A 72089-nucleotide genomic window follows, 5' to 3' on the forward strand; every position below is an offset into this window, starting at 1 on the left:
CTGTTGTGTCAGGAGTTTAGATTACGAGGGTGTGTTGGAAATATAATCTAAACTTTATTTATATGTTTTATTATTTGTCTTAATAAATGTTAATGTCGGTGTATACACGTTAACACAGGAAAATTAGTAGCTGGTTGCTTGATTCTAGGAAGTAGTCCTCAATAAGTGGCTTAATAATAGGAGCCTTATGCGTAGTAGTCCTGGCTGTTGCTTTCTATATATTGTAATTTGCATATTCAGTTGGTAAGTTGAGTAATACAATAATTTGCATTACTGTGAATCTTCTCTCTGGTATACTACTGCTTACCATAACAAGTTCAGTATATACGCAAAACCTAGTGTCAAAACCCTTTAAACACACATGCAGATTCCTGTGGCTGCTCTGAGAGATCATGCATTTCTATAACTTGTATTTTTCGGCATCTCATGGCCTTGACAAGAAGTACATAGCATTTTCTAACATTTTTCCTCTTAGAATAATAAATTAACACTACATTTGGATAAATATATATGGCCTTAATACAATTTTGACACCCGTGGAGATGTGATCAATCACATTAAGGTGTATTCCTACTTTTCTAGGGTCATCACTGGAGGAAACTATCTACTGGACTGTACTAACGTATTATCGTTTATAATTCATCTAGCATCGAGTTCTCATATACTCCTAATTCCCCGTTATTCAGATCTAGCTACATTTAGGAATCTCAAAGGTTCAAAATCCAAGAAATAAAATTTTAGGAATTGTCAAACCGTTTATAGCTTGATGCTTAGCACTCCTGGAATTTCTTCTTTGTTGCTTCTCATTTTTGCTGAGCTGCTTCTCTGAGCGGAAAATATAAAGCTTCAAGTGATCAAGTAAAACACCTATAAGGTAAACATACATATTGTGGAGGTACGAGCTGCCTTTGGCTTGATAATTCTTTTTTTTTGGCAACTTCATATCTACACGAGTCTTGTGTTCTAAACCAAGATCATATGCATGATCTTAACCAATTCATAATATGTGATGGATCCATATGATTCATGCATATCAAAAAAATTCATATCATTTAGCTTCCACCGGCTACCAACAATTAAAATAGAGTTACCAAATAAACCAACAAATTTCGTTACATTATCATCATCAAGTCGAAAACAGTTAATAGTCAAAACCAGCCAAAACAGCATCCACTTAGTCCTTGTGCACCAGTTGGGTTCAGGTGGTCGTGGTCTGGGCATTGGCTCGCTTGACTGGGCAACCATCTCCGCCTTCCTTAGTAGCCCTTTAGCTAGCCCATGGTTTGCCACTGTCGAATATAATATTTCTTCAATAATAACCAACAAAAAAGAAAAAAGGGGGTAACAAAAAACTTTCTTCTTGATAAAACTTCATATTCGAAATTTGGACCTCTATATCTGAGCACTTTCTTTGCTATGACCTATGGTCTTGGATTTGCCGCACTTCCTGCAACTCTAGTTCATAACGGAAGGTATGCCCAGCCATCAATCTTATCATCTCCTGACAGACCTGGTCCTGTGGTAGTCATACTGATCAAATTAAAGGATTGTAACAGAGTTTCAGGTCCGGAGATTTTTGGTAATCGAGGTGTATATTAGGATAAGAAAATATGAAGCAAATAATTTTGTTAATTCCATTATATTTTGCAATAATCACTTGTTTGATTAATTAAAGAATCTCATAACATGTTCTTTTTTTTAATATTCAAATTTATAACCTATGAAGTCCGCTTATTCTTTCCAGCTATGGTAATCAGTGAACTTATCTTTGTTAATCTTGCATCCTTTGTTTCCATTGGTTTGCAGGTATGATAATTTTGTTAAATTAATCATGTATGTTGTTTTGTACTGGAAAATTTCGGAAGCAGGCTACTGCAATAGGTGATTGAGATAGGAGGATTTTGCAAAATCGTGATGCTCTTCTTAGACTTGAGGTTATGCATCTTTTTCCTTGCTAAAACTCACTGTTTATTTATTGAAGGTATAGGATACTTGTATGATTAGCTGCATATTTTGGAAGCGGGCAATCAGTTTAATTTTCATGGAATATTCCAGTATTTAGATTTTAGATTGTAAGTCTAATTGTTGTTGTGCTTGAACTGATTCTCTTCTAATTGTTAATATGTTTTAGTTTGAAGATTTGTAGGTTTTTTATTTTTAATAAGCTTTTGGTACTGTGGGGATTCCTCAACTTATGTTTCTTTTCTCCCTAATAAAGATTTGTTACATATACTTTTTTTATGGTTTAGACTTCTGCATTTTCAGTTTAGTTATTTTATATTTTTTTGTGCTGACTACCTAAATTTCAAGTTCCTTCTCTTTTCAAATACCAGGGTTACTGGGTTCTTATTGTGGAGCAGACAGAAACACCTTCACAGCTTGACCTTCAGCGCAAAGAGCAAGGTTCCAAAAATAATGACAAAAAATGATTAATCAAACATAAGTTTTATTTTCACTAGTATTTTTTTTTTCTTTTTAAGTTAGGTTTTATGTACTTTAGAAGTTAGAATTGGGTTTATGTACCCGATTTAGTTTGGTTTAGTAAATTTTAAAACTTTTTGTTGGGTCGACTGTTGGAAGCCTTATTTGGCAGAAGTCATGTAACAATAGAACAATTATGTCTGATATTTTATTTATGAAGTATTGCATTTGACTACATATGGTGTTACATATTATGAAAAATGATGTTGTAAATAACAATAATGGTGTTACAATTGACTACAACTGGTGTTGTATATTAAAAAAATAAGTGTTGCATTACATATTGTGAGGCCCACTACTGACGTGACAAATGTGGGGCCCACAGTCGATGTGGCAAAAATCGGGCCCACTGCTGATGTGGCAAGTGGGACCCCTGCTGATGTAGCAATGTAGGGACCATTGCTGATCTGGCAAAGTGACGTGTCACTTGCCACGTAGGACTCTGGGGGGTGATGTGGCTTCTTTTTTATGCAACACCAAGTGTTGTTGCCATTATATGCCTTTGGTGTTGCAAAAGCGACATAATGCAACACTTTTCACTGTTGCAGAAAGTATTGCATTAGGCATCTATAGCCACGCCTATATTGGCAACCCTCACCTGATGTTGCCTTGTTACCTTATGCAACACCAATTAAGCCTTATGCAACTGTATCATAGGGGTTGCCTATGTGCATCTATGGGGTTGCATTACTGTTGGCTTGAGCGGAAAATATAAAGTTTCAAGTGACCAAGTAAAATATCCATTAGGTAAACATACAAGTACGTGCGTGCTTTCGCTTGATAATTATGCTTTTTTAGCAACTTCATTTCTGCACGAGCCTTGTGTTTAAAACCTGGTTCTCCCGCATCCAAACCTAGATCCCAAGATGGATGGTTGGATTGTTATTCGGATTGTTGTTCTTTGTAGATAGTAAGTTCTTCATCTTCTAATTATAAGCCATCTAATAACTTCATAACTTGAATATATGATTAACAATAGAATGACCAGATTAAACCAGATGTAAGTAAAATTTACAAATTCACTCCTGCAATCTTTTTCTCTTGACCAGGATCACATTCAATTCAATACACTAAGGTAAACCGAATGAATAATAAAATTTCCTCTATAATCTATCTCTTGGACTCAAATGAGGGAGGAATCTACAACACCAAACTTAATCCCATTCTCAATTTTATATCAAATATATTTATTTACATGTGAGTTCATCCACTTATATTAAGATTATTTTTATGACTTCTAATTAAAATTTTGAAATTAGTAATTCTACACATATTTTTTGTAATTTCTGAATTTTAATATTTTTTTCATGTTTTTTTATACTTTCACAAATATTTTAGATTTTATTTGATATCTAGATATATTCTTATATTTTAATTATATAACTCATAATTGATAAAATAATAATAGTATTAAAATATTTTTTAGTTAGTTTTATTCAACATTTTTTTAGTTTATATATATGTAGTTTTATTATTTCCATTTTCTTAAAGTTATACGTCTCATTCTCTTAAAGCTAAATGTTTAAGTTAAAAATAACTCCAACTCAACACTAATCAGAGAAAGGGCCGCTGCGATTAAAATGACAAATACATCCAATACCAATATCAATATCCACAAATAATACTTAAATTCGATTTTTCATTTTTTGGTTTTAGTTTTGGATCGGTTTTATGTACTGTTTTTCCCGATTTAGGTTTGGTTTCAGTTTCAATTCGGTTTTCTGCTCAGCCCTTGAGAGCAACTCTAATTCAGCACTAATTCAGCACTATTATACTTTGATATTGTCAATTTTAGTGTAATATCAACTAAAATTATTGGATGTAAATATTACACCAAATAAAATGTGACAGCAAATTTTATATAAAAATACATTTGATTTTGGTAACGTTGTTGGCCACATATCTTACCAACTTCATAAAATGATTAATAAGAGAGAAAAACAAACAAGCTTACAAATCACAAGTAATTTAGGGCATGTTTGGCCACCACTGAATAAGTGGTTTATTGGCTTATAAGCCCGTAAGTACTTATCGATGAGTGTTTGTCGATCCAACTTATAAGTTGAATTTACAACTTATAAGCTGATAAGTTGAATGTTAGTAACGACATATTTTTTCTCAACTTATTTTGATTTTTAATTTTTTTATTAATTTTAGTTTTTAAATTTATATTTTTAAATGTTAAGTTAATTTAAAAGTCATGAATTAAGATAATAATATTAAAAAAATATTTATTTTAGTTCATTTAAGTTAAAAAAAATTCTGACTTATAAGTAAAATTAACCAAACACTTAACTAACTCATAAGTATTATATACTTATCAGTTTTAAGCCACTTATTAAAGTTATAAATTATTTATTTTAAAATTTTCCAAACAAGCACTTATTGTAAGCTATTATACCTTATTCAAACAAAGATGCATAATTTCACTTTCACTAAAAAACTTTCCTAAACACATTTCCATACAATGGTCATATAATCTCTTATCTAATTTCTCATTTTGAGATATGCGTTTGTATAGTTGCATTCTTATATCACCCATTATGCAAATTTTTACTTTATAATAGTCGTTATCTTAAATACAAATCTAAAAAATGAAAGATGAGAAGAGGTTGAAAGATAAGCAGAGGTTGAAGTGAAAATAATTTACCGAATTAATTAAATAAATTTTGTATAATTATAATAGCATGAAGTCAAATTCGAATTTGAAGTGAAAATAATTAATTTGATTTTTTTTACTACGAGCTCGAATGAAAGCACCTGTTTCGTTTCTAAGAATACTAACAACTCCTACACTTCCAATCCCTTCAAATGTTGCAGCATCTACATTTACTTTCAATACTCGCCCATGTGGAGGTAGAGAACAATGTCGCATACAAGCAACTTGAAATCTTTCCATCCAGGTGGAAGCTTTTCAATAACAGCAACAACTTGGAAAGACTCACTTATGACCATTCCCTCAGCATGAATGTCATGAATGATCACCTGCAGTTCCTGCACCTGACTGACCACAGTCTTAGAGTCTGCCATCTTATAATCAAGAAAGCGGCCAACAATCCACTTCTTTGCCCCAGCGTCCTCGGTTTTATACTTATGGTCAAGTGACTCCCATAAGACCTTAGCTGTTGGCTTCGCGCTGTATATGTTATACAACGAGTCAGACAAACAATTTAACACATAGTTCCGACAGATGTAGTCGGAGTGCTTCCAAGCATCAGCAGCATACACAGTCTGCATGTTACTCTCAGCAGTGAGCAACGGTGGTTCTTCCTTAAGGAAGCGATCCATATGCAACGTGGTCAGATTAAAGTGCATCTTTTGTTGCCAACGTTTGAAGTTCATTTCGTTGAACTTCTCAGGTTTTTCAGCATGTGTAGCAGGCACAATTGGCATAACAGGTGTAGCAGGCACCACAGGTGGAACAGATGGTACGTTCGTCTGTACTACAGGTGTATACACACCAATAGGCACCGCAGGTATGATCGGAGGAGTGAATCCTGCCGATATCTGTCCAAGAGGAACACTAAACTGTCCAATGACAGTTGTCCCACAGGCACATGTCCCGAAGGCACATGTCCAACAGGTGTTTGACCCCCATCAGATCGTACGATCCGTGTGTTAGGGTTAATTGGCTGCTGGTGAACCCCATCAGATCCAGTGATCTGTGCGTTGGGATCAGCCGTCATGTTCATCGGATCGTTGACAGTTTGGTTCTCCATCGATCTGTTACTCGACAAAACAAGCAGATACAGATGTATCTGTCACAGATGTATATAAAAAAAATTAGCTTTAAGATTGTGAATACAATGTGCGATTAATATATATAAATCAAATAAGTGTGTACGTGAGTAAACGAAATCAAACAGAGAAAGGAAGAATATAACCAAATGGAAATCCTCGAGTCCAGTTGAAACTGTCTCCTTAAAGCTATTTCGCCTCTCACCGTATGTGCGAGTCGATAGCCTCCCAGGATAAAACGAGATACCAGTATAATCGATAGATCGAATATACTCTCAGCGAACTTGAACTAAGCCCGAGAACTATCACCGGAATATTGGAAAATTTAAGACTAAAGAGACCGAGAATGAAAGAGAGGACTCTTATTCCCTTGACTTAATAAAACTGATGCCCTAAGACTCTATTTATAAAGAGAGGCTTGAAAGGACTTGTTTTTCTTTTCGATATGGTACATGGTATTTATAAGAAAAACTAAGGAATAGGTTTGTGCTACTCTCGATGTGGTACAAAACCACTTTTCATATTAAAAGGTAAAACTTTGGAACATCAGTTCTCATTCACCTTTTACTCATTTTGAGCGTGTAAATATGCGTTGGAATCCCCTCGAAGAGGAGAATACGTTCTAATAAATACACACCACTAACACATAATGTGTCTCACTCATATGGAGTCTCAAAATGATTCACAACTTAGTCTAAAATACTAAGTTTGTCCAACAATCCCCCACAAATGAGATTAATGGTCCAGTAGCATGCACCACATAGACAGACAGACGCGGAGCTTGACTTGGTGATAGTTCCGGCGGTCAGATATAGCATACGATAGGTAGAGAATGCTCCTTGAACCTTCGCTCGAATAAGTATATCGACTTTACTGGTAGACAGTATGACGCGATGTCCTTAAACTGTTTGACCGTTTGTGTAAACGATGATATACTCATCACTATATCTTTCCTGACTCATTCAGTTCTCATGATTATGTCCATTTTGGCCATGGAACATCGTCCTGGTTCTGAAGGAGTTTTTAAAGAATTGTGCCTCACAATTCTCCTTTGAAGCGGCCCCACTTCTCTCCCACATAGGTGATCTTTATGTTATAGAGTAACCCGCATTTACTCAACTGAATTCCATGCGTTCACTCCTGAACTCCATGTATTCATCAAAGATCATTAAAAGCTCAAAGCTTAACCTCGTACCTTACGGGTCTCACTGTTTCCTCATTATAGGAACAGGCCAGGGGTTACCCCCACAGTGATTTGGTCATCATGATTTAGTTGTCCCATTGAACCAAGTTCTTGGGATCTCCAGTCAGCAATGGTTGGGTGTCCACCATGATGCCGTTAAGCAATAGGCTTAAGGCCCATCCCTCTCGATGATTTCTCAACCACTTCTTTTGATAACCCTTTGGTTAGTGGATCCGCGATATTATCTTTTGACGGTATATAGTCAATAGTGATAATTCCGGTTGAGATCAATTGTCTAATGGAACTGTGTCGTCATCATATATGACGAGACTTTCCATTATACATCGTGCTCTGCGCTCTGCCAATAGCGGATTGACTATCACAATGAATCCCTATTGCAGTTACAGGCTTTGGCCATCTTGGAATATCCTCCAGAAACTGACGTAGATATTCAGCCTCTTCGGCGCATTTATCTAGTGCCACAAACTCAGCTTCCATCGCGGAATGAGTTATCACCGTTTGTTTTGAGGATTTCCATGATATTGCCGCTCCAGCTAATATAAACACATAGCCACTCGTAGATTTAAGTGCTTTCTTGCTAGATATCCAATTTGCGTCAGTATATCCTTCTAATACTGCTGGGTATCTGCCATAGTACAGTCCATAGTCTCGAGTTCTCCTCAAGTACCTTAGTACCCTTATGATCGCTTTCCAGTGATCAGCTCCCGGATTACTCGTAAACCTACTCAACTTGCTAATTGAGTATGCGATGTCTGGTCTTGTACAGCTCATGAGGTACATCAGACTACCAATTATCCTCGAGTATTCCAATTGGGAAACAGCTACACCTTTGTTCTTGGATAGGTGCAAAGTCATATCCACAGGTGTCCTAGATTTCTCAAAGTCATCCTTAAGAAACTTCTTAAGGATCTTGTCAATATAATGTGGTTGACTTAATGCGAGACCCTATGATGTTCAAGAAATTTGAATTCCCAGAATTACATTTGCTAGTCCCATGTCTTTCCTGTCGAATCTTGATTTCAACATGTCCTTGGTAGATTTGATCATTTTATCATTGCTTCCGGCAATAAGTAGATCATCTACATATAGCGTCATCATGACATAACCACTCTCGTTATCCTTGTAATAGGCACAACTATCACATTCATTGATTTTGAAGCCATTAGCCAGCACGACCTCGTCAAAATTTTCATGCCATTTCATAGGTGCTTGCTTCAAACCATACAATGATTTCACCAATCTACAAACTTTCCTTTCTTGTCCTGGGACAACAAACCCTTCGGGTTGTTCCATATAGATTTCCTCATCTATGTCCCCATTTAGGAAGGCTGTTTTCACATCCATTTGATGTACAGTTAGATTACGCATTGTAGCAATAGCAAACATCATCCTTATGGACGTTATTCTCGTTACAGGAGAATATGTATCAAAATAATCAAGGCCTTTTTGTTGCTTGTATCTTTTAATCACAAGTCTGGCCTTATACTTATCAATAGTGCCATCAGTTTTCAACTTCTTCTTGAAAACCCACTTGCTACCTAATGGTTTGCAACCAGTTGGCAAGTCCACTAGTTCCCAAGTATGATTCTGCATAATTGAATCAACTTTATTCTTGATGGCCTCTTTCCACATAGGTCCATCAGGTGAGGTAACCTCCTCCTTATAAGTTTTTGGGTCACCTTCTTCGAGCAAATAGGTCATAAAATCAGACCCATAGGATTTCTCCGTTCGTTGTCTTTTGCTCCTTCTCACTACCCTCACATTTTTGTCTTCACTTTCGTCACTCTCATTATCATCATCTACAGACTCATGAGATCATTTAGACGTCGTAGGTTGTTGGTTTCCTGGATTACAGGGAAACATCGTCTCAAAGAATGAGGCATTTCTTGATTCTATAATGGTATTCTTTTGAATATCAGGAATCTTGGATTCATGAACAAGAAACCGATATGCAGTACTATGTGGAGGATATCCGATGAAAATACAATCCACAGTCTTAGGACCTATCTTTACCTTCTTCGGTGTAGGGATCAGTACCTTTGCAAGGCACCCCCACACTTTCAGGTGTTGGTAACTTGGTTTCTTTTTCTTCCACATTTCATAAGGACTTACATCCTTATTCTTGCGCATCGTAATATTTAAAATATTATTTGCGCTTAAGATGGCTTCTCCCCACATCGATTTTGGAAGCCCAGAGCTTAACAACATCGTATTCATCATTTCTTTCAGAGTGCGATTCTTCCTTTCAGCCACACCATTTGACTGAGGGGAGTATGGTGCAGTGACCTCATGGATTATACCATGTTGTGAACAGAATTCTCCAAATGGTTCAACATATTCACCTCCACGATCACTTCATATCGTTTTGATTTTCTCAGTCTGTTGTGTCTCAACTTCTTCTTTATAGATTTTAAATTTATCTATAGCTTCGTCTTTGCTTTTCAACAAATATACATAGCAGTATTTTGTACAATCATCAATGAATGTAATAAAATACTTGTTTCCTCCTCTTGTTGGAGCGAATTTTAAATCACATATGTCACTATGTATTAGGTCTAGCACTTTGGTGTTCCTTTCCACACGTTTAAATGATGATCTCATTAATTTTGCCTCAACACAAGTCACACACTTATGTTTTGAATCGATAGTAAGTTTAGGTATGTATTCTTTTGCACTTAAATGTCGTAAAGTGTCATAATTTACATGTCCTAATCTAGCATGCCATAAATTAGGAGACTCAAGCAAGTAAGCAGAAGAATTATTCATTTCATTATCATCCTTAACGGACATTACATTGAGCTTAAAAAGCCCATCGGTTAAATAACCCTTGCCTACAAACATACCACTCTTAGACAAAATTACTTTATATGACTCTATTATAATGTGAAAGCCATGCTTACTCAACAGAGAACCAGACACAAGGTTCTTGCGAATATCAGGCACATAAAGTACATTCTTCAAAGTCAGATTCTTCCCAGAGGTCATCTTCAGGATCACCGTGCCTTCACCCTCAATGGTAGAAGTTGCTGAATTCCCCATGTAGAGCTTCTCACCAGCATCGGAAGCTTTGAGGCTAGAGAAAATTGCCTTGTCTGAGCAAACATGCCTAGTAGCACCAGTATCAATCCACCATTCACGTGGATTAGAACCGACCAGGTTCACTTCAGAGACCGTAGCACAGAGGTCTATATCACCCATATCCTTGGAGATATTCTCTACCATGTTTGCTTCTTTCTTCTTGTTGGGCTTCTTGGGCTTCTTGCAGTCAGAAGACCTATGACCAACTTTATCACAGTTGTAGCACTTCCCCTGAAATTTCGACTTCGAAATCCCTCCTTTGGGTGTCAGCTTTGCCCCTTTACTAGAATTAGTCTTCTTGGGCTTGGAGCTTTGAGCGTGCTCCACCATGTTTGCCTTCTCAGTGGCAACATTAACTTTCTTCTTGGACCCTCTGTGTTCTTCTTCAATACGAAGTCTAACAATAAGATCCTCCATAGACATCTCCTTTCGCTTGTGCTTAAGGTAGTTCTTGAAATCTTTCCATCCAGGTGGAAGCTTTTCAATAACAGCAGCAACTTGGAAAGACTCACTTATGACCATTCCCTCAGCATGAATGTCATGAATGATCACCTGCAGTTCCTGCACCTGACTGACCACAGTCTTAGAGTCTGCCATCTTATAATCAAGAAAGCGGCCAACAATCCACTTCTTTGCCCCAGCGTCCTCAGTTTTATACTTATGGTCAAGTGACTCCCATAAGACCTTAGCTGTTGGCTTCGCACTGTATACGTTATACAACGAGTCAGACAAACAATTTAACACATAATTCTGACAGATATAGTCGGAGTGCTTCCAAGCATCAGCAGCATACACAGTCTGCATGTTACTCTCAGCAGTGAGCAACTGTGGTTCTTCCTTAAGGAAGTGATCCATATGCAACGTGGTCAGATAAAAGTGCATCTTTTGTTGCCAACGTTTGAATTTCGTTCCATTGAACTTCTCAGGTTTTTCAGCATGTACAGCAGGCACAGTTGGCATAACAGGTGCAGCAGGCACCACAGGTGGAACAGATGGTACGTGCGTCTGTACTACAGGTGTATGCACACCAGTAGGCATCGCAGGTATGATCGAAGGAGTGAATCCTGCCGATATCTGTCCAAGAGGAACACTAAACTGTCCAATGACAGTGTGTCCCACAGGCACATGTCCCGAAGGCACATGTCCAACAGGCGTTTGACCCCCATCAGATTGTACGATCCGTGCGTTAGGGTTAATCGGCTGCTGGTGAACCCCATCAGATCCAGTGATCTGTGCGTTGGGATCAGCCGTCATGTTCATCGGATCGTTCACAGTTTGGTTCTCCATCGATCTGTTACTCGACAAAACAAGTAGATACAGATGTATCAGTCACAGATGTATATAAAAAAATTAGCTTTAAGATTGTGAATATAATTTGCGATTAATACATATAAATCAAATAAGTGTGTGCGTGAGTAAACGAAATCAAACAGAGAAAGGAAGAATATAACCAAATGGAAATCCTCGAGTCCAGTTGAAACTGTCTCCTTAAAGCTATTTCGCCTCTCACCGTATGTGCGAGTTGATAGCCTCCCAGGATAAAACGAGATACCAGTATAATCGATAGATCGAATATACTCTCAACAAACTTGAACTAAGCCCGAGAACTATCACCGGAATATTGGAAAATTTAAGACTAAAGAGACCGAGAATGAAAGAGAGGACTTTTATTCCCTTGACTTAATAAAACTGATGCCCTAAGACTCTATTTATAAAGAGAGGCTTGAAAGGACTTGTTTTTCTTTTCGATGCGGTACATGGTATTTATAAGAAAAACTAAAGAATAGGTTTGTGCTACTCTCGATGTGGTACAAAACCACTTTTCATATTAAAAAGTAAAACTTTGGAACATCAGTTCTCATTCACCTTTTACTCATTTTGAGCGTGTAAATATGCGTTGGAATCCCCTCGAAGAGGAGAATACGTTCCAATACATACACACCACTAATACATAATGTGTATCACTCATATGGATTCTCAAAATGATTCACAACTTAGTCTAAAATACTAAGTTTGTCCAACAAGTATAACAGACTGATACCTTTTGTTTTGAGATGAGAGAGGAACTTTTCCCTGGCAGAGAAGCGAGACCCTGCATCCTCAATCCTTTCCATCCTCGTTGGAATGATCCTCGATCGAAGTTCATCGACAGAGATTGGTACTTGAATCGGATTAGGCACGCCAAGAGATGTCGTTGGCTGGGCTCCAAGAGTTTGACCAGGATGAAATAAAATCTCCTGAGACTGAGACATGCTTGCAGTTGCAGATGACAAACTGATTGGCGACTTTTTGAGCTCGGGGCAATATTTAGATGGAGCAACACAGCGGAGAATTCAAGAAAACGAATTCAAAAATTGAATAAAAACAAATTACTGGCTAGCTAGCGAGTAACTAGAGATATATTTCCTATTGTTAGTGAGTGAGGATGGAGAAATTGGTGTGTACTACTGTTATATACATGAGACAAAATAAAGAAAATTGTAGGTTTAGGCCATGAAACTTTTTTTTTGAGATTTTTAGTAATTACGAATTATGATGCATATATCATTATTTAAATTTTCTTTCCGGCTTTGGCTAGACTTAATTTGGTTACAGAATATCTATAGTAAATTAGGCAAAACAAAATTTAAGAAGGGATATTTTCATATTTTGTTTTTAATTTTATTATTGCATGCTTATCATTAAAGGTAATATAGGGAATTAAATTAAATTAGAAAGTTGGTACTCATGCGGCCATATAAAAAAAGAAAATCAATCCAACCAAATGATTCTAATATTATATTATGTTAGATGTTTACTAAATTAAACATCTAACATATATAATACTTGACAGATACATCAAGGATTTGACTTTATTTTCAAATAAACTAATTTTACTATGACATGATGTCATTATTCAGTCGGTCTTTGTATACAACCTCTCGTTCATCTCAGGTGAAGTTTGTGGTTGATAAGGATAAATAAATTCTGATTGTGTAATTAAATATTATATTAATCATACATGATTTGGGCTGCTAGGCCCAATAAGAAGATGTATGACATTTAGACCAAAAAGGTTAACACATTGATCAGGCCTGATGGACCAGATCAGGCCTGATGGAACAAAGAAGACCCAAAAACCCTGAATATTAATTAATTTCGTAATTATTTAATAAGAAAAAAATTGGCTATTGAGAAGAGTCCCAATGAGGACATAAATCCTTGCAGATTAGCCTCTAAGGGACCTAAAAGGATAAAGAATCAGTTTCCTACTATTTAGGACTCCAAATTCCATTCTAATTCTGAGACTTGACTACCAAGTCTTCTATAACAAGTCCAATTAAAGGACCACCAACATCTATATAAGGGGCCTCACCCCCACAAATCAGAACTACGTTTTTTGGCTTGACTCTCTAATTCTTAGAGATACGTAGGCATCTCGTAAAAGCAGAGTTAAGCTACGAAACACGAGAGCAGCCATTAAAGGCCTTGAGCTCCCGAACCTTAGTAATAAATATAGCAAATAATAACCTTAGTTTTTTATCCATAACATTTGGCGCCGTCTGTGGGAAAGCACAACAACAACCATGGCGAAAACACGGAGAACAGTTAGAGCCCTTGAAAGAGGAACACCAACGGGGACAACCCAAGTGATTTCTTCATCTGTGGAGGTACCTCCTCATTCAACTTATGCAACCACGCAAGGAGAAGCCCAGATAGGGGCAACTGAACCTCAGCCACAAGGGACGATTCCCTCGGCTACTCAAGGTATGAATCCCCAAGTTCAACAACTACATGCACCTGTGAATTCTCGACCCATCAAGTATGAATATTCAACTGTTGTTACTACTAACCCCCCTTATGGGATGCGCCTTTACCCCGAGGTTGGAGGAAGTGGACATCTGGACGGAGTGAAGCATGAGGGCGATCGCCCCCATACATACGAGGTTTAGCTCCTATCCCTGAGGATCAAGAATTTTTTGGTCCTTACACTGAGAGAGAATCTGAATTTTCGGATGATGAAGTAGCCCCAAGAAGGAGACGTGCTGGCAAAGAGCCGATGGCTGATGGTAGCCAACGTCCTCAAAGCACCCAAGGGACTAATCCCTAAAAAGTGCAGGAAAGGATCAGGGCTCACGAGGCTGAGATTCAAAGGCTGAGGCACAACTTGGAGGCGCACCATACCACCAGACCTCCAGTACCTCCTAGGGGGAGAAATCCTCCTCCTATCATAGACCTGGATGGTCCAGTGCGGAGAAGGGCTGTTGTCCCAAGGGCTGATCCAGGCAATCTTCTTCCCCTTGGAGATCCTGATGATCCTACTCCTCCCTTCACTGAAGATATAATGAATGCCCATATCTAAAGGAAGTTCAAGATGCCAACTATAAAAGCTTATGACGGCACGGGAGATCCCGCTAATCATGTTAGGACATTCTCTAATGCACTGCTATTGCAGCCCGTGAATGATGCTATTAAATGCCGGGCCTTTCCTCAGACTCTGTCGGGTATGGCTCAAAGGTGGTATAGTCGTTTGCCCCCAAACTCTATTGGTTCGGTCAGAGAATTAAGTCAGGCTTTCATTAAACAGTTCATCAGTGGGAGAGTGCATGAGAAAAGTTCAGCATCTTTCATGCGCATTGTGCAGGGAGCAAATGAATCCTTGAGAGACTACCTGAATCATTTCACAAAGGAAGCTCTAAAAGTCCCAGACCTTGATGACAAGGTCGCAATGATAGCACTGCAACAAGGAACTAGGGATGAGTTTTTCAAGATGTCCTTGGCCAAACCCCCCCTGAAAGCATGTTGCAGCTCCAGGATAGGGCAGGGAAGTACATAAAGGTGGAAGAGAGCATGAGGAAGACCGTAGTGAGTAATGAGCCCACTAGAGGCAAGAAGCGGAAAACTGACCTGGAATATATCGCTAAGGACAAGTATCCTAGAACTGAACAAAACCCTGATTCGACCCCCAAGAAGGGAGGACCTAGGCAAAAGTTCACTGAATACGCTAAGCTGAATGCTCCTAGAAGCCAGATCTTGATGGAAATCGAGAAAGATAGAGATATTCGTTGGCCTAAGCCCTTGAAGGATGATCCTGCAAAGCTAGATAAAAGCAAGTATTGCAGATTTCACAAAGATGTTGGTCATGACACCGATGATTGTAGACAGTTAAAAGATGAAATTGAGTTCCTCATTCGAAAAGGAAGATTGAACAAATACACTGGAGAAGGAGGGGATAGAAGCAACAACGTGAGGAGAAACTTTGATGACCGAAGGAGAGATCAAGAGGATCAGGGGCGAAATCCCCAACCTAGGGGACCGGTGATAAATACAATCTTCAAAGGACCGCGCCCCCGAGGGTCTGTGATCAACACAATTTTTGGAGGACCAACTGCTGCTGGGTTATCCAAGAACTCTAGGAAAGCGTATGCCAGAGAAGTTATGCATATAGTGACGTATTCGCATGGTTAGCAGCTGATATGCCAAGCATAGACCCGGAACTGATTACTCACAAGCTGAATGTGGACCCGAATCAGAAGATAGTGAAACCAAAGAAAAGAAGTTTTTCTCCAGAAAGGTAAGAAACTATAAAATAGGAAGTGGAGAAGCTCTTAGAGGCTGGTTTCATTGAGGAGATTCAATTTCTAGAATGGTTAGCAAACCCTGTAATGGTGAAGAAGGCTAATAGAAAATGGAGGATGTGTGTGGACTTCACTGATCTAAATGATGCCTGTCCTAAGAACTGTTTCCCGTTACCAAGGATCGATACTTTGATAGACGCCACTGCTGGGCACGCAATGCTGAGCTTCATGGATGGATTTAGTGGATATAATCATATTAAGATGCATAATGATGATATTACAAAGGCATCATTCATCACTGACTTTGGTGTTTATTGTTATCTTGTTATGGCATTTAGTCTTAAGAATGCAGGAGCCACCTATCAAAGGTTGGTAAATAAAATTTTTATGGATCTTATTGGCAAGACTATGGAAGTCTATGTTGATGACATGTTAGTCAAGAGTCTAATAAAGACTGATCATATAACCCATTTGAGGGAAGCTTTTGAGGTCCTGAGGTACCACAAGATGATGTTAAATCCTACAAAGTGTGCTTTCAGAGTAGGATCTGGAAAATTTTTGGGATTGATGGTCTCCAAGAGAGGGATCGAGGCCAACCCTGATAAAATAAAGGAAATCCTGGACGTGGAACCACCAAAAACTGTCAAGGATGTTCAGAAGCTCACATGAAGGGTTGCTGCACTGGGACGATTCATCTCCAAATCAGGAGACAAGCGCTTATCATTCTTCAAATCACTAAAAAATATTAAGGACATTATATGGAGTGAGGAAAACCAGAAGGCTTTCGAGGAGTTAAAGAAATAAATGACCCAGGCCCCGTTGTTGGCCAAACCAGCTTTGAATGAAGTTTTATACTTGTACTTGGCCATTTCAGAGAGTGCCTTGAGCGCTGTGTTGGTTAAGGAGGAACTGAAAATCCAGAAACCCGTATACTATGTCAGCAAAATTCTGCATGGTGTTGAGTTGAATTATTTAACTATTGAGAAATTTGCTCTAGCCTTGGTAATGGATTCAAGGAAGTCACGTCCTTACTTTCAGGCTCATCAAATTGAGGTACTAACAAATCAGCCCCTGAGAAATATCATTCATAGTCCCAAGGCTAGTGGAAGGTTGATCAAATGGGCCATAGAGCAGGGAGAGTTCGACATCAAGTATAAGCCACGGACGACAATAAAAGCCCAGATATTAGCTGACTTCGTGGTGGAATGTACCATACCCAACCAAGAAGTTGGGGGGTAGGAAGATACCATACCTCAAGACAAGGAAGTTGATAAGGGGGACAAAGAGAAGGATGATAAGGAGAAAGAATATTGGGTTCTCTATTTTGATGGAGCATCAAAAACAAATTCAAGTGGAGTAGGATTGGTTTTACAAAGCCCTGATGGGTTCTTGATTAAGTATGCCATGAAGCTAGACTTCCCGACCACAAACAATGAGGCAGAATATGAAGCCCTGATAGTTGGCCTCGGCCTAGAAAGGACACTTAGAGTCAAGAACTTAAAAGTCCGTGGAGACTCGAAGTTGGTCATATCCCAGGTAAAGGGAGAGTTTGAGGCAAGGGATGATACGATGGTTAAGTTTATCCGCCTAGTAAGGGCTGTGATGACCCAATTCGATGAATGCCATGTTGAGCACATTCCAAGGGAGGAAAATGCTAAGGCAGATGCATTGTCAAAGTTTGCTTCATCTTAGATAGAAGAAAGTTCTGGAAGTGTATACTTTCGCGTTTTGAAAACACGGAGCATTGATTTTAAGCTTGTGGCTCCTATAGGCCTGGGGACATCATGGATAGATCCCATTAAGGCTCACATTCAAACCGGTTGGTTGCCAAATGATGCTACTGAAGCACGAAAATTGGCTGTTCAAGCACTAAGGTACTCTTTGATAGATGGAATTATGTATAAAAGATCTTTCATGGTTCCCTACTTAAGATGTCTCAGGCCCGATGAGGCACGCTTGGCTCTTGAAGAAGTACATGAAGGCATATGTGGGCAACACTTGGGGGTAGGGCCTTAGCTTATAAGATAACCCATTTAGGCTTTTATTTGCCAGAAATGATGGCTGATGCTAAAAAATATGTGAAAAAGTGTGACCGCTGTCAGAAGCACTCATCGATTGTTAGACAACCCCCGAGATGCTGACCTCCATCAACTCGCCCATCCCCTTTGCTATGTGGGGACTGGATATTCTGGGGCTTTTCCCCATGGCCACGACACAAAGGAAGTTTTTGATTGTAGTCATTGATTATTTTACCAAGTGGATTGAAGCCAAGCCCTTGGCCAAAATCATAACTAAGCAGGTTGCACAATTCCTGTGGGAAAATATCATGTGTCGGTATGGAATTCCCCGCATCCTAGTCACTGACAATGGAACACAATTCAACAACGAGGAATTCAAGAAGTACTGTGAAGAAAATGAAATTGAGTTACAGTTCACCTCTGTGGCTCACCCGCAAGCCAATGGGCAAGCGGAAGTGGCGAATCGAATAATCCTGGATGGACTAAAGAAGAGGATTGAGAAGTCAAGGAATAACTGGGTGGATGAAATACTCCCAATACTATAGGCCTATAGGACTACCTGTAGAGTCACGACTGAAGCAACTCCCTTCATATTAGCATATGGTGCAGAAGCAGTTGTTCCTGTAGAGATATCACATTCCTCCCCCAGGATTCAAGCTTTCAATGCTGAGGAAAATGAAGAAGGGCAAAGGTTAGCCCTGGATTTAATTGATGAAGTACGAGATGAGGCACATGCAAATATAGTGAAATATCATAAAAAGCTTCGTTCTACTACAACCTAAGGGTTAAAGAAAGATTCTTCAAACAAGGTGACTTAGTCTTGAGGAAAGTGGAAGCTTCTGGCGTAGGGTAGAAAGGGAAACTTGCCCCAAATTGGGAAGGGCCATACAAAGTCAAAAGCGTTCAGGGTAGAGGAACCTACAAGCTGGAGACTATGGATGGTTTTAAAGTTCCGAGAACTTGGCATGCCCAAAACCTGAAGGTTTACTATATGTAGAACAGTTAAAGTACGATTCTCACTTGTCAGAGTGACAAGTAGGTTTAAAAGCACCTTGAAGCTTTTCTTTCTTAGGATTGTTTATATAGAAGATATGTTTTAGATTTTATCAGGGTGGAACCCATTTCATGTAAGGTATCAAGAATACCAAGTTATAATAAAAAGCGTTCGACTTAATCTTAGCCTATTAGATTGATGCATTGTGAAGGATAAAACCAAGTTATAAACTTGAGTTTGAAAAATTAAAAAAATACGATGATGCTTGGGCAAATACAACTGAAAATAATAAAAATCAATTACAAAGTTCAATATTGTCTAAGAAAGAAGAAATACATAAAAAACTTAGGCCTTGGAAGGCTGGGATTCTTCGGAATCACTATCCGAAGTCTCATCGGATGTCTTTTCAGTCGGTCCCTCGGAAGTCCCCTCGGAAGTCTCCGCAGAGGTTCCCTCGAAACTATCTTCGGGCGCTTTGGATGCTGCAGGAGACGCTGGTTTAGGAGATGCTGGTTTTGGAGGCTCTTCTACCCTGGCCTTCTTTATAATGGGCTCAGGCTCCTCCTCGGAAGAAGATTCCTCCTCTTCAGAGATGGATTCAAGCGCCTTCCTTTTTTGGCCTTGACTCCCCGACGGGCCATCCTTAATCAAATCAGCAAGTTTATCTGAAGCGCCCCCAAGTGCTGGAACTCGCACATGACAAGGGAAGGAAGACTGTTCAAGGACTTCTGGAAACTCGTCCAGGATAGCCTCCACAGCGGCGTCCCAGCCTTCTTTGTAGCTGACTGGATGAAGGAGGGCATCATGCTCCGCCATTAGATCCTTGAATTCCTGAGTATCCATCCAGCCGTCAAAGGCTTTGTCCTTTTGATCCTTAAGGACATTCTCAGCCCGGGCTGTTTCCAGGTCAGAAGTTGATGAGGCGAGTTGGGCTTCAAGGGCCTCTATTCTTTGGTTGGCCTCTTCCAGCTTCTTGTTCGCATCTTCTAGGCCAACTTTCCAAGCCTTGGCTTGGTGAATCGCCCCTTGAAAATGGGCGTTTGCCTACAAGATACAAAGCAAAAGTAAGAAATGGGAAAAAATTCCAAGAAAAAGGAGAAAAACTATGAATGCCAAAGGAAAAAGACGTACCGTCGCCAAAGCCTGAGCTCCGAAAAGCTCGTTGGCCTCCAAGTCCTGTTGAAGGACAAAATCTTGATAATCAACAGGGGAAATGGAATGCATAGACCATTCCTTGGCAAGTGCTGTGTTGCCTACAATTGAATCCTTGCCTCAGATTCCCCAAGCGGGTTGGAATAAAGCCCCTGGTTTTTGTTTGTTACGTAAAAGTTGGTTGGGGCCTTCTTCTCCTAGTTCCTTCGCCTGGAGTAGAAACTCTAGGAAACGATCCCCGAGGCGCGGGTCTTTGAAGACCTTCCCAGCACGTTTCATCCTGGTTGTCTCCAGGTCTTTAGGCTTTGTAGCCTCCTCAATCTTCTCGGCCACTGTAACAAATAATAAAAGCGAGTTGAGAAATTAGTAAGGTAAAAAATGGAAGAAACGAAGAAAACTAGAGAAGGAAGGAAACACGTTCTACAAGAACGGTCTCCCTGATAAGATCCCAAGAATGGGAAGTCACATTATCTTGAGTAAGGAGGTTGAAAGTTCTGGTTTCCTCCTCAGACAAAACTATATCATTAGGGCTCCCATCTACGGCTAGCCCAAACGACGAGCGAAATAGGGTGCCCCAATCGCCACCCTCCCAAACGACATACATAAAATCTTTCTTCCACCCCAAATTGTTGTCAGGGATGGACTTCCCGTTCACTATGTGGGAAACTGTTGGGCGCTGGTTTAAAGAAACCCACCCCGGATTCTTGTCAAGACTGTTCTTGAACTGAAAAATCTTTCTGAAAACAGCAACAGAGGTAGGGACATTGTGCTTGGCACATTGCGATAGATAGCACATAATCAACCTCCAAGAGTTAGGAGGGAGTTGGAAAGGGCTGATGCCCACATCATCTAGCAAAACAGGGATAAATGGATGAAAGGGGAGTCTGATACATGCCCTTAAAGTGTCCCTGTAGACGCATAGTGCGTCCTTCCTCCATTGACAGGCCCTATCGGCCGGACCCGCAAGAACTAGCTTGAAAGGTTTCTTGATTTTGAAATAACCACTCAACTTATCCAGCTCCTTTGGATCCCGCAAGGCACCGATATGGTCGTGCGCGTCTAAATACGCATCAGACGGGTACTCAACCCCTCGGGTGTTGATCATATCAATCAGGGAAGTGTACCTGGATCGAATGGGAAATTCATTGGACTTTCTGGCCACATTCATCTTGGCCAAACGAGTCATCTTCTTATTAGCCATCTAAAAGGGGGGGGGCACATAATAAGACAATTTTAAACGCAACCTATGCAAAAACAAGCACAAGAAGAAAAAGGGTTTACCTGAAGTAATGCTTTGGAGCGTGCTAAATGAAAGGTTTGGGGCTTTAAATACTCCGACCTACAGTTATTTCTTTGAGATCCTTAACAGAAGAAAAAAGAAGGAGAATTTAGAAATGAGAAAGTGAGGAGCAATAGATTCTACTCACTCCTTTATATAGGAGAAAAAGTGTAGTTGAAGGGACAAAAAGCCCAGTAAGGATAAAGACCCAAAGAAGAAAGCCCAGAAATGGAACGTTCCAGAATACTCCAAGGAATTCCAAAGAAAATAAATAAAAATTCCCGAGAATTCTAGAGAATTCTAAAGAAGGTGTTTTAATATATTAAAGCCCAGATTAATATGGAAGAGGCCCAATGGGAGGCCCAAATCCAATTAGGATTTGGAAAAATAGAAGGCCCAAATCCAATTAAGATTTGGAAAAATAGAAGGCCCAAATCCAATTAGGATTTAGAAAAATACAGGCCCAAATCAAAGCCCTAAAAAAGATAAGGCCCAAACAAGGCCCAATCCAAATTGAATGAGAAGAAGGCCCAATAAGACCAGGATTGAGGTCGAATTCCAGGTCGTGAATTCTGTTCGAATTCTTTCGAACAGACACCCAAAAATTATGGATATAATAGAATAGGATTGAGGTCGAAAGCCAGGTAAATAAGACCAGGATTGAGGTCGAATTCCAGGTCGTGAATTCTGTTCGAATTCTTTCGAACAGACACCCGAAAATTACGGGTATAATAGAACATGATTGAGGTCGAAAGCCAGACCAGGATTGAGGTCGAATTCCTGAATCAAGCACAATATTTTTCGAGAATAAGTGCAGAAACCTAGACTAAAATCCAGGTCGAAGGATCGACTAGGATCCTGGTCAAAATCCAGGTTGTGAATCCTAGTCGAAACCTAACGACCAGGAAGCAAATAAGCACAAAAATCTCGACTAAGATCTAGGTCGAAGGTTCGACTAGGATTCTGGTCGAAATCCAGGTCGTGAATCCTAGTCGAAACCTGATGACCAGGAAGCAAAGAAAGACATAATATTCGACCAAAATCCAGGTCGAAGATTCGACTAGGATCCTGGTCGAAATCCAGGTCGTGGATCCTAGTCGAAGTCCTTCGACCAGGATTGAAAGGCTGGCCCAAAATTCGACTAGGATCCAGGTCAAAATTTCGACTAGGATCCTGGTCGAAAAAGGGCTGAAAAAATGAAAATATTTGTGAAAAATTGCAGAAAATTTGAAAAAAATCTCGAAAAAAAGGGAAAATTCCTAAAAAAATACCAGAAAATTCCTAAAAATAGGGAGAAGGTAAGAAAATAAAAAAGGAAGTTTTTAAACGACCCTTAAGCCACGTACAAGGCAAATCGTTGTAAACGTGTAGGTCGCTCCATACTTTACGCAAAACGATACCCTAAAAGGGAATGAACGAACTTAACTTTTGCGAAATCTTATACGGTTTCCCAAAAGTTGGGGGGGGGGGCAAATGATAGGGATAAATTAATCCTGATTGTGTAATTAAATATTACATTAATCATACATGATTTGGGCTGCTAGGCCCAATAAGAAGATGTATGACATTCAGACCAAAAAGGTTAACACATTGATCAGACCTGATGGACCAGATCAGGCCTGATGGAACAAAGAAGGTCCAAAAACCCTGAATATTAATTAATTTCGTAATTAATTAATAAGGGAAAAATCAGCTATTGAGAAGAGTCCCAATGAGGACATAAATCCTTGCAGATTAGCCTCTAAGGGACCTAAAAGGATAATGAATCAGTTTCCTACTATTTAGGACTCCAAAGTCCATTCTAATTCTAGACTTGGCTACCAAGTCTCTAATAACAAGTCCAATTCAAGGACCACCAACATCTATATAAGGGGCCTCACCCTCACAAATCATAACTACGTTTTTTGGCTTGACTCTCTAATTCACAGAGATACGTAGGCATCTCGTAAAGGCAGAGTTAAGCTACGAAACACGAGAGCAGCCGTTAAAGTCCTTGAGCTCCCGAACCTTAGTAATAAATACAGCAAATAATAACCTTAGTTTTTTTATCCATAACAGTGGTGTTTTTTTAAAAAGGTTTTTCTTCATGATTTGTTTAGATTTTTTTTAATATTTTGGATTGTCTTAAAAAAATTAATTAAACAATCAGGAGTATATTTTATTTATTAATAACACTGCGAAATATAATATTTTATACAAGAAAAATAAGAATCAAAATAACTAAGTCGGGAGAATAAGATTACACAATCAGGATAGGTGTCGAACCCGATGTGTGAAAGGGAGATTATTAGGAGTTGTCTCACATCGGTTGTGGGAGAGGTAAATTGCTAGTATATAAACAGCCAGAAAAACTTCATTAGTATGATGCCTTTTGGGATATGTCAAAAAACAAATTCATGGGGGCTCGACCTAAAGTTGACAATTTCATACTAATGTGGAGTTTTGATACATGTACTGTTATAGTTGTGTGAATGAGGTAAGGCTTCCTCCATAACACTATGAATAGTGCCACAGTGCTTTTTCAGCAGTGAGACATATAAGGTATCATGTATCCACCTTCTTAGTGATCAGATAAGAACTATAGAAATTTGGCATACAACTTGGGGAGTTGCCCACTACACCATATATGGCCTATCGCAACCCCTCTCCGAATGAAAGTTACCTCATATGTTATCTTAGCTACGGTACTTGTGGCCTAATTTAACATGGTGGTTTTTGTGTTACAATAGCCTAAAACATGGTGTTGCATTAGCTCGAAAGTGTTGCAGCTTGTAACATATTTGTAAAAGTGTTAGCTTAGATTATCAAAATATTAATAAAATATGTTTTTAAGATTAAATATTAATTTAAATTTAAATTATAATAATTTTAATATGATTTACGAATTGAATAAATAACGTACTTGATGATTTATGAAATTATACATAATAAACTTTAAAAAGTTTCAAATAGAAATTTTCTAAGGTCTTAAAATTTTAAGAAATTAGTATATAAATTTCAAAAGTAATAAAAAGTTAAAATATTATATATTCCCCTCATTTTAATAAGTGCATTAATATATTCGTTTTAAAAATAAAAAAAAATTAAAAAAATTAAATATACAAATGATAGAAGTGATAAAATACACATAAATAATTAATTATTTTATTAAATGATTATTTGAAATTTATTATTAACTGGTCTCTGCCCATATTTGGGCTAAGCGGGTAAAATCTGTGTTAATAGCCGCCCAAATTTTCAGAAGTTGTTTAAATTTTTTAGATTTTCAGAATATACCGGACCACCCATTTCACTCGCTTCATGTTTTTCTCTCATTACCTTCTCTCCGCCTAATCCCTCTTTCTTTTCCATCACTCTCTCTGGCTAACCCTTTCAATTTAAATTTCTAATTAGAACTCGATTGAATCGGGGTCGAGGCTTCAGTTCTTCATTAACTTTAATTAGCGTTCAATTAACCTATAATCCCTTAAACTTCATCTAATATATATATATATATCTCTGATTTCAGGTGTTCATCGTTTGATTTTACACTTGAAGGGCTTTATTTTTTCTTGGACTAGTAGATCGGTTCAGTACTTTGTACATATGCTTTTCGTATGTGTTTTCTGCTGATTCGTCTCAGGTTGTTGCTTAATTTGATCGAATTGAGATTCTAGGGTTTTGATTTTTAAATTGTTTGTTAAGGTTTATTTTCTGTTATATGTTTTCGATTAGTTTGTAATGTAAAATTGAAGTTTCAGGGTTTTAATTTTTGTAAATTTTAGTTGTGGAATACTATCTAATATTTTGTTTTCGAGTAATTTTTGAGGTTTTATACTCGGATGTTTTGTAGGATGATGTGTTTGACAAAATGGTGAACCCGATAGTAGAGGATTTTATGAAAGGGAAGAGTGGGATGTTAGCTGCATTAGGTCCCAGTGGTTCTGGAAAGACGCATATGATATTTGGGACTACTAGGCAGCCTGGAATGATTCTGTTAGCTCTACGAAGGATATTTTTGGGTACTGAAGGCAATGGAGCTCAGCCGTCTGGGTAATTGTACTGATTTGATGTACCGTTCTATTTTTTGTAGTTTGAAATGTTAATGGATGTGCATATGACGTGAGCAGGACATTTTATCTGTCTATGTTTGAGATATGTTCGGAGCGAGAAAGAATTGAGGTGCTTTGAAATCTTTACTGGAATTGGCTATGCATATTGTATGAATGATTTATATTGTGTTTTATTTTCCTACAATATTCTTTATAATGGTTTGGAGCAGAAATTGCGAGTAAGAGTTAATCGTTGGACAATTTTATTGTTAGTCAAGATTTCGGGGCTCCGAATGATGATGGGAGAAGTTACCTTGTCGTTTAGTCTGTATATGTTATGCATGCCTTACGTTAACATAGTTTACTATTTTTGATGTGAATTTGAAATTACTAGATTGTTTAAGAGTTATATCACTTTGTCCTTGTCAGAGCAATTTAGATATGTGATAATATAGTGGAAATCTTCGAAATTCCTAAAAAGCTAAAATCAGTTTTACGTTATGTTTGATTGTTCTGTTTTGTCAAAATCTTGTTTTAATGATGAATGTTAAGTTTTTGACTTCATTGGCGAGTTTTTTATATTGTATTAAATGTACATTTTATAGTTCTTGTAAATGTCTTTATGTTTAATTTGAGCAAATCATTATTCATTTCTTCCAGGAACTAGAATGGCTCTTATGTAAGGTTGAGAAATTGTTAAAGCATAACTTCCCCAGATGCACCTTATGATGATGTTCAAATGAAGGTTTCCTATGTATTTGGAGTTCTCTTAGCAATTCAAATTATAAGTTGACACTTATTGAAGCTTATATGGTTATCTATACTATAATTTTTTGGCAGAGATTATCGTATTTACTTCATAAGATTTGATGGTAGATTGCATTGATTATGTAATTCAGCTCCGCTGGTGACAAGGAGGAAGATGGTACCATAAAGCTTCGGGAATGCATTTACCAAGGAAATAATCAATAAAGAAACAAAGTCTAGAACAGTAGAACTTATCTGGATTGTCCTCAGCAAGACAACAACATTTTCCAAGCTTCAATTTTTTCTTGTAGCTGACACACCAAACACAACAGATAAAGTTTATCTGATAAACACCTATAAACCGGAAGAGTTCTAGAAGATAGTTAGTTATGTATAGAGAGAGACAAAGAGAAATGGGGGAGACAAAGACTGTGGCAAGGTTTGCTCGATGGACATTCGAAGCATTATCGACTAGATGTCCCAAACAGTCTGAGCCTTTCCAGATGAGTCTTTGGACTTGGTAATTTCCAGATTTTTCAAGAATCCCCATTTCATTATCTTGATTTTGTGTTTGTGTTTTAGTTATGTTTAGTAATTTAGAAAGACTGTGATTGATTTTGGGTATGTTTGTGTAGGTATGTAGCAGTGGAGAAGGATCAGACAATGTATGTTAGGCTTTTTCCGGAGCCTAATCAAATAGCTAAATAGCAGCCTCCTATTGCTCGGTTTAGGATCAAGGTAGAAGCTATTAATGTCGGTGTGGAAAATTTGGTTCCCCATGTTTCCCCTGGTATATTTCTTGTTTTCTATAGCTTTTTCAAGTGTTTGTTTGGAAATTTTCATGTTTCCCCGGATCTACTTGACAGGCACACGAAGGCTGAAGCTGCTAATGATCAGCTTACCAAGGAGTTGGTAGTGAGGAAAGAGTTGGTTAATACCTTGTTCATGAAACATCAGTCAGAGAAATAGGTATTATTTGTGGTTTATCAATGATTATTGAATGCTTACTATCCTTTTAAAAAAGACAATGACCAAACAAGGTTCTGTCAAGATCCTTTACTCATTCTGAAGTTATTATCTTTGGAAGTGAGGCCTTGATAGCGATCTCGCAGGAGCATAATAATGAACCAGAAAATGTTGTTCCCACACAAAATACATGTTTCTACACTCATATGCACGCTATACACGTACACTCGTGCACACTGCACATATGCACAGAGTCACATACTTGCATGTATAAGAAATTGTGGGGAGGACAAAATGTTTAAAATCAAGGAGAGATAAGGAGCGGCCCTGTAATATTTACATAAAGACATTTACATAAGAGCCCTGTAATATTTCAGATGGTGGTAGTATTGTTCATGTTCAGATGGTGGTAGCATTGTTCATGTTTGCTGGTTATTAACTAAGTTATTAACTATGTTTGCTGGTTCGATTTTTTTCATGCAAATAACTTAGTTAATATTTCAGGGAACAAAAAAGACTTATAAGAGAAAGCTTCACCTGTATAAAAAGGGAAACGTCCCGGATGGTGGAGTCGAGGAGAAAGTGAAGCAAATTTAAGTATTAGCTTCTAGTAGTACTTTTTAAAATTTATAATCTTGGGTTGTTGTTGAGTAAAAAATGTGAACTAGTTTATAGTTAGTTTTGACGTTTAATTTGGTTGTATATTTGGATGTTTAATGTTTGGGTTGGATGCATTATTTTGCAGTTATGAAATTATATAATTGGGATTCTTCGGTTTACAGAATAAACATTTTAATTTATTTGTGCTAAAGTGTTACAATAGCCTCTGAAACTATTACCATATTATGTTTAAAATATTTTATTAGGCTAGTTATAATGTTACAACATCTTCTCAAAGTGTTACATTTATTCTATGGGCCCACTTGCCATGTCATCAAGACAACTCAGCACTGTGGGCCTCATACTTGCCATGTCAGCTAGTGGGTCCCACCGTGAGGCTCACTTTTTAAAAACATTTTAAAACTCTAAGATAACATAAAAAACAAGTTAAAACTGATCTCTCTTTCTCTTGCTAATAACATATAAACAAGTTCGAACACGATGTTGTCTTAGGCACCAAAGATGTTATCTTAGACCCCTAAGGCAACATGGAAAAACCTATCTTTAATAAAATGTTACCTTAGCTTAGAAGTGGGGCAAGAGCAACATATTTACCCCTAATGTAACGTTTTTTTGGTGTTACAGTAAACATTTTATGGTGTAGTGGCCTCACAGCTACAGATGTTTGTCTAAATGGCTGCAGTTTAAGATACACCCATTCTCCTATTGTAAAAGTCCTCTACGATCTTTTCTTATCTGCCATTTGCTTCATTTTATTTTAGTTTTTACAGAGGTTATGCTTGAGAGGTGCAATAACTTGATCCCTCTGATGTAGACTTCTGTCAAGGGTTTTCAGTTTTCTTGATCCAACTGTATATGGTCTCTGTATTGGTGGTGGCCTTCCATACACACCCTCAAAGGGTGTTTTTTGAGTATTAATGTTATAATTAAAGTTATACCAAAACTTTGTCAAATATAACCATTTTGCCCAGTCTTGTGGAGTTTCATGACACGTGCACATAATGTAGCCATCCAAGTACCTGTTGAGTACCTAAGACTGTCCATCAGTTTGGGATGATAAGTTGTTGACAACTTGTGCTTCTCTTTGATTTCTTCAACTCTGACCAAACTTTACTAATAAGAACCTTATCCCTTTCTGACACAATAGACTTGGGAAAACCATGTAGCTTAAAAGTATGATGCATATACGTCTGTTCCACCTTAACAACTAAGAAGGGATGTGTTAAAACTATGAAATGAGCATACTTGCTCAGTCAATCCATTACAATTTACAAGGTTTGATTTATAGTTGGGGATATTGTAGCTATTGACATTCTGACATGATTTGTTTGTGAAGATTCCTACTGGTATTACTTGGTAGCAGCGATGTATGGTGGATTACGTGTCAAAGGAGAGAAACCTGATCGTGCATTGTGTGTTTGCGATGATGATGCTACTACTGCAGGTTAGCTAATGTAATAATAGTTTTTTCATTTATTTTATGCGGGGTTCTCAACATAATGAACTTTGATATTAATTGATATGGGTGATTGCTTCTGAATTATATGTGCATTTATCTTGCAAATAAATTTTAGTAAGAACTAAAATTATAAAAAAATATATTATTAAGATTATTAATTAAATACTGTTGCCCATCTATCTTTACTAAAAACGTGGTTGCAGCAGCTCTTGTTAGGGCTGCACCGAATTCCGGTATAGACCTGTAACCCGGACCGTACCGGGTCTACCGGTCCAAGACCCGGACCAGACCGAACATACTCGGTCCGATCCCCGGTCCGATCCCCGGTCCTTATAATTGAAAAAATTCGGTCTTCGGTCCGGTCCGGTCCAAGACCTGAAAAAATCTGGTCCAGACCTGAATGGAACTGAATTCATATATATAATTATTTTATTTTTACTTTATTTCTTATAATATCATATATAAATATTAAACATTCACCCATATCATATTTTATTGATCCAAATTAATGGATAATACATTAATATAATAAAATAAATCGATACTACACTTTAAATTATTAAATTTCGTACTTCATGTGATAAAATATTGATATTCATACACTTAAAAATTAATATTTACTTTTAAAATAATAAGATATATACTTGCTTTTAAATTTTTATAGTACCAAGTAACAAACTTTTTAATGTCTATAAATTTGAAAGAAAAATTAAAAATAAAATTATATAAATGATTTTTTTATATAATTATTAATTAAACCGTCCAAACCGGTTCGGTTCTGGTCCAAACCGGGTTTTTTCGGTCAGGTCCGGTCCCAAGACTGGATAGAGCCGGTCCGGTCCTCGACCCTTAATTTTGAAAAATTCCGGTTTTCGGTTCGGTACGGGTCGGTCCGGTCAGGGTTTTGACCTTTGTGCAGCCCTAGCTCTTGTTATATATTTCAAGAGTTTATTAGGGGATTCGACAACTTTATGCATCTTGTCTTAATGTCAATTTAATTTTCTTCAATAAAACTGAATGGACACGATCATACTAACGGACTTACCATCACCATAAAAAATTACCTTCGACTAAAAATTAATAAGTTTGAAGGTAAAATATTAAAAAACGAGGTTAGAGATAAACATACCTGGATCAGGAATATCTCGTCCTGAAATTTCTGAACACTTCCAACTACAATAAGGTCCGCAACATTATCATATATGCAGTTTGATAATAGTTTTTAGTTGTTTTACAAATATTGTGTATCTTTTAAAAAAAGTATACGTAGTTAGTTTGATTTAGTGACCTCTATTTGCTGAATAGTTGTAGAGAACGTTAACATGTTCTATTTTTTTAGATCAAATTAGACGGTACATATGGGTTACAATAAAAAATTAAGACCTTTTTTTTATAATATAGTACTTTGAATTATAAAATTTAGTTATATTATTCATTCTATTCATCTTCAGGCTCCTATGGATCTACACCGTGTTACAAAAATATTATACATGATATCTTCTAGATTCTTTCAGTACAGTATAGGGGATAACTTCTACATGGTATCCATTTTCTCAAGAGTAATCGAGTTCAAAGAGAGAAGCTCTATTATCAAATGAAAAGATGTCTGTACTCAACAAGTGTCCTGACAACATTTCATATATCCGTTTCGAAGAACATTAACTAACTTCCCAATTTGGTAGCCTGGAAGCCCATCATATTCAGTAATCATTAGTAAATAATTTGCACCTAACGCCAAACCAGATGGTAAAACCCCAAAGAGTAAAAAGAGACATTAAATTTAAAACTTCAGAATTTTTAGAGTCAAAGACATCATCCAAATAAGTAAAAGATAGATTTTAATTTATCATTAAATTTAAATCTTTAGAATTTCCAGAGTATAAGACGAAGTAAAAAAATGCCTGTTTAGCTTGTTGGTAGTGCTGCTGGTGTCTCCTCTTTGTTGCTCGAGTTTCTTTGAGCTGCATCCTTATCTAAATGGCTTGATCCTTGGCCAGACTATATAAATAACCATCTAAGCTGAAAATTTAAAGTTTTAAGAGTGACAGAGTAAAAACACCTATTAGTTATACATACATTATGTCTAGGTACGGGAAGCCTATAGGTTGATAATCTTGGGTACTTTCCGCACATTTTTGTCTAGAAGAGCCTAGTTTTTTAAACCTAGATTTGCAGATCTCCATCCCGTGATGGATGGCTGGATTGGTTTCGTCCTTCATCGCGCAAGCCTTCTAATAACTTCACAACATTATTAACAAGAGAGAAACCCAAGTCGTCTTACAACCAAAAAACCGGAAATTATATTGCTTTAATTTGTAAGAAGGATGTAGTTCCAAAGCATATATGTTACAAATCTCTACTGATTTATCACAAGCAATTAAAAATGATAGATCACCTAGTGGATGAGATGTGCACTTTGTCATAAATTTAGGTATTCACATCCACCTTATTCAAGAAAGATGTACCGGATCTTAATCTCAAATTCTCATAAAAACTTTATATAAAACACATACATGGTAATTCTGTAAACTACCTTTAAGAGCTGCTGCCCCACTTAGCCAGTCATTTAACATATGTTTCCATAGCTCGCATAAATAAGTTCAAAATGAAGCGATAAGCCTATCTAAAAAGAACACATTTCAATGAGCAGAACAAGAAAAAAATTTCTACTGTATTTTAAAACTATATAATTGAACTAAATTTAGTATTAATAGCGAAAAAATTTCAAAGATAGAAACCCTATAATCAAATGTAAGGGAATCTGTATTTAAGAAGTTTCTGGGAAATTCTTCATATGTCCATCAAAGAATGCTTTGGAAGCGCAATAATTACTTTTTTAATTTCAATTGTCTATACATACATCAAATTCATATATGAATTGGCAAATAAGTTGCACCTAACCTTAAACCAGATGGCAACAATCCTAAAAGCAGCAATGCTAGATTATTAATATTTTTTTAATTTTTGTAGCCATAGACATCAATTTAAGTCTCTGTAGTGAATCCAACACCAGAGAACCTCCAAATAATAGACTAAGTCGAGTAAAAAACTAATATCAATCTATATCAATAGAATAAAAATTGAGCCAAAACTAATTAAAGAAGTCTCAACAAACAATGAATTTAACCCAACTATAAAAGAAACAAAGTAGACATTCAATAACTTGATAAACACACCATCAATATAAAAAAGGAATGATTATTATAAAAAGAGATCAAGAGAAACTAACCTCAATTTTACTGTTCTCTAAAATATTTTTAATATGCACAACCTCAACAAAAATCTGAGCTTCCTTCTCAATTTTAGCAGTTGAAGCTTCAACATCCTTATATTTAATGCTACTCTCAACCTTTTTTGTATTGGCCTTGGCTTTTCGGTGAACACTACCACTATCCACCGTTTCATCTTTTTTTCCACCGCTCACAGATTCCTTTGTACTTCTTCAACCTTTTTCCTATCAGCTTCCACATACAACCTCCCATGATAACACTCAACATACATGCGGATTTCTATGGCTTCTCCAAGAGATCATGCATTTCTACAACTTGCATTTTTCGTCATCTCTTGGCTTTGACAAGAAGTATATAGAATTTTTTGACATTTTCTATTTTTACCAAATTTGCGGTTTAATAGCTAAATCTAATACTATTTAGTGTTGAAGTAATTAAAGCGAGAAAGTAAGAATAAGAACGATAAAAGTAATTGATACAAGCAAATAGTGACGCGAAAAACCCCCTTGAAAGGGCAAAAATCGTGGGTGGGACGGTACTCAGCCAAGATGACTTCACTATAATGATATGGGGATGATTAAAATCAATGATATGATAAGGAAATGAAGTACAAAGCTCCATCATTGAATGTGCCATCTTTGAGTGTGTTTTGTGGACGAGTGCAGGGAGATTTCATGGTGTAGATGAAGTTCATTGTGCTGATCAGTTAGCCTTCCTCTTTTCCTTCACTTGGGAATTCATTTATAGCTTATTGAAGTCATTTTCCAGTTACTAATCTTCCCATTTATAGACGTTGTATTGGAAGAGTATAGAGAGAGTTTTTTAGGTGGAGAAGATGATGCATGTTATATATTGTGTTGTATCTATTATCCCCTATTATGACTCTTTTCTTTGATATATATTCTCTCATATTTCTTCAACCGTTGCTATTTCTCTGCCACTTGCTAATAATATTGTTGTATAATAGGGATTTTAGTTAACCTAGAATATGGATTTTATTTAACCTCCATCCTAATTATCAGGGCTGTTATTTGACTTAGTTTTATTCCGGTGTTCTACTTGTCTATTTGTCTTGTTGATTTCGCCTGTTAGCTTTGTTCAGTCGAGTAACCTTCTGTCAGTAAAAAATCTTCTTTCCTTACCTTCTCTTCTTCTCGAGCAAAAATCCGACACCTATAATTGCCCCTTATTTTATTGGGAGTGTTCTGATCTGATAGTCAATATTTTCATCTTATGGCTCAAGTTGTTTGTATCTTTTTTATATATTATTGTAATGTCTTGATCTTCCTAGGTCGTGTAGTTGTTGATTTCATAAGCCTGCGCCATCGAATTGACTTGCTATCTTGACAAAGTAATCGAATCTTGTTTAGTACACTTGCAAGTAGATATGCTTGTTTTTATCTAGTTCATCATGACGAATTGTCCAACCTTTGTACATGTCTCGCCATAATGTGAACATTCTCGAAGTTACCTAAAGTTGCATCCAAGTTGTTTGTTAGATATATTTGAGATGTCATGTCTAATATGATTCATGTTTAGTTTTCATATCTTAACAAACAGGACATATCAGGACTTACTGAAATCAGGACTTACTGGAAGTCAGAACTTAATATCAGAACTTAAGGTCATATTAGAACTTAAGTGTGGGAAGACTTTCATATAAGGAAGGAAACTGATTTACAGTAGAAGATCGAGACTAAAATAAAAGAAGATATGCATGGAAAGAGAGAACTATGTACTATATAAACACAGACTTAGGGTTTTTACTATATGTGTTATTATTATCAAGACGATTATACATTGTAACCTAGCAGCTCTTAGTGATATTTGTTCATCACTCAGAGAGAACAACAGTTCTTATTGTAACATAGTTTATTCAATATACTTGATCTTTGTTACATACTTGTGTTAAATCGATTTGATTGTATAAACACTGTATTTAACCCCCTTCTACAGTGTTGTGTGACATAACAATTGGTATCAGAGCTTATCTATTAATACACATACAGTAAAGATCCAAACAATCATGTCTGAAGAAGCACAAACTCCAACCAAGCCCACCAAATCTGAAGAAACTCAAAAGACTCAAACCTATAGTCGATATGAGACTATTAGGGTTCCCATACTGAGACCTTCTAAGTATTCCATATGAAAAGTGAAGATGGCTATGTTTCTGGAAGCTACAGATCCAAAATAGCTTGACAGAATTAATGAAGGACCACATAAGTCTACTAAGCTCTCTGTTGTAGTTGCTGATCAACCAGCAAAGACCATACCAAAGGAGAAAGGTGAGTACACAGCTAAAAACATCTCATCTATTGCCAAGGATGCAAGGGTAAGGCATTTGCTGCATGGCGCCATTGATAATGTCATGTCAAACAGGGTAATTAATTGCACAACTGTAAAGGAGATATGAGATGCTTTGGAGACAAGATGCCAGGGAACTGATGCAATCAAGAAGAACAATAGGACTATACTCACTCAAGAGTATGAGCACTTTGACTCAAAAGATGATGAGTCTTTAACTGACTTATATGACAGGTTTGTCAAACTCTTGAATGATCTGTCACTGGTGGACAAGGAATATGATCTTGAAGATTCAAATCTAAAATTCCTTTTAGCTCTTCCTGAAAATTAGGATTTGAAGTCTACTACCATAAGAGACAACTATGACCTTACTGAAACTACTCTTGATGAAATTTATGGCATGCTCAAGACTTATGAACTTGAGATGGATCAAAGGAGCAAGAGGCATGGAAGAAAGTCAAGGACAGTTGCTCTTAAGGCTGATGAGGAATCTCCTAAAATGGTTGCCTCAAAAAGGGGCAAAGGAAAGGCTCTCATCATAAAGTCTGATTCAGAGTCATCATATTCTGATGATGATGATTCACAAACTGAAAGTTTATCTGAAATAGATGCTGATGAAGAGATGATGAAATTGTGTTCTCTTATGGTAAAGGGTATCACAAAGATAGCCTTCATAAAAGGCAAGAAGTTTTCTAGGAAAAGTGAAAGTTCTGATAAGAAAGGGTTCAAAAAGTCTGAAGGCAAGGGAGGAAAGTCTGACAGAGGAGATAACTCAAATGTCAAATGCTACAATTGTGGTGAAAGAGGCCACATATCTCCTGACTGCAAGAAAGGAAAAAGTGACAAAGGGAAGGCACTTGTCACAAAGAAGAAAAGCTAGACAGACACTTCAGATTCTGAACATGAGGTGAATTATGCCATGTTGGCAAATGCTGACAGCAGCCCTGAAACTGCTTAATTGAAGGTACCTCAAACAACTTATGCCTTTCATACTGATGATATTACTGAGTTGGGATTATATCTTAAAACCATGTTCATTAGTTATAGAGACCAGACTTTAATATGTGAAAGATTAACATCTGAAAATCTTGCTTATAAAAAGAGAAATGATTATTTAGAAAAGGAGTTAGTTTTTTTTCATCAAACTAAGAAAGAAAAAGATGATGCTTTATATGTTAGAGATGAAGTGTTAAAATTGAATAAATCTCTAAAAGCTCACTTAGAAAAGGAAAGAGAGATTATCAGAACTTGGACTAACTCTGGCAGAACAACTCTATTAGATATATTTGATAATGTCATGTCTAATATGATTTGTGTTTAGTTTTCAGATCTTACTTAAACATGACAAATCAGTACTTAACTGGAAATCAGTACTTATACTGAAGTCAGAACTTAAGTGGTCATAACTTAAGTTATCAGGAGATAATATCAGGACTTAAGGAGACTTTTCAATAAGGAAGGCGGCTGATTGAAAGAAAAGAAGATCAAGACAAACGCAAGAAGAGATATGCATGAAGAAGGAATTCTATGAAGAATAGAATACTTGGAAGAAAAGATATCTGATTGATATATTTTAGGAAGCATAATTATATTCCATATCAATTAGTGATTATCTTGTAACCGTGTAGTATATAAACACAGACATAGGGTTTACAATATATGTGTTATCATTATCGGGAATAATATTCATTGTAACCCTAGCAGCTCTCGTGATATTTGTTCATCACTGAGAGAGGACAGTTCTATATTATAACAGAGTTTATTATATTGAATAAAGTCTGTTTTCTGTTACTTGAGTTCTTTAATTTGATTTGATTGTAATAAACACTGTATTCAACCCACTTCTACAGTGTGTGTGACCTAACAAACTCAGAATTTATTAAGTAGTGGAAACTGGAAAGAGGGATAGGTTATGGAGATGATAAAAGTGAAAAAGGAACTGAACAAATTGAGCCAATTGTTGTTAAACAGACTACTAAGCCATAGGTAAATCCTGTTAAGTTTGTAGCAAAAACTGTAAAGTCTGATTCTGAAAAGATGAAAGAATCTGTGACAGAAGTTAAGGAAAAGACAACTTCTGACAAATTAGAACAGGATAAACCAGCTGAAGTAAACATAGGCCTAATGACAAAGAAGCAACTTAAGCATAAGCTGAAAGAGATTAGAAATGTCAACAAGGTAAGGGAAGCTAGGAAAAATAGGAATGGAAAGGAAGGTGTGAATAAAAGCAATAATTATATGCCTGTTCCTAATGCTCCTAGAAAGAAATGTTATAACTGTGGAAACTCTAACCATCTTGCTTCTTTTTACAGCAAAAATAAAGATATAGACTCTTTACCTCCTAGTTCAGGAGTTAAGAGTCAGTCTGTTAGGTTTAAGCCACAAAATCCTTGTTTTCATTATGGTAGTTTATGGCATTCCATTTATACTTGTAAGGAATATCATAGTTTGTACTATGATTATTATCAAATAAAACCTTCTTTAAAGAAAGTTACTTTAATTCCTTCTAGTATAAAGTCTGATGCAAAGCCTGATATAAACTCTGATAAACAGCAAGTTAGCATAAACTCTGAAATTAAATCCGCTGCAAATGCTAAAAAACTTAAAAAGACCAAAGGATCCAAGCAAGTCTGGGTCCTTAAAACTAACCATTAGTGGTCTTTGTGATTGCAGGGCAATAGGAGAAACATCCTAGTGCTGGACAATGGATGTTCAGGACATATGACTGGAAATAAAGCCCTGCTATCAAACTTTGTGGAGAAAGCTGGACCAGGAGTTTCTTATGGAGATGGCAACATGGGAAAAACTCTGGGATATGGCAATATCAATCTTGGGAATGTCATCATTGAAACAGTAGCTCTTGTCTCAGGACTTAAACGCAATCTGCTAAGTGTGAGTCAAATATGTGACAGAGGTTATCATGTGGATTTCTTTGAAGAACACTGTGAAGTTGTAAGGAATTCTACAGGCAAAGTGGTTCTGAAAGGTTACAGGCATGGTAACATTTATGAAGCCAGCCTTTCAACAGGTTTTGATGGTTCTGCAATCTGTCTGTTAAGTAGAGCATCAATTAAAGAAAGCTGGAATTGGCACAAAAGACTCTCTCATTTGAATTTCAACAACATAAATGAGCTAGTAAAGAAAGATCTTGTGAGAGGACTGCCAAAATCAGTATTTGCTCCCGATGGCCTTTGTGATTCATGTCAAAAGGCAAAACACTGAAAATCTTTATTCAAAAGCAAAACTGAAACCTCAATTCTTGAGCCTTATCACCTACTGCATGTTGATCTATTTGGTCCAATCAATGTCATGTTTATTGCAAAGAAAAAATATGCTATGATTATAGTGGATGAGTTCACAAGATACACTTGGGTGTATTTCTTGCACAAGAAAAATGAAACTGCATCTACTCTAACTGATCATGTCAGACAGCTGGATAAGTTGGTCAAAGATTCTGTTAAAATTATAAGAAGTGATAATGGCACTAAGTTCAAGAATTCAATCATGAAAGAGTTCTGCAAAGAGCATGGAATCAAACATGAATTTTCTGCACCTGGAACTCCACAGCAAAATGGAGTTATAGAAAGAAAGAACAGGAATCTCATTGAAGCTGCACGAACTATGCTTGATAAAGCAAAGCTACCAACCTATTTTTGGGCTGAAGCTATGCAGACTGCTTGGTTTATATAGAATGCTACACTCATAAACAAGCATGGAAAAACACCATATGAGATGGTGAAGAAAAAGAATCCAAATCTGAAATACTTTCATATATTTGGTTGTAAGTGTTTTGTTCTTAAGACTCATCCTGAACAACTGTCAAAATTTGATCTAAAAGCTGATGAAGGAATTTTTGTTAGATATCCACTTTCCACAAAAGCCTTCAGAGTCTACAATTTAAGAACAAGGGTTGTCATGGAATCTATCAATGTATCTTTTGATGATAAGAAGATTACTGGACTTGAAGATTTCAATGATCATGATTAGCTAAGATTTGAAAATGAAGATTTAAACTCTGATACTGTAAATTCTGATGACTTAAACTCTGATCCTGTAAGTTCTGTTGGGTTAAGTTCTGATGTCATTGAAACTGTGGTAACAACTCCAAAGGAAAATGCACCTGTCCAGGGGGAGCAAGCTGAAGATCCTACCACAACTCAAGACTCTCAAGAAGCATCAGATGCTGTCACTGGCTCTTCAAGTTCTGATTCATCAAGTTCTGATGAGCCGAATTCTGATAATTCTGGAAACTCTGATTCTTCAAATCCTGAAGAATCTAACTCAAATTCTGAAGTCTCAGAGAGCATAACTACAGGGGGAGCATCAGAAAATGCTGATGGAGACAACATGGATCATGGGGGAGGATCCAGTTCTAGAAATCAACTTCCATCTGCAAGGAAGTGGACCAAATCACATACACCTGACTTAATAATTGAAGATCCCGAAGCAGGTGTCAGAACTAGAACTGCAACATCAAATGAATATCTCTATCATTCTTTTCTATCTCAGTCTGAACCAAAGAAAGTGGAAGAAGCTCTTCAAGATGCTGATTGGGTGCAAGCAATACAGGAAGAATTAAATGAATTTGAAAGAAATAAAGTCTGGACCCTAGTGCCAAGACAAAAGAACAGATCCATTGTTGGCACAAAATGGGTGTTTAGAAATAAAACTGACAGTGATGGCATAATTACAAGGAACAAAGTAAGGCTGGTTGCTAAGGGTTACTCTCAACAGGAGGGTATTGATTATGATGAAACATTTGCACCAGTTGCTAGATTGGAAGCCATAAGAATCTTTTTTGGCTTATGCTGCTCACAAAAAGTTTAAAGTCTTTCAAATGGATGTGAAAAATGCTTTTCTCAATGGAGAATTGGAAGAAGAGGTATATGTTGAACAACCTCCAGGATTTGAAGTCCTTTTTGAGGTATATGCTATTCCCTTTTTGATGATATAACAAGTCCTTGATCCGCCTTGACTATCTTCTTCTCTGAATGTAAAATATCTCAGTCTAATTGTAGCTTTTTGAGGACTCAAAATATTGCCCCATTCATATACGTGTTCCCATATTAAACTGAAGCATCTCCGGGTTGAGTGTCGTTAAATATCGTTAAAATCGCATACACTCTTAGCTAATTTTTCAAAAAAGGCGCCAATTATTTTTTATCAAAATTTGCGGGTTAATAGTTAAGTCTAATACGATTTAGTGTTTAAGTAATTAAAGTAAGAAAGTAAGAACAAGAACGATAAAAGTAATCGACACTGGTGACGCGGAAAAGCCCCGTGAAAGGGTAAAAATTATGGGTCAAACTTTACCCAACCAAGATGACTTTACTATAATGATATAGAGATGATTACAAATAATTACAATCAATGATATGATAAGAAAATGAAGTATAAAGCTCCATCATTGAAAGTGCCATCTTCGAGTGTATTTTGTGGATGAGTGCAGGGAGATCTTATGGTGTAGATGAAGTGCGTAGTACTGATCAGTTAGCCTTTCTCTTTTCCTTCACCTGTGCATTCATTTATAGTTGATTGTAGTCATTTTCTGGTTGCTAATCTTTCTGTGTATAGACGGTGTATTGGATGAGTGTAGAGAGAGTTTTTTAGTTGGAGAAGATGAGGTGTGTTATGTACTGTGTTGTATCTATTGTCCTCTATGTATGAATCTTTTTCTTGATATATATACTCTCATCTTTCTTCAACCGTTTCAATTTCTCTGCCACTTGTCAATAACACTGCTGTAGAATAGGGATTTTAGCTAACTACCATCTTAACTATCATGTTTGTTATTTGACTTAGTTTTGTTATGGGGTTTTACTTGTTTGTTTGTCTTGTTGCTCCCGTCTGTTAGCTTTGTTCAGTCGAGTAACCTTCTGTCAGTAAAAAACCTTCTCTTCTTGTGGAGCAAAAATCCGACACAAACATTTCTCCTCTTAGAATAATAAATTAACAATACATTTGAATATAAATATATATGGCCTTAATACAATTTCAATCCATGTGGAGCCATGATCAATCACATCAAGGTGTATTCCTCCTTTCCTAGGGTCATCGCCAGAAAGAGGAAACTATCTACTGGACTATACTAAAGTATTATTGTTTATAATTCATTTGTCATCGAGTTCTCTTATACTCATAATTCTACATTATTTAGATCTAACTGCATTTAGGAATCTCAAAGGTTAAAAATTCAAGAAATAAAATTTTAGGAATCGTCAAACCGTTTATAGCTTGATACTTAGCACTCCTGTAATTTCTTCTTTGTTGCTTCTCATTTTTGTTGAGCTGCTTCTCCCGCAAATGCTAAGTTTTCTGGTAAAACTGTTGGCTTGAGCGAAAAAATTCAAGTGACCAAGTAAAAACATCCATTAGGTAAACATACAAGTACATGCGTCCTTTCACTTGATAATTATGACTTTTAGCAACATCATTTTTGCACGAGCCTTGTGTTCTAAACCCGGTTCTCCCGAAATATGACCGAAATTTTCCAGTCATATTTAATTAAATTTGACCGCCAGCGGTCATATTTAGTTAAATATGACCGAAATGTGTCAGTCTTTTTTACGCTGGTCAAATTTAGCGAAATCGGTCAAATTTAATTAAATTTGATCGACTAAATATGACCGCTCAAATTTGACCAACTAAATTTGACCGCCTAAAATTGACTTCAATCGATTATTTATATATTTTGACCTTTGACTTCAAAATTTTCGTAAAAATTTGAATTTCCCGCCTCTTGTCACAAAATACCACGGCCAGCGGTCAAATTTATAAATTTGACCGACTTATCACCAGTCAATTTTATAAATTTGACCAGGTTATTTTTTGGTCAAAATTGTAAATATGACTCCGTTTATATTAGTCGAATTTATAAAAGTGACTGATTTCGATCAAATTTAAAGAGCAAATTACATGAAATATTGGTATGCTAAATGCGATAAAAAGTGGCCAAATTTAACATACAATTATTTAAAAAAACCCGGCCCTGTGAACTAATATATCTATAACCTATATATACCATCCACAATCTCTGAAAATAAACAAAAAATCAAACAATATTAAGATAAGCTAAAATTACGCCATCCGAATAACTTACTTAAAACAGTCAAGAAGTTATACTTGCCAATATATTGTCAAATGTTTGACATCTAATAGCTCAACAAGTTAAGCTAGGCTCTAGGCTGGGAGATTAATTATTCAATCCCAAAAAGTTAACCCAAAAGGAGACATATCACATAAGTTTCTGTCCCAAAAAGTCAGCTACCGAGGAGAAATTAGTTGTTATATCCCAAAATAATTTTCTACGAGATGATATTAGTAGATATTAGAAGTTCATTCGATGGCAAAGTCAACCTACTAGTACTAGCTAGAGCAAGGAGTGTCGCGCTAATAGAGGGAGTAATTCTCAGCATCCTGATCTTCGTCATCTTCATCGTTGTCTTGGAAGTCGTTATCATACCAAGGAGCCTTTTTCAATTCTAGTACCCTGCAATACAACATATAAGTGCTATTAACTTCCGCTGTAATGCTCAAGACAAACTGTTTAACTTCATTGAATTATTAGCGTCTTAATTCTATACTATTATAAGTATTTATATTTCCTCGAAGATTAAAAAATTACTTTCCATAAAGATTAAAAACAATAGCTGCAATGCTCTTGTACAACTATGTAACTTACTTGATAGAGTAGCGCCCCTAAAACTATAGATTGTTACTTGGGGAATAAAAGAAATTAGCTTACATTATCACAAAATTTGTATACTGCCAACAAAGGTGTCTTTACTCACTGAGGATTCAGAAAAACTTGGTAGTATTATTAACACAGGCTATATTATCACCTACCATAACTTTAAAAAGCCTATAACAGAAACTTAGCTATAGGCTGTGGTTCATGGACCAAATAAATTTATATTTGTTATTTTTATGCTTCCTACTCACTAAGTGATATTACTTTTTTACAAGAACTATTTCCAATTGTTGTGTAGGATGATAAAACACTCGAGAAATATAATATAAATATAGAATCAACTTTATTTCTATAATTTAGGTAATGTGTATAACTATAACTGAAAACAAAGATGCCGTAGACAATTATATGAATTAAGATAAGAAAGGTACCTCCAAAATGACTTTTTTGTTCAATGCCATGACATCATCAACAAAGGACATCGTAAACCACATATATTCAGTCCATAACTCCTGCTGCTTTGGGTCATCTCGGTTCGGGAATGCTGCAGTGGCCAAGCTTTGCATTCGATCATTTAGTAATGCACGTGGCACCTCCGTCATCTCCAAGGAATGAACCATTAGGTGTATCTCACCAGAAACCCTGACTATCAAATCCAGATTATCATCAGAAATTGGCTGTGAAGAGGAACGAGAAATTTGTGTACTTTGGGAGCTAGCCAGTTTTGCTGCCTTGTAGCCTCCGATAATTTCAGCTACCGGATGTCGAGGATGAAGGACATATATCAAACATAATAAGATAACACAAACATTAACATAAAACATAGATTTAAATGTGGAAAATTGAGATTCAAACTTTAAACCCACACATATAAAAGTGATGAAAATTTCAAAGAAACATAATTAAATCATCAATAGAACAAAATAATTATCCAAAAAGGAAAATAGATAACCGTAATCAAATGTTAATCACCAAAATACCCAAAATATATAAAACCCTAAATGGATAATAGTTTATCAAAACATTACCACAGTGATTGCTAAGTTTGGCTTCATTTGAACTGAGCTTTTTGGCTTCGTTGGCTGAGTTTTTGGAGAATTTGAAGTCTGAGAGATAAAACCCTAGTATTTCTGTGCGGCGCGGTTTAGGGAGATAATGGATAGTGAAGTCAACAAAATGTTATAAATTTTTTTTATAAACATGCTTAATATGACTGCGTACAGTGAATTTTTCCCATGTCATTTAATTTTGACCGAACCCGGTCATATAATTTGAGGCTTCAGTTTAACTTCTAGTAGCTACTGCCCAATTTTTCATGTTTCCAAAAAAATACAATTTAAACATAACAAAGTTCTAAATATGAATAAAAATCAGGAAATATAGTAAATACATTTAAAATAGTAAATTTCAAATTTACGAAATGTATTAAAATTCATGAAAAACGTCCTAATAATATCCGCATTGGTACAAATTAACTAGAAAACAATTGAACTATGTCAAATTATCGTTATCACTTTCATCGTCAATGTTCAAGTCTTCATTTTGATTTTCTTTATTTCTCGCATTTTGTTCTCCTTCATAGTCATCCATGAAATGATTATTTTCAAACATTGTCAATCAATAAAGAAATTTATCGAATCATCAACGACCATTTTTCCACATGTGAAGATGAACCATTTGAATCTTCATTTTGAAAAGCTTCATCATTGAATATATTTTCTTCTCTAGATGTCACGCTTTCATCGACTTGCCGGCTCTTTGTTGTTAGGATAGTATACCATGATGACTTTGGATTTGCAATATTTGGGGCGTAATATACTTGATGAGCTTATCTAGCCAACACAAACACATCTTCGGCATTTAGCTTCGATTTAACATCTACGGTTGTCATCCAATTTCTATCAACTTTGACATGTCTTGTATGATCAAACCAATGACATTTGAAGACGAAAATTTCATGCCAATTGCGATATCGAAGCTTTAGAACTCTTGTAGTCTCCCGTAATTATTCCATGACTTTCTTTGTAAGAAGTCCCTACAATTTAAAATGTGTCAAATTTGGATTTCTACATAATGAAGACCAAATTCAACTTAAATTTTATGATTATATAAAATTTCTCACCAATTACAACTACACTGGAATTTGATGATGTGAGCTCATTAGAATTTGCACAAGCAAATTTATAACCATTGCACTTGCATGTTTTATAAGATTCAACTTTATAAATAGGAGCTCTTATTAAATCTATATATTTGTCCTTGATCTCTCCATCATCTTGTACCTAAAATATTGTACATAACAAAAATTACACAAGTGCATCAATAAACTTGTGTGTATGCGTATATATATATTTGCACACACATAAAATATACACTAATATATATTAAAAATTTACCTTTCTTTCAAACCAATCCAAAAAATTTTCTTTTTGAAATTGATCTCTTTCGGCATCACTGTAGTGCGGGTATTGTTTTTGCACCAACCTATAAAATCTACTATACATTAAATTAGATTAGTAAATTGAATAAGAAAGTTATCATGTTTGTGTAAAGATGGTCAAAATAAATATCTCACCGCAAATATTTTCCAACATCGGGTGAGTTGATAAGAACATAGTACGTTACAAGTCGATGTATATCATCACTCAAGATTCTATCTCTATTTCGTAGACCGGGTAGCGTTGGATATGTGTAAACTTCCAACAAATTGGGATCATGAGATTGTCGGGGTGCCTCATTTCGACGAAGTCGATTGTGCATGGTTGCAATTTTAGAATCAAAGTATAATGAGCAAAAGTGTACACCCTCCTCCTCAATATATCGTTCGGCTATTGAACCCTCGACTCGAGCTTTATTTCTTACTTTCAACTTCAAAATGTGCTAATTTCTTTCAACCAAATACATTCATCGAAAATTACACGGGCCACCCAATTTACACTCCGTAGACAAATGTAGTAGCAAATGCTCCATCGGATCAGAAAAACTTGAAGTGTACATGACATCAAGTTTTGATATGATTCTCGCTATGTCATTCTTTATTTTTTCCAAATCACTGTACTTTAGATTTGCAGAACATAAATCTTGGAAGAAGTTAGACAACTCAATAAGAACATCCGCCACATGCCTAGGTAGTAAGTCACGACAAACCATAGGCAACAATTTTTGCATAAAAATATGATAATCATGTGTCTTCATTCCGTGAATAGATTTTGTTTCAAAATTCACACACCTGGATATATTAGAGGCATACCCATCAGGAAGCTGAAGTGTGTAAATCCACCTAAACAACTTAAGAAGTTGATCCCAGGAAAGCACATATGGGGCATTTGGCATTGTACCATCATCTTGAATCCACAATTCACGATGCACACCTAGTTCTTTACAATCTTCTCTTGCTTTTCTATTGTCTTTTGTTTTCTTAGTGTCACCAATCATTGTAAAAAATATGTTCTCAAAAACATTCTTTTCGGTATGCATGACATCAATGTTATGACGAAGAGTGAGTGTCTCTCAATATGGAAGCTCAAAAAATGGAGAAAAGTGAGTCTAATTATGTGTCACACCATAGTCCCTCAGTTTTTTCCAAGATGTCTTTCCTGCAGGAGGAAACTGCATATCCTCACAAAGACTCCTTACTAGTGATCCTGGATAACGACATGTAACTGAATGTGCTTTAGTTCTTCCAAACTTTGTAATCCTTCTCAACGGGTCATCCGGTTCTAAGAAATATCGAGCAGTGCCATAAAAACTAGGCTTACCACCATGCTTTAGTTGATTGGCTTTTACTTGTCCCATACAAACATGACATGCCAACTTCCCCTTCGTGGACCACCCACTAAGCATTCCAAGTGCAGGAAAGTCACTAATTATCCATATTAATGCAGCCTTTATCATAAAATTTGTACAAGAAAACCTATCATAAGTTTCTGCTCCGGTGCGCCATAATATTTTCAATTTATCAATCAATGGTCGGAGGTATACATGAAGATCTTTTGTTGGATCATTCGGCCCAGGAATCAGAAGAGGCATAAACATGTAGGGAGCCTTCGTGCACATAGATGGAGGAAGGTTGTAAACTACTACAACCACAGGCCAAACAGTATACTCCATAGCGTGTAAATCACGGAAGGGGTCAAATCCATCACTAGAGAGGCCAAGTCTAACATTCCGAATCTCTTTCGAAAAGTTTAGAAATATACGATCAAATTGTTTCCACTCATCTCTATCCGCCGGATGACATAATTGACCATCAACTTTGACCCTGTTGTGGTGCCACCTCATATCTTCTGCAGTCTTCTTATTCATGAATAAACGCTGCAACCTTTGGGTAAGAGGAAAGTATCGTAAGATCTTTCGTGGGATTTTATTTTTCTTTGGATCCTTTTGCTCCTTGTATCGACTTGTAGTACATATATCACAATGTGTCTTGTTGTTATTTTCTTTGTAAAATAACATGCAATCATTCTCGCAAACATCAATTTTTTCATATTCTATATGCAATACTTTTATCATCTTTCGCACGTCATAGTAGTTCTGAGACAATTTATGATCAACGGGTAATACCGATCCAATAAGGTGAATCAACTCATCAAAGCCACTATTCGTACAATTATTCTTGTATTTCCAATTAAGTAGCTTGTTAACAAATGACAATGTTGTGAAATTCAGATTGTTTGGATATATTGGCTTAAAAGCATTCTCCACCATCTCGTAAAATTCTTTTGCTTTTGTATTTGGTTCTTCCTCCAAATTCTCAAAATGTCGATTTGCATCTGCAAAATCTCTTAGCATATCACGAGCATCAAACATATCCTCATCACTATAATGAATATTATGAGAACTTGTATTGGTATCACCTCGAGGCATATCCCTCTCCCCATGCAAATCCCATCTAGTATATCATTCCATAATACCATTAAGGTATAAATCAACTTTCACAACACTAGGATCCTTGAAGTACTTACTTACACAATCTTTATATGGACATCTTATTAGCCCTCCATCTCTGGTACTGGTTCAGACGCTTTTAGCCCTCCATCTTATCACATGCAAATTTAATAAAATCATCCACACCATTTTTGTACTCTTCCGTTAAATACTTCAAATCGTTGTACCGATTACGACCAACCCAACTACGATCGGATGTCATCTACAAATTATACATACATGATGTGAGTTGAATGCAAATTAACATAAATATAAATAGATCATAAATAATCAATTTAAATTAAACAAATCGATAAATTGGCGACCATTATAATTTATATTAATACTCACCATAAAAGTTCAATTAACTATAATCATGGTTCACAACTAATAATAACACTAATTTCATCAACAAATTAAGAATCCCCAAAATACATATACATGTGTACAACCAAATAATAGTTTCATACTATATTAAAAAAGTAAAATTAATTAAATGCAAAAGTTAAAGAATGAAACTTACTTGATGATTAATTAGATCTCATGAAAAATGAGGACAAAGGGTGGAGTTATGGTGGACAAAGGGTGGAGTTATGGTGGAAGAAGAAGGAAAAATGAGAGGAAAAAGTTTAGTAAAGAAAGGAAAGTTTAGAAACGAAGCAGAAGGTATCAGATCTGAAACGGGTAAATTTGACCGAGGGCGGTCATACTTATAAATATGACCGCGTGCAGTCATATTTGTAAATTCGACCAAAGCAACGGTAAGGCAGTCAAATTTAATACATTATTAAAATTTATCTAAAAAATAGTTAACAACAAAATTGACCGGTGACAGTGAAACTTAGTTATGACCGACTTTAGTCAAATTTGGTTCTTGATAATTTGTCTTAGTTTTGGCGGGAATTTTGGCGCCATTTTTTTTATGACCAAGCCTAAATATGACCGACCTCGGTCATATTTGTGTCGCCCAATTTTGGCCGCCATGGCGGGAAATTTCCCTTCATTTTTTGGCAATGTTAAAAACTAAATATGACCGATTAAATATGACCGATAATAAAATTAACTTTTATCGGACATATATAATTCTTGACCAGGTTTAGAATGCTGGTTGACATTAAATTTGACCGCCGACAGTCAAATTTAAGTCTGACCAATTATATATGTAAGTTGACCATAAATATGACCAGCGTCAAATTTAGCCGCAGTCATATTTATCCGGTCAAATTTACCCTTGTTTTCTTGTAATGCCTAGATCCCAAGATGGATGGTTGTATTGTAATCCAGATAATTGTTCTTTGTAGATAGTAAGTTCTTCATCTTCCAATTCCAGGCCATCTAATAAATTCGAAACATGAATATATGTTTAACAATAGAATGACCAGAGATAAACCATATAAGTAAAATTTACAAATTCACTCCTACAATCTTTTTCTCCCGGCCAGAATCACACTCAATACACTAAGCTAAACCAGATGAATAATAAAATTTCCTCTATTAATCTATCTCTTGGACTCAAATGAGGGAGTAATCTAAAACATCAAACTTAATCCCATTCTCGATTTTATATCAAATATATTTCATTATATGTGAGTTCGTCAACTTATATTAAGATTATTTTATGACTTCTAACTAAAATTTTGAAATTAGTAACTTTACACATATTTTTTTGTAGTTTCTGAATTTTAATATTTTTTTGCATGCTATTTTACAATTTCAAAAATATTTTAGATTTTATTTGATATCTAGATATATTCTTATATTTTAATTATATAACTCATAAATGATACATTTGCAATTTAAAATTCATGTTTATTTTTGAAATATTATAATAATATTATTAAAATAATTTTTAGTTAGTTTTATTCAACTTTTTTTTAATATTTATACATGTAGTTTTTTTATTTCCATTTTCTTAAAGTTATACTTATTCTCTTAAAGATAAATGTCTAAGCTGTCCGGGGAGAGCGCGGGCCAGTTCGATTCCGTTTCAGAATAAAACCAAAATCATAACTATATATTTTCAATTTTTATAATCGGAGATCACAACCGCCTGTTTGGATTTGATTTCGATTCAAAAAATTTGATTGGTATCGGCTCGGTTTTGATTACAAAACCGGAAAATATAAAATAAAAAATAATATAAAATTGAGACAATAAAAACATAGTAATCTTCTGTAAAATCAACTTAATTAAGCCTATAAAAACAACCTGTAATTATACTTATTGTTTGGTAAACTGCGGTTTAGTACAGAAACAATCATATCTACTAGTTAACTAGCGCAAAGAAGCTAGTCCAAATCAAAATAATAAGACAGTGCCCTAAAACCAATAAACTATATGCTTACATCTCTTCTTGGCAAAAGAGAGCAAAAGAGACGCTGCAGGAAGACTAAAGAGCTTCGTTCGATCAAAAAATAAGTACACTTTTTGTATTTTTATGTTCTTATAAATTTTATATATATAATGTGGCAGATTTTTTTTTATTTTGTATCTATGATGCCACTGTCATAAATTACACGGTGAGGGATAAATTAATTTTCGTCAAAATCAGACAAATATGCAGAATGGTTCTGCCCTTTTTAGTCCTAATAAAAGTAACATCGTAATGTCACTTAATGTCACATATAAATTTTTAAAAATTTATAAATCATATATAACTTATATATGTAAAATATTATATTTAATTATTAATATTAGTAACCGGTTCAGTTCGGTTTGATTTTTATTGGTTCGGTTGAAAGGTATAATCATAACAGAGCCATATAAATCGGTTCGGTTTTTCATTTTTCAGTTTCGGTTTTAGATCGGTTTTATACGGTTTTCCCGATTTTGGTTTGGTTTCGGTTGCAATCGATTTTCAGCTCAGCCCTTGAGAGCAACTCTAATTAGCACAATTATACAATGATATTGTAAATTTTAGTGTAATCTCAACTAAAATTACTTGTAAATATTACAACAAATGAATCGTGACCCCAAATTTTATGTCAAAAATACATTTGATTTTGGTATCGTTGTTGGCTACATATCTTACCAACTTCACAAAATGATTGGCCTATTTTGTTGTAGTGGAGAGAGAAAACCAAATCAGCTTACAAAACGCAAATGATTTATTGTAAGCAATTATACCTTTTTTTAATAAAATGTGATTGCTTTCATTGAATCAAATCAGTAATCAATACATCCGAAATAAGCCTCAGAACGACATGAATCAACTCCTGACATAGAAAGATTCGCTCTAGCTAATGTATGAGCCGCTACATTTGCATACCCTTGCACAAATTGCACTAGCGCTTCCTCAAAGTGCTTAAATAATTGAAGACAATCCAATACAATTGTGTGAAAAAATGACCTTCCCTGCACTCCCTGACAAGCATCTACAAGCAATTTGGAGTGTCTCTTAAATATACACTTCTTGATTTCTAGCTTCTTTATCCATGTTAATGCTTCTTTCAGCGCTATCGCCTCTGCCTCTCTGGGCTGCCTCGCCTCTACTTTAAGCATTTCTAAGAATACTACCAACTCCCCCGCTTCCAATACCTTCAAATGTTGCAGCATCTGTATTTACTTTCAATACCAGCCATGCGGAGGCTGAGATCCGTGTCACATACATGCAAACTGAGCCGCTTTTCCTCTTTGTCTTTCCATCAATGCTCTTTTCCAATCACTCAGTAAATTAACAGCTGCCGAGTAGGTTCCAAATGCATACTCCATTACTTTGTCCCACACCCATCGATTCCGTCTAATCCATAGACTCAAGCACACCATTGATATCCATATAACTTTCTCCCGCGTACAAGTAGTAAATAGCATCTGAAATATTTTAAAAATAGAACCTCGACCAGTAGCATTACTCACTTCTTGAATTCCCACTTTCGTCCAAACCTTTATGGAAAACGAACACTCAAACAGAACATGAGTAATATCCTCATCATGCAGCAAACACCAAGAGCATTTTGTATCAATCTGAACTCTCTTTGAAGCTAAAGACTATTAGATATTGCATATGATAATCAAGATAAAGGAGATAGTGAGAGAAAGTGGTTTGCAATATGTTAGGTCCCAATTTGTTTGTAGAAGGGGGGGTTGAATGCAAACAATACCGTTTAATCGAATAAAATGCGGAATAAAAAAGTGAAACAAAATTCAAGTTAAATAAAACTTTTATTAAACTTGAAAGGTGTTACAACTACGGTATCGGTTACAAGGGATTAATCTCAAATCAATTATTACAAATCTAGAATAAATTCGACATGAACTTTTTCTATTTTTGCAATTAAAAGATCAAATGCTAAATGCGATTTGAGATTAAGTTCTAGGGATTTTAATCCGCTAGATTGATACACAAGAACAAGATAATTAATTCTAGTGGATTGGATTTAACTTTTCAATCTAGAATTTTGATCTTGAATAAAGCAGATGAAAAATAAAATGTTGAGCCTTTTTTTTCTGCTGAGTTCTTGACTTGTGTTTTTGTATTTCACACTGCATGAATGTCTTCTGCTGCTTCTTTTAATCCAACAGTCGAGTAGAATGTACTGGCATGACAATCTTTTTGAGCTGGCAAGACAATCAGAATGAACTAGCAAGACTTTCGGTATGACTATCAATTGTCATACCGATTGTCATAGTAGTTCAAAATCAGATTGTCTAACTGAATTAATAAAAGATTTTAATGTAATAAAAAATCTGATAAGACAATCCTTTTGAATTAGCATGACTTTCGGTATGACTATTGATTGTCATACCGATTGTCATACTAATACAATCAGTTGCCTTTTGAATTAATAACAGATTTTAAATCAATTAAAATTCTGAAAAACCTTAATATTAATTCTGAATTAATTAATCAATTAATTCAATTAATAAAATAAATTAATCTTTGCAGATATGATTTATTCTCTTAATTAAATTATATGACTTAATTAATTAATAGAGAGTTAATACTAATCTTAAGCAGCATCCATTCTCCTGTAAAACTTCTGAAAATCACTGAAATATATGAATCAATTCCACCACTTCAACGTTGACACTCGATGTACTGTCTGGTTCATGAGTGACTAACTTCCGTGATGTTTCTTCACGTCTTGACTTTGATTTTCTTCAGACTAAATCCTTGTAATTAATTGATACCCTGACGAGATCTCTGTCACTTGATTAAATCCACAATCTTGATTTATATCACTGAGGCTTGATCAATTTCTTGAGCTTCTTCCAGTGAATTAAGTCTTCAATTCTGTAGATGAATAATGTTTCTTAACCCTTTGACAGATGTTACTTTGTGAGATCTCTCTGACGATAGATCCACTATTTACTTATTACATTCTTATTTGAGTTGAGTTAAATCGTCGAATATACAAGTAGGCTATGCTATATGCCTTTCAATCTCCCCATATTTGCTTGTTAGACAATAACAACAAATACCTAGAGGATAACTCAACTAACAAATAAGAAAAAGATATAAACAGTAATGCAAAGTAAATAGCAGAAAAGTTCTGGATTATATTTAACATTTTCCAGATTCCAAAAGAAATTTACAAGTGAATACAAGATAGATGTTCCTCTAGCCTGAACATATAACTACATTAGACTATCTTGATTCATAAAGCTCTAATCATATTACATTGAGTTTTGAGCTAATTGATTTCAGTTGTCTTCTCTTCTGACTTCTTTTGAGCTAATTGATTTCAGTTGTCTTCTCTTCTGACTTCACCTTCTTCTAAATCTTGAAGCAACTCTTTTTCAAAGACACGATCCTTTTCTGAAGTGAAGCTTGCTGGTCTCACTGGTTGAACTCCAATTGACTTCAGCTTATTCTTGATCTGATTGTACCTTTTAATATTCTTTTCACAATAAGCTTGAATCAAATCAGCAACTTGAGTCTTCAACATGGATGAGTATCCAGCAGTTCTTAAATGATGTTCCATCCAGACCAGATGCTTAGCTGAGTAGTCTTTAAGAGATTGTACATCTAGCTGACAGATTTGAAGACAATCAGACTTAAAGAATCTCACCTGATGAGGATTGTTGACCACTTGAGGACTAGCCCTGCTGGCAAACTCTTTAAGCCTTTCTCGAAGAACTTCATTCAATTCTGAGCTTCTTTTTACCTTGTTGAGAAGAACCCAAATCTCTGACAAAGAACGATTCTCAAACAGATGAAGTGACACCTTGAAAGATCCTTCACTCTGACAATATACAAAAATGCTCATCTCATTTAGGGATATATCAAAAGCAGCTGTGATCCTTGAGACTTCAGTCTTGATAGCATTCATGTACATGTCATTGTTAGGATTTGAGATTTCCAGCTTGTCAAGAAGATGTAGGAACTGTCTATCATTGTTAGTGCTCAGCTGAGGCATATCAAGTACTCTCCTAGCTTCATCCCATTTCTCACCAATCTTCAGTCTAACATCTTTTTTCCTTTCTTGAGCCTTAATGTCATGAAGACGTTGCTTTTGAAGAGTTTCTGTTCTTTGTATGTCTTTCCTCATGTCAATGATCTGGGAGACCTTTTTGAGTTCAGCTTCTTTTCTTTTCATCTCTGACTGCTACTGCTGAAACTCTTTCTCAAAGATAGGATCCACTGTAGCTTCCTCTTCCCAATCTCCAAAATCACTTTCCTCTTCAGCTTCAAATAAACCATCTTTATCTTCCAAGACTGGTTCAGTGGGAATGTCAAAAATGTCAAAGTCATCCTGTTCTCCACTGTAATAGACATCATCATCCTTTCCTTTATCCCCAGCAGAGGTATCTTTTTCTTTCCCCTTTCCACTACTCCCTTTCTTCTCCCCCTTAGTTGAGGGATCCTCTACTGACTTTCCCTTAGATCCTCCATGACCTCCATCACCTCCCGAGCCTGAGCCTCCACCAGACGGCCCTTCAAAGTAAGTCCTTTGTTCTTTATTGGGACAGTGAGAATTTTTGATCATGTAGTACAGGTGCTTCATCCCTTCATTCAGATGTTCCATACCTGTCTCTATCTTCAGAAATCTAGAGGAATCCAGTGAATGATTTGTTAGGTCCCAATTTGTTTGTAGAAGGGGGGTTGAATGCAAACAATACCGTTTAATCGAATAAAATGCGGAATAAAATTGTGAAACAAAATTCAAGTTAAATAAAACTTTTATTAAACTTGAAAGGTGTTACAACTACGGTATCAGTTACAAGGGATTAATCTCTAATCAATTATTACAAATCTAGAATAAATTCGACATGAACTTTTTCTATTTTTGTAATTAAAAGATCAAATGCTAAATGCGATTTGAGATTAAGTTCTAGGGATTTTAATCCGCTAGATTGATACACAAGAACAAGATAAATATTTCTAGTTGATTGGATTTAACTTTACAATCTAGAAATTTAATCTTGAAGAAAAGCAGATGAAAAATAAAATGTTGTGCCTTTGTTTTCTGCTTCTTTTTCTCTTGTGTGTTCTGTTTTCTGTTAGATTGGATTCTGTAAGAGTTTTGATCAATAAAATTCTTCTGCTTTTTTTATCAAACACCGAACTGAAAAATGTACTGGCATGACAATCTCTTTGGCCAGCAAGACTTTCGGTATGATAATATTTACAACTAGCAAGACAATCAAAATGAACTAGCAAGACTTTCGGTATGACTATTGATTGTCATACCAATTGTCATATTAGTTCAAATAAATTGTCTTGCTGAATTAATAACAGATTTTAATCTAAACAGAAATTCTAATAAGACAATTAAATGTATTGGCATGACTTTCGGTATGACTATCAATTATCATACCGATTGTCATACTAGTTCAAATGAATTGTCTTGTTTTGAATTTAAGCAGATTTTAAACCAATTAAAATCTTGTAAATCCTCAATATTAATTCTAAATTAATTAATAAATTTAATTCAATTAATCAATAAATTAATCTTTGCAGATATAATTTATTTTCTTAATTAAATTATATGACTTAATTAGTTAATAGAGAATTAATACTAACCCTGAGCAGCATCCATTCTTCTGACAATCTTCTGAAAATCACTGAGACTTATGAATCAATTCCGCCACTTTAATGCTGACACTCGATGTACTTTCTGGTTCATGAGTGACTAACTTCCGTGACGTTTCTTCATGTCTTGACTTTGATACTCTGATTTTCTTCAGATTAAATCCTTGTAATAAATGATACCCTGACGAGATCTCTGTCACTTGATTAAATCCACGATCTTGATTTATATCACTGAGGCATGATCAAATTCTTGAACTTCTTCCAGTGAATCTTCAAGTCTGCAGATGAACAATGTTTCTTTATCCTTTGACAGATGTTACTTTGTGAGATCTCTCTGATGATAGATCCACTATTTACTTATTACATTCTTATTTGAGTTGAGTTAAATCCTCGAATAAACGAATAGGCTATGACATATGCCTTTCAATCTCCCCCTATTTGCTTGTTAGACAATAACAACAAATACCTAGAGGATAACTCAACTAACAAATAAGAAAAAGATATAAACAGTAATGCAAAGTAAATAGCAGAAAAGTTCTGGATTATATTTAACATTTTCCAGATTCCAAATGAAATTTACAAGTGAATACAAGATAGATGTTCCTCTAGCCTGAACATATAACTACATTAGACTATCTTGATTCATAAAGCTCTAATCATATTACATTGAGTTTTGAGCTAATTGACTTCAGTTGTCTTCTCTTCTGACTTCACCTTCTTCTAAATCTTGAAGCAATTCCTTGTCAAAGACACGATCCTTTTCTGAAGTGAAGCTTGCTGGTCTGACTGGTTGAACTCCAACTGACTTCAGCTTATTCTTGATCTGATTGTACCTTTTAATATTCTTTTCACAATAAGCTTGAATCAAATCAGCAGCTTGAGTCTTCAACATGGATGAATATCCAGCAGTTCTTAAATGATGTTCCATCCAGACCAGATGCTTAGCTGAGTAGTCTTTAAGAGATTGTACATCTAGCTGACAGATTTGAAGACAATCAGACTTAAAGAATCTCACCTGATGAGGATTGTTGACCACTTGAGGACTAGCCCTGCTGGCAAACTCTTTAAGCCTTTCTCGAAGAACTTCATTCAATTCTGAGCTTCTTTTTACCTTGTTGAGAAGAACCCAACTCTCTGACAAAGAACGATTCTCGAATAGATGAAGTGACACCTTGAAAGATCCTTCACTCTGACAATATACAAAAATGCTCATCTCATTTAGGGATCTATCAAAAGCAGCTATGATCCTTGAGACTTCAGTCTTGATAGCATTCATGTACATGTCATTGTTAGGATTTGAGATTTCCAGCTTGTCAAGAAGATGTAGGAACTGCCTATCATTGTTAGTGCTCAACTGAGGCATATCAAGTACTCTCCTAGCTTCATCCCATTTTTCACCAATCTTCAGTCTGACATCTCTTCTCCTTTCTTGAGCCTTAATGTCATGAAGACGTTGCTTTTGAAGAGTTTCTGTTCTTTGAATGTCTTTCCTCATGTCAATGATCTGAGAGACCTTCTTGAGTTCAGCTTCTTTTCTTTTTATCTCTGACTGCTCCTTCTGAAATTCTTTCTCAAACAGAGGATCCACTTGAGCTTCTTCTTCCCATTCTCCAAAATCACTTTCCTCTTCAGCTTCAAATAAACCATCTTTATCTAAACCATCTTTATCTTCCTGAACTGGTTCAGTGGGAATGTCAAAAATATCAAAGTCATCATGTTCTCCACTGTAGTAGACATCATCAGCCTTTCCTTTGTCTCCAGCAGAGGTATCTTTTTCCTTCCCTTTGGCACTACTCCCTTTCTTCTCCCCTTTAGTTGAGGGATCCTTTTCTGACATTCCTTTGGAACCTCCATCACCTCCAGAGCCTGATCCTCCACCAGACGGTCCTTCAAAATAAGCTCTTTGTTCTTCATTAGGGCAATGAGAATTCTTGATCATGAAATATAGGTGCTTCATCCCTTCATTGAGATGTTCCATGCCCGTCTCTATCTTTAAAAATCTTGAGGAGTCCAGTGAATGATTCATCTCAACGAGGTCTTCAAGAGAAGTCATTCTTGTATGTAGAGAGCAGAAGTTGGATATGTCATTAGCTGATAAAGTTGGAGTGTCCTGAATGGAATTGAGCTTTGGTATTATAGTGGTCTTGAGATCTGAGATGTCATTCCTGATGATTGCCAGCTGATTGTTGACAGAGGTGGAAGAAGAAGACCGTTCAACCACTTGTGCTTTGAATGCTTGAGCTTCAGCTTGGCTTTTAGCAAGTTCTTCTTTTAGAGCAGCAATTTGAGCTAACAGGTTTTGAGTATCTGTGTCTGTGTGTGCTCTCACCTGAATTTCACTCGTGTTTGGTTCACTCACCTCACGTGCTTGTGTTTCTCTCAATATAATTGCTCGTGAGGAGTCTTCCTGTTGCTGTTCTTCTGTACCTGCAGTTAAAATCACCCTAGCCTCTTCAAGAGAGGTCAGTGGTGGTGCAATGGGAATTCGCGAGTCCCGATCCTCAGTCAATACCATCAAATCTTTTGAAATAGATGTCTGAATTTCTTCAGGGATAGATTGACTGAGTTGTCCTCCACTTTCTCCAGATAAATCTGCGAGTGGAGAAACCCATAAGGGAGCCAGAGGTGTTGGTTCTGGGAGGGGAGAAAATGACTCTATTAAAGATGGCGGAGAGTCAGATTTTCCCTCTGAAGCATGTGACTGTTCTTCTGCCGTAACTATGGCAGGCACTGTAACCGACTCTACGTGCACTCCTCATTCTGTGTCCTGAGTATGATCTGGGGAAGTGTATGGTTCCATTGTGAGTAATGGAATTGCGCTTGACTCAGTACAAGATGCCATGGCCCTATGGCGAATTTCAATAGATGCATCCTGTTGAGAGAATGCCTCTAGTAACTGTTCATTGGCCATTTCAAAGTCCATATCCTGTTGGGAGGACAAGGATGGGCTTTCAGATGCCTCAGTATATGTTCTTCTTTTCTTAGGAGGAGGCAGAGCTGAGGGTTCACTCATATTTAACAATGCACTACTTCCTAGTAATCTTCTGGGTAACATTTTAGACAGTGGGGGAGAGGTTGAGATAGAATGTGACTCTGTGTTTGGCTCTATGACCTGGGATTGAAGCTGTGGTTCTACAACTTCATGGTCAGCCCTATCAACCACTGGGGGTCTTTCAACAGAAGTAGGAAGGGAGTGAGAGTGAGGAATTACTACCTGTAATGGAAGAGCATCTGATGTTGGAGGAGCCTGGGTGGCTTGAACCACTGGAGGTTGAGGTTGCTGTTCATGACCGGGAAGATTGAAAATAGGTAAAGGAATATAAGTGGCCATGAAAGCAGATACAAGTACTGGAACTTGCATGAATTTGAAGGTTGTGTCTTGGCGAGTGTAAATCTTTTTGCTAACTGGAGGGGGTTCGGTTACTGCAGAGTTAGCAAAAAGGGCTTTGTGTTCAGGTGTGAGAAGATGATCTGCTATAAGCATGAGAAAACGAGCATAGTAACATGATACCCTACGATTTGTAGAATGATCACGTAAAGCAGAAGTTAGACGTCTCAAGAGAATGGGAAAAAGTAGTTTGCCAAAATTGATCCTTTGATTGAAAACAACCGCAAGACCAATATACTGCAGAGTGGAAGTGATGTTATGAAAATTGGATTTTGTGCAGTTGGCAAACACTTTGGAAAGTGTATCGAAGAAAATATCCCATTCAGACACCAAATTGGATTTAGAAAGTTTGGTTAAATTGATCACCCCCTGATAGTGAATAGCATGGAAAAAGTTTGTGATTTCATTTTCAGAGGGTAAATTACAGAAATTGTCCAATGGAAAATTTAACGCCTGATTAATGACTGATTCATCAACTACATACTGTGTGTTTGCCACGGTGAATGAAAAAGATTTTGAATCATCGGCCACAGTAGATGTTGTGCAAATCAGACTAAGAAGATCGACATTTAAAATCACATTTGATTTTATAGCAGAGCTAACAATCGAATGGTCATTTAAAAATCTAATCCAAGGCTTAAATTTTTCAACATCACATTTTTTCGGATTAAAATAACCAACCTGATTATGCGCGACAATTTGGAAATTGAGAGCCATTTAAAATAATAATAAGACACACACTTTCAGAATTTTAAGAATAATATTAAGAAAATTCGAATTAATTAAATTAATTCAATAATTCGAATTAAATTAATTATAATCGAAAAATTTAGACAGGAATGTATCTCGTTAAAATCCTTAACTCACAAACCCAGATTAAACAAGCCAAAAGACACAAATCAGAAATTAAAATAAAAATAAAAATGTTCAAAATCAACAAACACAAATTGAATTTGAAGGGGCAAACTGATTAAAAAAAACAAATTTTGAAAATTTTGACAGCACTCCTGTATGTATATATATGTAAGTATATATCACAGGAGTGAAGATTCAGTTTGCTGAGTAAAAACTCGAGCAAGGAAAGAAGCAGTTCGTTTGTTTTAGTTCGAAGAGAGAGAAGAGAGAAAATGAAGAAAACTGTTCGACTTATGAAAAGAAATGAACTGTTGAAATGGTTTTTAAAAAAAACAAACAAACGCCTTTATATTACAGCTGGTATGACAATCCGGGATTGTCATACCGATTGTCATACCAGGCAAAAGAAAGAAAATAACCGAAAATAATAAGAATAAAACAAGTGATAATAAATAACTGGTATGACAATCTGATAGTCATACCGATTGTCATACCAGTATAAAATAAAATAATATATATATATATAATGTTTATAACTGGCAAGACAATTGATAGTCATACCGATTGTCTTGCCAGTATAAACTATACTGAAAAACACTAATATGACAAATATATACTGAAATGACTTTCAGTAGAAATACAGTCAAAATGTACAGACTTCTATATATGTACTGAAATTATATTACAAAATAGTAAAACTGAAATACAGACCTATAATATTTACAGAATTAAAATAATTAAAATATTTCAGAGATAATAATATTTTCAGTCCAAAAATAGATTTCTTTTGAATTTTAACAAATTAAATTCATAGAAAAATATTTTTAGAGAAAATAAAATTTTCTGAGACATTAAAATTAACAAGTTGAGTAAATAAATAAGATAAGATAATAGAAATTACATAGAAATAAGCAAGAAATATGATAAAATGATAAAATAAATTTGCAAATGAATTTTTCATTTATGAAAAATTCATTTGTAAATTCATTCAAGAACAGATCCCAGATATTAACTAAATTAATCACTAAAACTATTCAACATGCCCAATTTACTAACTAATCTGGTAAATGTGGATTCGTCAAGTGGTTTAGTGAAAATATCTGCTATTTGTTCTTCTGTTGGAACAAAAAATAGTTCAACAGTACCATTCATGACGTGCTCTCTAATAAAATGATACCTGATGTCAATGTGCTTTGTCCTCGAGTGCTGCACAGGGTTGTTGGTGATGGCTATTGCACTTGTATTGTCACATAGAATAGGAATTTTGTTCAATACAGAGCCATAGTCTCGTAGTTGGTTCCTAATCCACAAGATCTGAGCACAGCAGCTTCCAGCAACAATATATTCAGCCTCGGCCGTTGAGTTGGAAACTGTTTGTTGTTTCTTGCTGTACCATGAGACTAGTCTGCTACCTAGGAATTGACAACTCCCTGAGGTGCTTTTCCTATCAACAACACTTCCTGCATAATCTGAATCTGTATATCCGACAAGGTTAAAACCAGATTCTTTAGGGTACCAAATACCTAGATTTGGTGTTCCCTTAAGATATCTTAAGATTCGTTTAACAGCAACGAGATGAATATCTCTAGGATCCGCTTGGAACTTTGCACATAAACATGTAGCATACATAATATCTGGTCTACTTGCAGTAAGATAGAGTAACGAGCCAATCATACCTCTGTAGCTTGTGACATCTACCTTAATGGAGTTTTCACATGGTCCAAGCTTGACAGCTGTAGTTGATGGAGTCCTTGCTGATGCAGAATCCTCTAGATTGTACTTTTTGAGGAGTTCCTTGAGATACTTGGATTGACAAATAAATGTTCCATCTAACCTTTGATTTACTTGTAATCCAAGAAAGAACTTTAGCTCTCCCATCATGCTCATTTCAAACTTGCTGTGCATTAACTTAGCAAATCTCTTACAGAGATTATCATTAGTAGACCCAAATATTATATCATCCACATAGACTTGGACTAATATAGTATCATTCTTATGTTTTTTAGAAAAGAGAGTTTTGTCTATGACACCTCTAATAAAGCTATTTTCAATAAGAAATTCAGAGAGTGTGTCATACCATTTTCTTGGAGACTGTTTTAGCCCATAAATAGCCTTGAAAAGAAAGAAGACAAAATCCAAATGATCTGGATCTTCAAAACCAGGAGGTTGCTCTACATATACCTCTTCATCCAGCTTTCCATTCAGAAAGGCGCTCTTGACATCCATTTGATAAACTTTAAAGTTTGAGAATGCTGCGAATGCCAGAAATATCCTGATGGCCTCAAGTCTAGCCACTGGAGCATAGGTTTCATCATAATCAATGCCTTCAGCTTGAGAATACCCTTTTGCTACCAGTCTTGCCTTGTTTCTCGTAACCACACCATCTTCATCTAGTTTATTCCTGAATACCCACCTAGTACCAACAGCTTTCTTGTGTGTAGGTCTAGGTACTAGTTTCCAGACTTGTTGACTTTCAAACTGATTGAGCTCATCTTGCATAGCAATCACCCAATCTGCATCAGTTAGTGCTTCTTCAATCTTCTTAGGTTCCATCTCAGAAAGAAATCCTGAGAACAGACACTCATTTTGAGTAGCACGTCTAGTTCTGACTCCAACATCTGGATCACCAATAATCAACTCAAAAGGGTGAGCTTTATTCCAGACAGTCTGTCTTGGAAGATTTGATCTTGATGATTCGCCTTGAAATTCATTGTGATGTTGTGTCCTACTAGATGATCCTTCAGCATCTCCCCCTGAGTTGTTGCCATGTTGACTTGAAGATTCTCCGTCAGTAGCAGTGGTATCTTCATTGTTGCCAAAGTTTCCATCACTATTACCTTGAGTATCATCATGATTAACAGGTTCTTCACCAGCAACAACCTCAGGTTCTTGACCATGTTCTGATTCTGAATCTGACGTATCATCAAACTTCAGTTTCTCAGAAGGATCTTCAGTTTGGATACTAGGGAGTTTAGTGTCATCAAATGTAACATTGACACTTTCAGTTACTTTGTGTTGATCAATGATATACACTCTATATGATCTTCTTCCATATCCAACAAAAATACCCTCATATGCCTTTGCATCGAACTTACCACGACGATCATCTCCATCCTTGAGCACGAAGCATCTGGCACCAAATACATGAAAGTATTTGATAGAAGGTTTCTGTTCATTCAAAATTTCATAAGGAGTTTTCATGAAGTCTTTGTTGATTAGAGTTCGATTCTGAGTATAACATGCAGTATTGACAGCTTCAGCCCAAAAGTACATTGGAAGACCTGATTCACTTAACATCGTTCTTGCAGCTTCAATCAATGTACGATTCTTCCTTTCTACCACTCCATTTTGCTGAGGGGTTCTAGGAGCTGAAAATTGTCTGGTAATCCCTTTGTCTATACATAATCCATTGAGAAGTGCATTCTTAAATTCTGTCCCATTATCTGACCTTATTGCTCTAACAGGGATGTTAGAATCTAACTCAATCATCTTGATATGATCAATCACAACTTGTGGTGTTTCATCCTTAGAGTGAAGAAATAAAACCCACGTATACTTGGAATAGTCATCAACTATCACAAGAAAGTAACACTTCTTTGACATTGAAAGGATATTAACTGGACCAAATAAATCCATGTGCAATAATTGCAGAACACCAGTTATGGAAGATGTGTCAGTGCCTTTGTGACTTGCATTCTTTGACTTTCCTTTCTGGCAAGCCTCACATAGTCCTTCTGGAGAGAATTCCAGCTGAGGCAGACCTCTTACCAATTCTCTTTTGACAAGAGAATTCATTGTTTTGAAATTGAGATGAGAAAGTCTCTTGTGCCATAGCCAACTCTCATCTAACGATGCCTTTGCATAGAAACAATTGACTTCAAGATTGCTTCCAGAGTTCATGTCAGCTACGAACAGATTTCCTTTCCGGATTCCCATTAAGGAGGGTTTTTCACTTTTCTTGTGCAGAATCTGACACTTCAGCTTGTCGAATAAAACATTGTAGCCGTTGTCACAGAACTGACTAATGCTAAGCAGATTGTGTTCAAGTCCTTGCACAACATATACATTTTCAATGATAACATTTCCAGCTAGCAAACAACCATATCCCTCCGTTAAACCTTTGCTGTTATCTCCAAAGGTAACCACTGGGCCAGCTTTCTCAACCACATTTGATAGCAGGGCTCTATCTCCGGTAATATGTCTTGACGATCCGCTGTCAAGAATCCACACTACCGGTTGTACCTGTTTAATGCCCTGCAATACAAATGGATTAGACCTTCTTCGGAACCCAAGCTTGGCTGGGTCCGGCATACTTGTAAAATTGGCCTTTATCAGGCAAAACAACATTCTTAATTTTAATATTCTCAACGTTCTCAATGACTGAACATTTGACCTTGTGAACAGCCTTGACAAATTTCTGTTTAGGCTTAGGCACAAATGTCTCCTTTCTAGCTTTAGGAGGACTAGCAGTCTTAGACCTATCATGCTTTCTATTATTCACATGCTGACGAGGAGTAGTCTTATCATTAGAAACATGCTTACCATTAAAATAAGCAAACATCAGATTAAAAGCACAAGACATACAATCTGGAACACCACATGCTTTATGAGAAGGATTAACAATAGGCAACTTATGCATGGTAGACATGGCATTTGTGTTATCCAACTCATGTGTGTCTGAGTTAGTCTCAGTTGCTTTCACAACCTTGACTGGAACTTTTGACACACTTGACTTGGAGACAGCTTTCTCATTAGCATTATCTTCAGCACGGATTTCTTCTTGAATAATAAAAGAGGTCTCATCAAATGGTTCAGCAATTGATTCTTTATAGAGGGGTTCATCAACACCCTTAAGCACATGTGGTACTTCCCTGCCTTTAGCACAGACATGAGGAGGGGAGTTTATGCCTAATTTTCCAATAGCAGCATTGTAATCATAACCTATACCAGATGTTTGATTAACAGCTTGCTTATTGTAAAACTCTTTGGACTTCGAACAAGAATTAAAGTAAGCTTTAACCTTAGCCTCAAGACCAGTGATCTTGTCTTTAAGAATAGTTTCAAGTTTTCTATAACAGTCAACTCTATTCTCTAGAAAAGACACTTGATCTTTTAATTTATCTTGATTAATGTGTACAAGTCTTAATTCATTGACCTCTTTCTTAAGGTCTTTGATTTGTTGATTTAACAATTCATTATCACGACGAGCACAATCTAAGGAACCTCCTAGATGATAAACTAATTCAGCATCAGTAAATTTTACCTCTTTTCTTGATGATGAGGTGCTTGCATCACTAGCCATGAGAGCAAGATTCCCAACTTCTTCATCTTCACTGTCAGTATCATCCCAGCTTCTTCCCTTTGCCAGGTAAGCCCTTTCAGATTTACTCTTCTGATTAGAATCGTAAGAGTTCTTCCTAGCTTGTTTTGGCTTCCTGCATTCTGTGGCAAAGTGTCCCAACTCATTACAGTTGAAGCATCGAATGGTGCTTCGATCAACCATCCCTGTTTTATACCCACCACTGCTGGTGTTAGAGGATGAAGATCCACCTTTCTGGAATCTGTTGTAGTTGGACTTGTACTTGAACTTGGGATTCCTTTTGAATCTGACATTTGAGAATCTCTTGACAATCAGGGCCATTGACTCATCCTCCAATTGCTCCAGTTCTTCCAAGGAATAATAATCATCTCCTGATTGATTTGTAGTAGGAGAATCAAATTCTGCTACTATCACATTATCTTCAACCTTGGAAGACTGTACCATTCTTTCTGACTGTTGAGATTGTTGTTGATATTATGGTTGTTGTTGTTGTTCATCAGCTACTAGAGCAGTAGACGTGCTGACCACTCTTCCTTTCCCGTAAACTTCCTTCTGCTGAATCTGCTCCAACTCATAAGTCTTTAACACACCATAGAGCCTTTCCAAAGAAATCTCACTCAGATCTCTTGCTTCTCTTATGGCAGTGATTCTATGTTCGAGATGAGTTGGCAGTGTTAAAAGGAACTTTTTGTTGACCTCCCTGATGGAATAGTATTTACCATTAATGTTCAGGTTGTTGATCAATGCATTGTACCTCTCAAACACTTCAGTGATTCCTTCCCCTGGATTGGATTTAAAGTATTCATACTCAGAGGTTAAGATTTCTAGTTTGTTCTCCCTAACTTCCTCTGTGCCTTCATTAATAATCTCAATAGTTTCCCAGATATGTTTGGAATCTTTACAATTCATCACATGTCTATACATCAGGGGATTAAGGGAATCTACTAAGATTAATTGAAGGCTAGCATCCAGGGAGGCTTCTTCTATTTCAGCAGGAGAGAAGTCCTCAGGATCCTTCACATAAGTTCTCGCTTTGGTGATCACCACATCATTTTCTATTACCTCTGGTTCAATAACCATAGGAATTTTTGGACCCTTCTTCAACACTTGTAAATATTTGGGATTAACAACCTGTAAAAACAGTAGCATCTTCTTCTTCCACATAACATAATTTTCTTTATCGAAAAGTGGAATTTTAACGGTTCCAACTTTTTGTGTAGTCATTATGAATTTTTTGAGTGAATAAAAAATTCAAGAAGTGAAAGAAACACAAAAGTCTAGGATCTAGATTTGTACGTTAATCAGAAGGCTCTGATACCAATTGTTAGGTCCCAATTTGTTTGTAGAAGGGGGGTTGAATGCAAACAATACCGTTTAATCGAATAAAATGCGGAATAAAATTGTGAAACAAAATTCAAGTTAAATAAAACTTTTATTAAACTTGAAAGGTGTTACAACTACGGTATCGGTTACAAGGGATTAATCTCAAATCAATTATTACAAATCTAGAATAAATTCGACATGAACTTTTTCTATTTTTGTAATTAAAAGATCAAATGCTAAATGCGATTTGAGATTAAGTTCTAGGGATTTTAATCCGCTAGATTGATACACAAGAACAAGATAAATATTTCTAGTTGATTGGATTTAACTTTACAATCTAGAAATTTAATCTTGAAGAAAAGCAGATGAAAAATAAAATGTTGTGCCTTTGTTTTCTGCTTCTTTTTCTCTTGTGTGTTCTGTTTTCTATTAGATTGGATTCTGTAAGAGTTTTGATCAATAAAAGTCTTCTGCTTTTTTTATCAAACACCGAACTGAAAAATGTACTGGCATGACAATCTCTTTGGCCAGCAAGACTTTCGGTATGACAATATTTACAACTAGCAAGACAATCAAAATGAACTAGCAAGACTTTCGGTATGACTATTGATTGTCATACCGATTGTCATATTAGTTCAAATAAATTGTCTTGCTGAATTAATAACAGATTTTAATCTAAACAGAAATTCTAATAAGACAATTAAATGTATTGGCATGACTTTCGGTATGACTATCAATTGTCATACCGATTGTCATACTAGTTCAAATGAATTGTCTTGTTTTGAATTTAAGCAGATTTTAAACCAATTAAAATCTTGTAAATCCTCAATATTAATTCTAAATTAATTAATCAATTTAATTCAATTAATCAATAAATTAATCTTTGCAGATATAATTTATTTTCTTAATTAAATTATATGACTTAATTAGTTAATAGAGAATTAATACTAACCCTGAGCAACATCCATTCTTCTGACAATCTTCTGAAAATCACTGAGACTTATGAATCAATTCCGCCACTTCAATGCTGACACTCGATGTACTGTCTGGTTCATGAGTGACTAACTTCCGTGACGTTTTTTCATGTCTTGACTTTGATACTCTGATTTTCTTCAGATTAAATCCTTGTAATAAATGATACCATGACGAGATCTCTGTCACTTGATTAAATCCATGATCTTGATTTATATCACTGAGGCATGATCAAATTCTTGAACTTCTTCCAGTGAATCTTCAAGTCTGCAGATGAACAATGTTTCTTTATCCTTTGACAAATGTTACTTTGTGAGATCTCTCTGATGATAGATCCACTATTTACTTATTACATTCTTATTTGAGTTGAGTTAAATCCTCGAATAAACGAATAGGCTATGACATATGCCTTTCATGATTCATTTCAACCAAATCTTCAAGAGAAGTCATCCTTGTATGTAGAGAGCAGAAGTCAGAAATGTCATCAGCTGATAAAGTTGGAGTTTTCTGAATGGAATTGAGCTTTGGTGTGACAGTGTTCTTGAGATCTGATATATCATTCCTTATGAGTGCTAGCTGATTGTTGACAGAGGTGGAAGAAGAAGACCGTTCAACCACTTGTGCTTTGAATGCTTGAGCTTCAGCTTGGCTTTTAGCAAGTTCTTCTTTTAGAGCAGCAATTTGAGCTAACAGGTTTACAGTATCAGTGTCTGTGTGTGCTCTCACCTGAATTTCACTCGTGTTTGGTTCACTCACCTCACGTGCTTGTGTTTCTCTCAATATAATTGCTCGTGAGGAGTCTTCCTGTTGCTGTTCTTCTGTACCTGCAGTTAAAATCACCCTAGCCTCTTCAAGAGAGGTCAGTGGTGGTGCAATGGGAATTCGCGAGTCCCGATCTTCAGTCAAACCTATCATTTCATGTGAAATAGATGTCTGAATTACTTCAGGGATAGATTGACCGAGTTGCCCTCCAATTTCTCCAGATAAATCTGCGAGTGGAGAATCCCGTGAGGGAGCTAGAGGTGTTTGATCTGGGAGGGGAGAAAATGACTCTATTAAGGGTGGCTGAGAGTCAGATTTTCCCTCAGAAGCATGTGACTGCTCTTCTGCCGTAACTATGGCAGGCACTGTAACAGACTCTATGTGCACTCCTCGCTCTGTGTCCTGAGTATCATCTGTGGGTATGTATGGTTCCATTGTGAGTAATGGAATTGTGCTTGACTCAGTACAAGATGCCATGGCCCTATGGCGAATTTCAATAGATTCATCCTGTTGAGAGAATGTCTCTAGTAACTGTTCATCGGCCATTTCAAAGTCCATGTCCTGTTGGGAGGACAAGGATGGGCTTTCAGATGCCTCAGTATAAGTTCTTCTTTTCTTTGGAGGAGGCAGAGCTGAGGGTTCACTCACATTTAACAATGCACTACTTCCTATTAACCTTCTGGGTAATATTTTAGACAGTGGGGGAGAGGTTGAGATAGAATGTGACTCTGTGTTTGGCTCTATGACCTGGGATTGAAGCTGTGGTTCTACAACTTCATGGTCAGCCCTATCAACCACTGAGGGTCTTTCAACAGAAGTAGGAATGGAGTGAGAGTGAGGAATTACTACCTGTAAAGGAAGAGCATCTGATGTTGGAGGAGCCTGGGTGGCTTGAACCACTGGAGGTTGAGGTTGCTGTTCATGACCGGGAAGATTGAAAATAGGTAAAGGAATATAAGTGGCCATGAAAGCAGATACAAGTACTGGAATTTGCATAAATTTAAAGGTTGTGTCTTGGCGGGTGTAAATCTTTTTGCTTACTGGAGGAGGTTCGGTTACTGCAGAGTTAGCAAAAAGGGCTTTGTGTTCAGGTGTGAGAAGATGATCTACTATAAGCATGAGAAAACGAGCATAGTAACATGATACCCTACGATTTGTAGAATGATCACGTAAAGCAGAAGTGAGACGTCTCAAGAGAATGGGAAAAAGTAGTTTGCCAAAATTGATCCTTTGATTGAAAATAATTGCAAGACCAATATACTGCAGAATGGAAGTGATGTTGTGAAAGTTGGATTTAGTGCAGTTGGCAAACACTTTAGAAAGTGTATCGAAGAAAATATCCCATTCACACACCAAATTGGATTTAGAAAGTTTGGTTAAGTTGATCACCCCCTGATAGTGAATAGCATGGAAAAAGTTTGTGATATCATTTTTAGAGGGTAAATTACAGAAATTGTCCAATGGAAAATTTAACGCTTGATTGACTACTGTTTCATCAACCACATACTGTGTGTTTTCCACGGTGAATGAAAAAGATTTTGAATCATCGGCCACAGTAGAGGTTGTGCAAATGAGTCTAAGCAGATCGATATTTAAAATCACATTTGATTTAATAGCAGAGCTAACAATCGAATGGTCATTTAAAAATCTAATCCAAGGCTTAAATTTTTCCACATCACATTTTTCCGGATTAAAATAACCAACCTGATTATGCGCGACAATTTGGAAATTGAGAGCCATTTAAAATAATAATAAGACACACACTTTCAGAATTTTCAGAATAATATTAAGAAAATTCGAATTAATTAAATTAATTTAATAATTCGAATTAAATTAATTATAATCGAAAAATTTAGACAGAAATGTATCTCGTTAAAATTCTTAACTCACAAACGCAGATTTGAAAAGCCAAAAGACACAAAACAGAAATTAAAATTTAAATCAAAAATACCCAAAATCAACAAACACAATGATTAAAAAAAATTTTGAAAAAATTTTGGAAGCACTCCTGTATGTATATATATGTAAGTATATATCACAGGAGTGATGATTTAGATTGCTGAGTAAAAACTCGAGCAAAGGAGATCAAAGGCAGTTGAGATGGTTCGAAGAGAGAGAGAAGAGAAAGACTGTTGAAATTTGAAAAACAAATGAACTGAACTGATGAAAATTAAAACAGCCACAAAAATGATTAAGTAGTATAACTGGTATGACAATCCGGGATTGTCATACCGATTGTCATACCAGCTTAAAACACTAAATAAATATAACTGGTATGACAATCTGATAGTCATAGCGATTGTCATACCAGTATAAAATAAAAGAAAATATATATATATATATATATATATATATATATATAATGTTTATAACTGGCAAGACAATTGATAGTTATACCGATTGTCTTGCCAGTATAAAACTATACTGAAAAACACTAAAATGACAATTATATACTGAAATGACTTTCAGCAAGACAATTTCAATTGTCTTGCCGATTGTCATTCTGGAAATAAAACGTTTACAAACAGAATTAATATGAATATATATAAGTACTGAAATGACTTTCAGCAAGATAATTTCAATTGTCTTGCCGATTGTCATTTCAGTAGAAAGACAATCAAATATGTACAGAAAATATGGAAACCTGAAATAAAGTCTTATATAGATAGTAGAAATTCAGAAAATATTTACAAAATTAAAATATTTCAGAGATAATAATATTTTCATTCCAAAAATAGATTTCTTTTGAATTTTAACAAATTAAATTCATAGAAAAATATTTTTAGAGAAAATAAAATATTCTGAGACATTAAAATTAACAAAATTGAGTAAATAAATAAGATAAGATAATAAAAAATTCCATAGAAATTAGCAAGACATATGATAAAATGATAAAATAAATTTGCAAATGAATTTTTCATTTATGAAAAATTCATTTGTAAATTCATTCAAGAACAGATCTCAGATATTAACTAAATTAATCACTAAAACTATTCAACATGCCCAATTTACCAACTAATCTGGTAAATGTGGATTCATCAAGTGGTTTAGTGAAAATATCTGCTATTTGTTCTTCTGTTGGAACAAAAAATAGTTCAACAGTACCACTCATGACGTGCTCTCTAATAAAATGATACCTGATGTCAATGTGCTTTGTCCTCGAGTGCTGCACAGGGTTGTTGGTGATGGCTATTGCACTTGTATTGTCACATAAAATAGGAATTTTGTTTAATACAGAGCCATAGTCTCGTAGCTGGTTCCTAATCTACAAGATCTGAGCACAACAGCTTCCAGCAGCAATATATTCAGCCTCGGCCGTTGAGTTGGAAACTGTTTGCTGTTTCTTGCTGTACCATGAGACTAGCCTGCTTCCTAGGAATTGACAACTCTCTGAGGTACTTTTCCTATCAACAACACTTCCTGCGTAATCTGAATCTGTATATCCAACAAGGTTAAAACCAGATTCTTTAGGGTACCAAATACCTAGATTTGGTGTTCCCTTAAGATATCTTAAGATTCGTTTAACAGCAACGAGATGAATATCTCTAGGATCCGCTTGGAATCTTGCACATAAGCATGTAGCATACATAATATCTGGTCTACTTGCAGTAAGATAGAGTAACGAGCCAATCATACCTCTATAGCTTGTGACATCTACCTTAATGGAGTTTTCACATGGTCCAAGCTTGACAGCTGTAGTTGATGGAGTCCTTGCTGATGCAGAATCCTCTAGATTGTACTTTTTGAGGAGTTCCTTGAGATACTTGGATTGACAAATAAATATTCCATCTAACCTTTGATTTACTTGTAATCCAAGAAAGAACTTCAGCTCTCCCATCATGCTCATTTCAAACTTGTTGTGCATTAACTTAGCAAATCTCTTACAGAGATTATCATTAGTAGACCCAAATATTATATCATCCACATAGACTTGGACTAATATAGTATCATTCTTATGTTTTTTAGAAAAGAGAGTTTTGTCTATGACACCTCTAATAAAGCTATTTTCAATAAG

The 72089-nt window shown here is 36.0% G+C and overlaps 1 protein-coding gene and 1 long non-coding RNA gene across 11 annotated transcripts; both read left to right on the plus strand.

Annotated features, from left to right (window-relative positions):
• Positions 1-1111: 1111 nt before the first annotated feature.
• LOC141689611 (uncharacterized) lies at positions 1112-2595 on the plus strand. Its single transcript, XR_012562448.1, has 3 exons — positions 1112-1472; positions 1807-1934; positions 2334-2595. It is a non-coding gene; the product is annotated as an uncharacterized LOC141689611 (long non-coding RNA).
• Positions 2596-24761: 22166 nt separating this feature from the next.
• LOC141693269 (kinesin-like protein KIN-6) lies at positions 24762-28057 on the plus strand. Of its 10 annotated transcripts, XM_074498305.1 has the most exons (9): positions 24762-24912; positions 25011-25124; positions 25335-25534; positions 25612-25663; positions 26194-26278; positions 26433-26800; positions 26916-27070; positions 27147-27249; positions 27751-28057. In XM_074498305.1, the coding sequence occupies exons 3-5, from the start codon at positions 25353-25355 to the stop codon at positions 26260-26262; spliced, it is 303 nt and encodes a 100-aa protein (XP_074354406.1). In that variant the 5' UTR covers positions 24762-24912; positions 25011-25124; positions 25335-25352; the 3' UTR covers positions 26263-26278; positions 26433-26800; positions 26916-27070; positions 27147-27249; positions 27751-28057. The 10 variants fall into 10 exon arrangements, 5 of the variants coding, with proteins under 5 accessions (XP_074354406.1, XP_074354404.1, XP_074354405.1 ...); XM_074498303.1 differs by having other exon boundaries at positions 24763-25124; positions 26194-26287; positions 26374-26800; XM_074498304.1 differs by having other exon boundaries at positions 24763-25124; positions 26194-26287.
• The last annotated feature ends 44032 nt before the right edge of the window (positions 28058-72089 follow it).

This window comes from Apium graveolens, chromosome 10 (assembly GCF_009905375.1).
Source record: "Apium graveolens cultivar Ventura chromosome 10, ASM990537v1, whole genome shotgun sequence".
Lineage (NCBI taxonomy): Eukaryota > Viridiplantae > Streptophyta > Magnoliopsida > Apiales > Apiaceae > Apium > Apium graveolens.

Bases quoted from the DNA above. Each gene is read 5' to 3' on its own strand.
- LOC141693269 (XM_074498305.1), top strand. From the start codon at position 25,353: ATGGTGAACCCGATAGTAGAGGATTTTATGAAAGGGAAGAGTGGGATG. The intron at 25,535-25,611 runs GTAATTGTACTG...TGACGTGAGCAG, and splicing joins AATGGAGCTCAGCCGTCTGG to GACATTTTATCTGTCTATGT. The intron at 25,664-26,193 runs GTGCTTTGAAAT...CATTTCTTCCAG, and splicing joins CGGAGCGAGAAAGAATTGAG to GAACTAGAATGGCTCTTATG.